We start from the raw sequence: 53595 nt of genomic DNA on the forward strand, positions 1-53595 counted from the left end.
GTAAAAGTCCATGCGGCACATGAACCTGTCTGTGCTTTGCCTCAATTGCTCAAAGTGTTCCCCAGCCAGCACTACTGACTTTCTTCAGGGCTCTTGCCATTTTGCTTCAGTTTGGGAGAGTATCTCATGCTGTGATCAGAGTTGCTTTAAAATTAATCCGAGAGATGAAAAATAGCGTTTGGCGCAGTCGACGCGGCACGCTGCGCATCTGCTGCCGTGCAGAGCTGGGAGCGACAATGAGAAGAATCGTTGCACAGGTGGAGTTTCTCCAAGCGCCCACTGCATCCGCCGCCTCTTCATGGATGTGCTGGGCTCTCCTGGGAGCTGCGCTTACAGCCTGACGCTCTCTGAGTTTGTGTTTGTGTCACGATTAGATAGGAGGTGGAAAGAAGCATTTCAATTTAGTGATTTAAATATTTTTCTCATGTGAGAATGTGTGGTTTAAGATCAAACGCAAACTTTGACTCAGCCGCAGTGCGTTTATATCAAATGGCATCTCCCTTCCCACTCCCCTGGCCGGGTGGCAGGGGGTGGCTGCCTTACCCTGCGCTTCTAGAGCTGTTTTTACTAGCAAGGGGATGTGGCGTTTGGAGTGAAGAACCAGGGGCTTTGACTCGTCAGCACACGTGGGTGATGCGCAGCTCCGTGGTGCCCGTGAGACCGATGCTGGTGTAAAGCTGGGCTTAGGCTTCGTTGGGAGACACTGGAGCGCTTGCTGCTCCTGAAGAGCCTGTGCCTTGAGGTGTGATACAGCCCAGCAACCCTGGGCTTGAATCCCCTTTTTATATGATGCCTTCTCACTTGTAATGTTACTGCTTTTCTTAGTCACTGCCCCCTCCCCTCCGCCACCGTCCCTGCGTGAGCTGAGGGGCCGCGGCCTGGATCGGAGGAGCGCTGCTGTGCGGGTGGCGGGTGGCCTCTGTTTGCAGAGGGGCACGGGGCGCCCAGGCCCCCCGAGAGGGTCTGCGTACTTGTATCTGCTGCAAGAAACAGGCTGGAGCTTTGCCTGACGAGGCGGGAACTGCAGCGTTTAATAGATGAGCTGTCTGTGGTGGGTGACTGCAGAGGATGGGGCACAAGATGTGGGTTTCTGTTCTGGGGGCTCCCGCTGTTTTTCTGGGTGACTTAAGCTCTCCATATCTCACTTGGCTGGGTCTGTAGAACAAGGCCTCCTTTTTAAGTTGCTTTGGGATCTCCTGGTGCTAAATGATGTGCGACGGCAAAGTGATACGGTATTATAATTTTTGCATGAAGGTGGTTCCAAAGATCTTTACGTTATCGAGGCTCAGGCTTTCAAAAACGGTGCAAATTAAGAAGAAATCCAAGTTCACAAAGCTGATCTGAGCAGTGAACGTACAGCTGGCGTGCGTCTTTCTCTTTTCCAGGCAGTACAAGTCCATGGTTATGCTCTGACATCAAGGAAGGCACACTGGTAAATAAGAGGTGTAGAGATCAAACACAGCCCTGCAGACCCAGGGTACAGCTGCCAGCCACTGGACTGCATGTGCTCTTTGGTCTGCTGAAGGGGACTGGAGCTGAAGGAAAGTTACAGAAACATCTCGTTAACTTGAGCAGCCTGAGTTGCTTCCAAAACTCTACCTGACTCTGCCATCCTTGCTGAAAGAGCCAAACAAAGCCTGATTTATTTTTTTTTTTCCCCCACCCTCATCAGTCTCTTAGATTCTCTCTTGTAAAGACAGAGAGGAGTGGAGAAGAAAGACTGCTTCGTTATATGAGACCATCTTCCAAACTGCGATGATTCAGGTTTTTCAAGGGAGGCTTCTGAGTCAAGCCTTCTACCAGTTTGCTCTCGCGGACAGCAAAAATAGCAGAGGCATCAGTCAGTGGGATGTTTCTTTTCTTCTTTCTCTGTGTGTGTGTGTTTTTGGCAGAATGGTAAGGAAAAGCCGGGTCTGATCCTGCAGCCCTTACTCATGGGGATGTGTACATCCAAGCAAATGGAGTTGCCTGCGTGATTCAAGCATGGAAGATTTGGGTTGCTTTTAAGTCTTGTTTTAACTTGACGGGAGTGAGGTATTCAGAATGGCGGAGCAAGGCTTGCCAAGTACCTTTTGACTGGCTCTGAGACTTAGTCCAGATGCAAAGCTCAGGCTGTTTGTACAGGACCGATAGTTGCCCAGTCCTTTTCAGGCGCTGCACGGGGTTGAGAGCATCCATGTCACGACAGTACACCTACAGAAAGCTCCTGGGTGATCTTGGGTGGCATGAGGGCAGACGGGGAGCAAAGGTCCCAGCGTGTCCGCCTTCCACCCCTGCGCTGGCCGGAGGAGCCCCAGGCCTGGAACGAGCCACGCGGGCTGTGTCCTGGCCACGCTGCCTCAAAGGGCTTTTCCTCACAGATCTCCTTACTGCCAAAATATCGGTGAGGAGCCTTGGTGTGCCGGATCCTGGTACTCTAGCTGGGAATTAAGTGAAAACTCCCTGATTTCATTTGGATGTTTTGGTTTGCGCAAACTAAGAAACCCAAACCGAACTTTAGAGGTCATGCAATGAAAGCACGAAAGCAGTTGTTTTCTTCACCTCTTCGGTGAAGCGTAATCCTAGCTTCAGCGAGAGTAATCGTAGCCCAGATGTAATGCTGTAGTTGTTGGACCCCTGGATATGGGAATTTACCCTCATAAACTAGGGAGTGGCATCAGGCCAGAGCGTGGTATGTGACCTCTTTGGCAGGGAGCTTGTTTGGCCTTGCAGGAAATGACTTGTTCATTTATTTAGTGCTCGTTCAAGGTCCTGCACCAACAGCCCACAGAGTGAAGTCTCCTGAGCAGCTCACGAGTGTTGGCAGGGATGAGGCGTGTGGCGGCGCTCGGAAGGAGCGCGGGGAAACGTGCTGGAAGGCGTGCTCAACGTCCAGCATCTGCTGGCGGCAGTGACGGAGCCGGGCGGCGCACCCAGCTGTGGGTTGTGCTTCAGGGCCTCCCCGAGGAGCTGCCTTAAAACGTGCAAACCTGTCACTGTTTGGAGTCCACTTAATTACGGAAGGGCTGGGATGTATGCCAGACTGGCCAGCTTGCCAAAGTTGGGTGCCTGAGGTAAACTCCAGCACGCCACCTAAAATTACAGAGTCCTGTTCCTCAGTCTGGATGCGGGATGCTTGGGAGTTTGGCAGGTCACGAAGGCAGAAGGTGGCTGGTCTCCCCAGCGGTTCGTAAACGGAGCGAACGCAAGGCTGCGAGGCGGTGGACGGCAGAAAACTCAAGGGTCGGTATTTCCCCGGTGCCCGGTAAGGGAAGGCAGGCTCGCGGTGCCACGTCTGCCCGCGCTGCCTGGCTGTGGATGCTCCGTCCTGCCCTGTCTGCTGCTTGCGGCTGCTCCTTCCCTCCTTGCCTCCTTTTGGTGGGCTCTGGCGTTTCGGTCGCCCTTAGATGAGTCTTTTCAGCAAGCTAACCTGGCAGAAGACTAGTCCAGGAGAAATGAAGTCATCTGCCGAATTAATGTGCTAAACCGAGTCGTTAGGGACTCTTCACAAGCCGGTGCCGAACGGAGAGCCCTTGGGTGGTGGCCATGGTCAGAATGGCAGAGCTTGCGGCAAGGCGGGCATGGTTTTTGCTTTTCTCTGAGCCCTTTTTTAGTAGTTCCCTCTTGTTGCTGATGCTAATTGGTCCTTAGTGTTGAGAAGGCTGGCTGATGACCTGTCCATTCTCAGTCCAACAGTCTCACAAGGAAAGGGTTGGTGGGACCTGCCATATGTTCATAGGGCAGGTACTCATGTCTGTAGCTTCCTGGGAGCGAGACAATGAAAAGAAGTCTGCCCTGGGATGGGAGAGGGTCCTTCAGGAGGTCCGTGCATCTGGGAAATCCCCCTCACCCTGGAGCTGACCCTGCGTCCAACTGCTGCTCTGCGCCAGGGCATGTTTCTCTGGTTTGTCTCTGTCCTCCTCTCTTTTACGTTGATGACAACTCTATGGTGGCTAGAAAAGTGACCATTTTTTTTTCTTTTCTTCTTCGAATTTCTGTGCCTTTGGATTCACTTAAGTTACCCTTTCTAGCTTTCATGTCCACAATGAAGCATGGAAAATTTAGTTTTCCTAGAGCCTTCCCTAACAGGAGACTTGAAGAAGAGAGCCAGGTCTCATGGAAACCTGTCACTGGAAACTTTGGACTTTTGTTTTTCCAAACGAAAACCACGCAGGCTTCATGGAGCACAGAGCCTGAGGGATGCATCTTGTTACTGCCATTACTTAGAAGCCAGCACAGCTTCTTCAGGCAAGCTCTGCAAAACCGCAGGTTTGTTCCGCAGGCACGGTGATCATCTGCTGCCCCGCAGCGGGAGCTGCTCCTCGCCGTCGCGGGCTGTGCCGTGCCACCTCTTCTGAGGCACGCTGCTTTTTACAGCCGGCCAGCAGGCAGCCGAGCTGCAGTGGTGCATTTTTGTACCAAAAAAACCCCACCCAACCAAAAACTGTTTGCTTTTTCCAGCCTTGTCTTCTGTGCCCTTCTCTAGACTAGTCTTTGAGCATGGGATTTTAAAAAGCGCTGGGGATTTTAAAAAGCTTTGTTCTGCTCTAGATTTTGCCTTTGGTATCACCACGAGTCAGGTCAGACCAATACCAGAAGCCGTTGTTAACCTCATCCTATTTGTTTTCCGCTGCTGTGGCTTTATGGGAAGCAGCAGTGGGCATGGCCAGGTGTGGGCAGGATCTTTATAGTCCTGCCACTGTAACCACCATGTCCTGTAGACATGCTCTAGGAAGAGTAAGTTACACAGTGCGTAAGTCTTTGTGGCTGGTCTGGAGCAAAGCTGCCTTACTTGCAGCATCAAAGGGAAATCCTGTGAAAACGAGAGTGGTAAATGTGTGTAATTTGCAGCTTCTGAATGTATTCTTGGCTGACCCTGAAGGGATGAAGGTGTTTTACCTCCACCTCCCTGTGGAATCATTGCCGGACTGTCAGACCCTCCTCCGGCTCTGAACAGCCTGTCCTTGCGCTATTTACTGCCAAGGGCATCCTCACTCGGGATTTTGCAATTAGCTACTTGAAACCCCTGAGGGATGGTTCCACCTCCCTTTATCTTGTTCTCCCAGCAAAGTTTTACGTTATCTTTTCTTGCGTCGTCTTCCACAGAAGGTTAAGTCTCCATAGCAGTTGGAAAAGTGTCTGTTCAGGCGAGACTTAGATCTGATTTTATGAGCTTGGAAATCCACAGCAGTGAAACTGCCTGGATATGGAAATGGCCAAGGGATGAGACCCTGCATGCGGGGATTTGGGAGGGTGTTGAGGCCTCCATCGCTTTGGCAATGGAGCCAGCTGCATCAGAGGAGCATCTATACCTCCGTAAGACATTAAATATGTGCAGTCAATGTGCTTGTACTGTAGCATGGCTAGATTTCAGCTTAACACTCAGATTTAAAAATAAAATGGTACAATCTCTAGATGCTATGCTTTTCTTTAGGAGCAGGCTGAGAAAACTCTGGAAGTGAGGGGGTTTCTCTGTGTGTTTGATTTTTTTAGTATGAAGGAAGGAAAGGGAGCAGGATGGGATGTTGCATCCATCAACAAGGGCTGAAGAACAGAAACCCACAGTAACTGAAGACAACCCCAGTCTGGATTGAAAGCTGATGCTTGATGTGGACTAAAGATGTTTAAGCTGATTTTTTTTTTTCAATATCGCTGTCACTAGAAGCACTGCACGAGGGCTCCAGAGAGAGGTCCTGGGTCTTGTTCTTCTGAAAAAGGGAGGCGTTGAAGAGGAGTCCAGATGTGGTGTCCAGGGAGCAGGCTGTGTGGGACAGTGCTTGCTGGGACTTAGTTTGCCTTTTATGGACTTTTTTGGCTAACAGGGGCTGCTGAAGAGGTGGGGTTGGATGTCATCTGCCCATAAGCCTTGCCCGTGGGAAGCAGATTGTCCACAAGTCCTGTCTGGGGCTGGAAACTGCCTGCAAGCGCAGAGGAGCGGGAGCATGTCTCCTGTCACAGCTCCTGCTCCGTGCTGCCCGCGCACAGCTCCGCAGGCCACCTTTGGTGTGGATGTGAGCATAGGGACGGGGATACACCTCTGATAAAAGAAGAACCCTCTTGTGCACAAGGGAGTGTCAGAACTGGTTTGGAGGCACACATTTTGTTGTTTTGAAACATTCCTTTGCTGAGTTGTGAGCCGAGCAGCTGTGCAAAGTGGCAGAGATGCGCAGTCTGGTCTGACCTCTCTATACCTCCAGTAGTGTGTGCGGTACTTTGGCTCACAGCCGTGTTTGTATGTCCATAGGCAGTTGGGCTATGATCCAGGGGGTGAGGGCTTGGCTTGCAGCATCTGAAGTAATGTGGTTGACTTCAAGTGGGCTTGTGTGTGCACAAGGTCAACCAGATCCTTCCTCGGTCCATGGCCAAGGAGATGAGGAGTAAATGAGGCAAGTGAGCAAGTCCTCAAATTATAAAGTAGGGAAACTGGGGAGTGAGAAGGATTTGCAGGGCTCTCCTGGCACAGGAATGGCAGAGCCCCAGGTGGAGTGCAGATCTGCAGATGCGTTTGCGCATCGGTGCACTGCGTGTTGCCATGTCCCTGCAGATCAACCGAGGAGTCTCCTGTGGCCCCGCGGTGGCTGAGGGATAGAGAGCACGCAGCCAGGGCGTTCCTTCTCTGTAAGCACAGCGTATCTCATCTGTGACAGTGGTGGAGGGCAAGAAAGATGGGTTTGGATGGTGCTGAGCGTGCTCTTCTGAAGAAACTTCAGTATGCCAAGACTCATCCTCAGTGCTCGCTCCTGCGGGAGGCATCACCTGTCAGACGAGAACTGCAAATGAATTGTAGTAGCTGATTAGGAAAGAGCCTGCTAAAGTCCAGGAGAAGAATCTTTTTGATACGCAAGCCAAAAACATGCTAACTGAACTACAAACAACTGAACGGTCTGCTATTAAAATAATTAATTTCCATTCAAAGATAGACTTGGCTGTTTCTTTTCCCTAAGATGGCCAGAACATCCTGTAACATAAAGCAGGAGGAGAAACAAGCCTTACATGGACATTCCTTTCCCTTCTGAGAAGATGTGCCCTCCAGTGCTCAGTGTACCTCTTGGTGATAGTCTATTGGTATTTTGTTGCCAGCTCACAGTGAGAACAGGACAGGAAGAAACTTTTTAAAATGAACATTGCAGGCACTGAGACAGTGCAACGGTTCATTTTGGGCGAAACAAGAACATAAGCCATTTCAATTGACATTACACACAATGACGTGTACTAAGAGGCTCACAGCATTTGATTTCTGCTGTTAAAAAAGAGCAGGTGCGTATGGTGTGTGACTCCACAGCGTGGTTGTGAGCAGAAGAGAGCTGTTAATGCCTTGCTTTGGTGCTGGGTGAGAGCCGCGCGGTGCAGGAGCTGGTGGGATTCTGGCCGCGCGTTCCGCCGCGCGTGTTCTCGCTGCTGTGCGGAGGGTGCCCGGTGCACCGCGAGGGGGTCAGCGAGGGGCTGGGTGGAGCCCTCCCGGGGATGCTGGGCGCACCGGCCCCTTGGTGTAACACACAGTGCCATGGTAAAGATCTTTTGAGTGAGCACAGGTCGTGTCTCACGTCTGGGTGCGCGGAGACCATCCTGCCACGATATGGAGTGTACTGTCTGGCGCTAGGGCCATCACAATCCCATTGTGAAAACTGAGCTGAAAAGACCCTTGTCCCAAAGAGCTTCCAGCCCAGGGAACCATCTTACATAGCTTGCTGCTGATACGTTTGTTCAACAGGTTGCATCTGTTGTCCTCATGGCAAGGTATCGCTTGCTGTGGACTCCTCAGAAAGCAGTGTTGTTGGAGGGGAGGGTGAAGGAGAGGTGATATTTAAAAAACCCCTTAAGTTAATTTTACTGCTGGCTAAAAGTAAAATAAATTACGAATTTCATGTTCTTTGGATTTATTCCTGTGCTAAATCAGGAGGCAACCAGTCAAGCTTGTTCAGTACCGGAGGAGTTTTCCGATAACATAACTAACGAGAAAGCTTTTTGAGTCGGGAAGCAATCCCAGGAGAGGCCGCAGGAGCGCTGTGTTGGCTCTGCTGGGAGGCGGTTGGTGTGTTTTGGGGGAAGGACCCTGGACCCAGGGTTGCTCAGGAGCCAGGACGGGCCTTGGCAGGACAGGCCTTGGCAAGACAGGCCTGGCCGGTGCGGTCCCTGCCCCTGCCCGAGCGGGGCCCTGGCCCGGCGGGAGGCCGGGGCGCAGTCCCTGCCCAGGCCCGGCGGGAGGCCGGCTGGAGGCCGGGGCGCAGTCCCTGCCGTGGCCCCGGCGGGAGGCCGGCTGGAGGCCGGGGCGCAGTCCCTGCCCTGGCCCGGCGGGAGGCCGGGGCGCAGTCCCTGCCGTGGCCCCGGCGGGAGGCCGGCTGGAGGCCGGGGCGCAGTCCCTGCCCTGGCCCGGCGGGAGGCCGGGGCGCAGTCCCTGCCGTGGCCCCGGCGGGAGGCCGGCTGGAGGCCGGGGCGCAGTCCCTGCCGTGGCCCCGGCGGGAGGCCGGCTGGAGGCCGGGGCGCAGTCCCTGCCCAGGCCCGGCGGGAGGCCGGTGGGAGGCCGGGGCGCAGTCCCTGCCCTGGCCCGGCGGGAGGCCGGCTGGAGGCCGGGGCGCAGTCCCTGCCCTGGCCCGGCGGGAGGCCGGGGCGCAGTCCCTGCCCTGGCCCGGCGGGAGGCCGGCTGGAGGCCGGGCCGGGCCGCAGGCATGGGTCCGGGCCTGGTGCGGTGAGGGCGAGCGGGGCAGGGACGGCCCTGCGGTGACAGCGCGGTCTGAGGGTCATGCTGGGGCCTGGCTCATGGAGGTGAATCAGCCTTCGCGTGGGAAACTCTGCCCTGGTTCTGCTGCAGAAGAAAGTCTTTCACGGCCAAGGTAGTTTCTTGCTAGGATGGATCTTGATGGAAGAATTGGTCTTTTTTGGTCTTTATTTAGGTCGTGTCTAGAGTTTCTCAGCCTTATGAGCTTCCCGTGATGAAAAGCAGGAGATCCGGCGACTCCTGACATCCATCCTTCCCGCAGGAGGGTGTCAGGTGCTGGGCTCCTCGGTGCCATGGTGGAAGCAAGCTGAGAGAGTAATCTGAGAAGACTTCGGAAAGATGATGAAACTTAAAAGGACAAGAGTGAAAAAAACTATCAGTCACCACTGATTACTGTGTGCTAAAGTTAAAATCCCTAGGGATTTTGCAGCAGCTAATGCATAACAGATTGTAAAATGAAACGACAGCATTGGTGGTTTTGTTTTTAAAGCCTTGATCGTAAGGCTATTGTTTTAAAAATAACAAAGGATTTTTGTTTCATTTTAGTGAAAAAAAAAAAGTGTTTTCCAGGAGATACATGAGTTCTGTTGGTCCCAATACCTGTACTTAGGTGCACATTTCCAAAGCATCTCAGGAGCGGGGCTGCATGCCGGCTGGGCGGCTATTTGGATAGGGAGCTGAGGACCTGAGGACTGCAGTCTCAAATTGTTTAAATTGACTTTGGTGGCACAGTGCCAGCTGACACCAGCTGAGAATCTGGACAGAACAACTTGTCCAAGGTCACCTCATGGGCTAATCGCAGAGCAGTGAATTAAACCTGGGTCTGCAGAGTCTCACTTCAGGGTAAATAAAAAGGCATACTGCTTCTTGGAGGGTCCTGCTGTTCTTAAAGCCTTATAAAGAAAGAGCGTGTCAAACACTTGATTCTGGTATGATGCGGAGTACTACCCTTTTGTGCCAGGATCTCTGGTTAAAAATAGAAACTTTTTCTTTTCCTATAGTATTATATATTTTCTTAAAATACTTTGGAAAGTTACAGTTTGGGATTTTACTAGAAAGATGCCGTTGCTGTGTGTGAGTGGGGGACTCGGCTGGGCTGGGCCAGGCTCGTTTCTCAGAAAAGGCTGAGATGGTGCTGTGCTGGCGGCCGCTCCGGCACCGCAGCCCCGCGGAACCGGGACCGTGCCCCGTGGAGCCGTGCGCCTCGGTTCCGGAGCCGGCCCTGCGCGCAGCGTCCCAGAACTTGTGCTCGCTGTGTTTGACCAGAGGACAAACTCCTCCGAGGGGTGAAACTTCCCAGTGTGGGTGCTAAACATACGAGTTAGTTCTGGAAGGGCAGTGAAGTTGCACAAAAGATGAGTATTAATGATGATTGTACTTTCCTCCTGTATGTTACCAGGGCTCTTCAGGAAAGAGATGGAACTAGTGTTTCCAAAACTACGGAATGTGTTTCCTACATGAGCTGAAATGTGGGAACTTACAAAGAGTTTCCTCATTGTGTCTAGAGATTCTTTTCTTTTTCTTTTCCTTCCCTCCCCCCCCCAACCCTTGAAAAGTTATTTCAATAACTGTCATGTTGGTGTGGATGTGGGAGAGAGAACACGAGGGCTGCAGTGAAATGCAGGGTCTGCCAGCAGAGATGCACAAGCTGAGCAGTTTGGTTCTTGCTGGGGGGAGTCCCATGGCTGGTTTCCCTGCGTGGGGCTGTGAGAAGTGACCCAAACGGTACAAGGCAGAATCAAGCAGGGCACTAGCTGTGTTCTGCAGCCATGTGGTGAGATGAGCTTGGGCTTTACAGCCGAATTTGTCTGCAGGAATGAAGGACTGACTCAGCTGGAGGAGGAAAGGACAAGGGACAACCTGAGGTGGCTCAGTGGTGACACCTGTTGACTGGGAGAATGGCTGTGGTGCTGATCTGAGGTTAGGAGGACCGTGGGAGGCAGGAAAAACCCAGGTGTTTTGGTGTGATAAGTGTTGCCTTATCGTTGGCGTGAAAGGGAATAGAGGAGGCAGTCTAGTGGTGCAGTGTGGAAGAACCTGTCGTGGGAGGGAAGCTGCAGCAGGACACATCTTACTTCTTCCAGACAGATGGAGCTGGCAATTTTACTGTGGCTGATTAAAATGCACCTTCTTCCAGTTCTGCGTTTCCCATGGCTATTGGACTTTGTCCTTCTCTTTCCTGATTACCAGATTTATTTCTAGAGATGTTTACTTACTACTAATAAATATCAGAAAGAGATGTCCTGGGGCTTCTGTATATATTTGTCTGTAATTAAGGTTGGATTAATTGCTTGAAATTGTTTTTAAGGGCCTGTTACGAGATCAGCAGATAGAAGCATGGGATAAAATGCACAATGAACACATTATGTTATAAATAATGGACACAGCCAGTGCACAGGCATCCCTGAAAGGTAATAGCTCTTTCAATATTTAATTAAGTGGGTACCATAGGGAAAACACTCTGTGTCACCAAGGTGATTTTCAACCTGGCTTAGTGACACATAGATCAGTGTGAATGAGGGCAGAAACCTGCATGCAGCCTGGGCGCATGGCAGGCACAGTCCCTGGTAATCGCGGGGAAATGTTTGTTGGCTGGAGAACTGGCAAGAAGAGGGGTTGGTAGGGAGGAGGTGCTGGTGGTACCTGGCAGGTTTGTTGGAACTAGTGCTTTGCTCATTTTCTTAGGGCAGAGTTGCTGATGGGGCAGCGTAGGAAGCCTCGTGCTTCTGTCCGCTCTGTAGAAGAACCAGGCTGTCCAAGAGGAGCGCTGATGGATGTTCCCTCGGGCTCTGGGGCCCGCTGGCCTGTGCCCAGCGTGCCGTGGCAGCTCCAGAGCAGATCCCTCGCTGGGTGCAGGGCCACGAGCACCTGGAACACCTGACGCGCCGTGTGTGGGGCACGAGCCTTCACAGCCTTTCTCCAGCTCCTCCTTGTGCTTCTTTCCCTGGCTCTTGCTGCCAGGGTGCATTTTAGCCCCACGCACAGGGAACAAAAGAGATGCATTAGTGCAGGGAATTCGGTTTCATGGGCAAGAGGGCACAGCATCGGTTGCAAGGCCAGCGGCTGCCCTGAGCGCGTTCTGATCTGTGATGACATTCAGGTCTCGTGGGTTTTCTGAACAGACGCAAGAAAAAGGGGAAGCGTTGCCGATCTGCAATGCCTAAATTCACACCTGTGTCCCTAACTGCACCTTTCACATTCCCGTCTCCTCCACGCTCTCATTTCATTGTGTTTTAACTGATTTTACCCGTCCCGGTGTAGCGGGCAGTGAAATGAGGCGCCTCAGGGCAAGGCCTGGGAGATGTGCAACGATGCCGAGTCCAGCCTGCCCCCCTGCCAGCTCTTGGGGGGTTTCCTCTTTGTATTTCCTTGTCTGGCTATCCGTGAGCGCTCCTGGATTTCACAGCCTGTAGAGTGCTTTTGGGGAGCAAACCCAGATCCAGTATTGTACAGTGCAGTTAAACATCACAGCCAATGTGTTCTCTGGGGCCGGGTGCTTGTCTCCGTGTGGCAGTGTCCAGCATGTTCCCAGCGCTATGGAAGCAGTAAATAATAACAATTAAACAAATAACAGTTACAGATTTATGTACTGTTGGTGCAGGGAAACACAAAGGGAAAAGAGTTGTAAAGTAAAGAGAAGGGTGAAATAGTCTTTTAACTTGAAAAACATGTTTGTATTGAAATCAGACACAAAAGCTCCGTTTTTCCTCTTGCCTGTTTATTTTTTGAGAGATCCATTTCTTTCATGCTTTTCTCCACAAAAGATAAAAAACCCCCTCTTTTGTGATGGCTTCCCTATCATCAGGGTGTTCTGGTGTTTAGATACCAGACTGGGAGCCAGGGCTTATGGCAGTCTTTATTTTTTTTCTTCTTTTTTTGTTTCTTTCCTGAAAGGAGTGGCTTATTTTTAGTGCTTGCAACACGCAGCTCGCTGGAGGGACGCAGCAGGCCTGTTCCATCCGTTCGCCGAGGGAGCGGGATGCGCTCCCGCGCTGTGCGTGCCTCCCGCCTGTTGAGTTTCTGGTGTTTGTTGGCTCTCTGCAGCCCCAGCGCCGTGTCCGCCAGCATTGCTGGGGTGTCCCGTCCACCGCAGGGTCCCGCTGGGCGAAGCGGTGCAGGCAGCGGGCTTTGGGCTGCGGGGGAGTGCAGTGCTGGGTGTGAGGCAAAGCTGCAAGGGTGACACTTGCATGGTATTGTAGAATTTAACTGGGAAAAAGTCATGGTTTCTTTCTTTTTTTGGGGGGAGGAAGAGCTGCCTTGTTTCTTTTCCCAGCATGTCTTTATGATATTTCTCAGATTAAATTCAATTCTGCAGAATCATATTTAGCTAAAAGTGTAAAAGAGGACAAACCAAAATCAAATATTCCAGGTTGACCAAAACATTTAATCTGATCTCAAGGCGTCTTTCCTTCCATCATGTCAACTCAGAATTAGAAGAGAAATACATTACCGTGGGGGAAGGAGCAGCAAATGTTCAGCTGCTAAACAAAGAAACCCCACAATCAAACCACAAGTGTTTGCCCCTGTCACATGCATTTGGAATACAACTCATTTTTCATTGCTTTTTAACAGGTAAATATCTTCTCCAGAGAATTATGCTCTTATTTAGTCACCATCCCTGGAGGTGTTTAAAAGGCGTTTAGATGAGGTTCTTGGAGACATGGTTTAGTGCTAGAGTTGGTTAGGTTATGGTTGGACTTGGTGATCCTGAGGGTCTCTTCCAACTGAAATGATTCTGTGATTCTGCTGCAACACGTGACCCAAGCCTTCCAAGAAACAAGGATCTGTTTGATAACAGTGAGGATGTTAATTACTGCTTTTTCAGCCATCTAAGGTCTTGATTTCCAGGTTCAAACAGCCACAGGATCTTGGAGCTGTATAAAAAGTAGGACTGTTAGTGATGGAAAATGGGTTTTAGGTTATTTTTAATTCATCATTGCTATTTTTTCCCTTGCTGTCTGCCATGAAGAAAGAAAAATCATGATGCTTGAGTTTGATCTGGTAGCCTGGGATGACCTGGGTGACTTGTGGTGCAACCACCTAGAACACACTGTTGTCGCTGTGAGTCTTGCCCTTTGTTTCTTTGCTTCTGCTCTGAAGTCGGAGGGACTTTTTCTGCTGGTTTCACTGCTTCATCCGCAGCCCACGTTTTGGACAGTGGCCTGGGGAGGTTCTGAACAGCACTTTGGGATGGCCAGGAGCAGCGAGGCTGGGTAGGGTGGTTGGGGAGGTTGCTGATACAAGAAGGGAGCTCGGAGAGGGTTCTGGTGAAATGCAGAAAGGGAAGGACAGGATTGCCGTGCGGGGAAAGGGCAGGAGCGTGGCTGAGCGGGATGCAAAGGGAAGGACAGGATTGCCATGCGGGGAGAGGGCAGGAGCGTGGCTGAGTGGGATGCAAAGGGAAGGACAGGATTGCCGTGCGGGGAGAGGGCAGGAGCGTGGCTGAGTGGGATGCAAAGGGAAGGACAGGATTGCCGTGCGGGGAGAGGGCAGGAGCGTGGCTGAGCGGGATGCAAAGGGAAGGACAGGATTGCCGTGCGGGGAAAGGGCAGGAGCGTGGCTGAGCGGGATGCAAAGGGAAGGACAGGATTGCCGTGCGGGGAAAGGGCAGGAGCGTGGCTGAGCGGGATGCAAAGGGAAGGACAGGATTGCCGTGCGGGGAGAGGGCAGGAGCGTGGCTGAGTGGGATGCAAAGGGAAGGACAGGATTGCCGTGCGGGGAAAGGGCAGGAGCGTGGCTGAGCGGGATGCAAAGGGAAGGACAGGATTGCCGTGCGGGGAAAGGGCAGGAGCGTGGCTGAGCGGGGATGCTGGGCAAGGAGCTTGGATCAGGGAGCGGAGCCGTCCTGAGGACAGCTTAGTGATGGAGGATTCATTGCCTGTATTCTGTTCATGCCTCTGAAAACTTCCTATTAGTGGGGAAAAAAAAAAGTGCTGGCGTCTACAGCAGGGTAATGCCAAGGTGCTGCTTTATCTACCCCTGAAGTTCATCTTTGCAACAGCCGCAGATGCAGCGGGAGGCAAAAGCGGAGTTTGCTGGCCAGTGTTAGGAGATTGTACTGTTTTTGGAATGTCACAGGGCAGAAGAAACGGGCAGCAGGTCCGTCAGGACAGACGTGCGGGACGCAGTGAAATCACACCTGGCGGTCAGCAGAGATAACAGCAGCAGCGTCCAGACCTGGCACTGCGAACAGGTGAAATGCTAATGAAATGAGAGTGCCAGCAGGAGAGTTGAGATACCCCTGAGAAACAAAAGAGAATCAGGCTAAAAATACTGAGTGCTGCTGTGTAGACCAGTGGGGAACTGTCACCTTGAGTATCATGTGTGGTTTAAGCCAGGGCATAGAGGAACATCCAGGGAAGAACCATGGAAATGATTAGAGGTGTGAAAAGATTATAGTAAGAAGGAAAACACTGTTAAGTTTGGAGAGGAGATGAGTCACAAGAGTCACAATAGGGAGATTTTAAAAGTGGTATTTTTACCAGGTGCTAAACTGTTCCTTTTGCACTTATGTGTAAAAAGCAAGAAGAAGGGAATGGTCAATTTAATGGTCAAGCTGATATGTATAATAAAAAATATATAAATTTCTGCACAAACTGGTAATGAATGATCAAGGAAACCTGGAATAACCACACGTCCAATGACAATCTTTGGCAGGAGACAGTGAACAGGAAACTTTATCTTCAGTTAACTAAGCATAAAACTGACGCTGTTCAGCATGGTGAAGCGCAGGCAGAAATCCATGGGTTCTTGTGGAGTCTGTGCACTGCCTAAAAGATGAGTTTATAGCTTATGGTTGGTCTGAGGTAGAGGCGTTTTAGTGACCCAGAGAGCTAGTAGACCTAACAAGAGCTCGCTTTTTAATGGTTAGGGTTTTTAATCCCCCCCTCCCCGTTTATTTGTAAATAAAAACTCGTATTAAAATGCCTGGTTTATAAGAATATAAAATGTCAAAACAACAGATGAAAGGGACAGACAAGAGAGGAGCGAGGGCAAGCACATTTCAGAAAAGCCGTGCTGTTTTTGGCTTGGGCCGGCAGGATCTAGCAGTCCGTTGTCAGTAAGCGCCAAGGATGCCTGCCAGCTTCGCAGAGCGCTCTGTGGCTGTGCAAGGCGGTGGTGACAGCTCGGTCCCCTGGCCGGGACAGCACGGCGGCTCTTCCTGCTCCGCTCACTGCTCACCAGCACCTTTAGTCTTCGGTGCCTTTCTGCACTTCAGCAATGTTGGGTGCAACTCCTTCGCTGCTGTAACTCTGGTTTTGCACCAAAGTTCCAGGGATTATCCCAGTTTCCCCCAGCTGAACATCATGCCTGGGCATTTTTTAATCCTCTCCTATTAATTTAAAGTTGTCTTGTCCACTGAGTCAGCCCCAGTTTGGATCAGAAGGGCTGATGCCCTCGTCTTGAGTTACTGCTGCACACCAGCCTGATCCAGGAGAGCTTTCCATCACCTTTCCTTGGCAAACCTCAAGACCCCAATTTATCCAGTCATCTTTCTCTTAACTTTTTTTTTCTTGTTAGTTTTTGTAGTTTTCCAATAAATAGGGGTGGTTTTGGAGGCTTGGATGAAATGACCTGCTCACTTCATGGCCAAATTCATGACATGACCTGATCTCAATGATGGGGACATGTTTGGTTTTCCATCAGCAGCCTGGAGAGAAAGATGCTAACAAGTCTCTCTATAAACTGGATTCCTGCTCTGAGCTCCTGCCACATTTCTGGCTCGTTGGGGTTCCTGTGCCTTGATGCTGAGAATAGATACACTTCTCTGAGATCAGTGTGCAATTGGGGAGCATTGGGATGTTGTATGGCATTACAAAGTAGTGCTCTTCATGCTGAAGAACAACCTGGGTTCTGAGTCTGTAGTGTGAAACTGGTGCTGGGTAGTTGGAGGTGTGGAAGATGCCTTGTGGTGGTGTTCAGTGCTTAAAAAAATAACTCGCCCCTTTTGAAATATGCTATGGTACAGAACTTTGGAAAAACTCTTTATCGTAGCACAGTCTTTAAAGATGTCACAGTATTATTTTATTGTAAAGCCAGTAGCTAAAACATAAGAAAAATGTCTAATCTATATACTGACGTGAACAACATGACAATGTAGTTAATGCAGGATGTTCAGTAGTCTTTATCTCTGCTGAGAAAATGAAAAAAAATGGCTCTGACATGTTTCCCATTAAAAATCATCTAATTCTGAATAACCAAATTGTCAGAAAGAAAACTGTTAGCTTTCTAAGAAGAGTTTTGCTTGTTCCTTGCTATTCTTATAGCCTCTCTGCATAATATCAGATTTTTGTTCTACATTTTGCTGGCTGTGATTTAGTGTATATTGAAATCAAAGGACGGGACCCTTGTTCAGCGACATAAGCGCTCAGGCCCCACAGCCTTTGGCAGCTGGTGTGAAGCTTCAAGTCAGTGTAAGTTTTGCCTCGTAACAGGCACTTAAGGGATTGCAAGATACGGTCTGAAGTGAGAAGCCAAGTGGACGTGTTGCAGCAGATTTGCTGTGATGGTTGCGTCTGCCTTGTGGCAGCCCCAGGTGGGACCTCACCAGTGCAGGCCAAGGGGCGATGGAGGCCAGAGCAGGTCCGGACACCTGGCCGTTCCTCGTTCACTGGCCCTGCCACAACACGAGTCCAGGATTCTGCGTTGTGTTCTGGAAGGGCTGGTGGGATTGCAGCCTGAGCCCGTAGGGCAGTGCCGAGCTGCCCCGACTATGTGCCAGGGCCGTGCCAGCACGTGGGGGAATGTAGACCCGACTTAATTGTCATAAAATGTCTTTGTTAGCAAGGTTAAAATCTTGATACGTCACAGGGAAATCCTTGGAAGGCCAAACCTTTGAAGAAAGCACCTCCTTGCATCTCACCTTGTGTTCTGTATTGCTCTGAGACAAGCGTGTTTGAGAGTGGAGGTAGCCTGGACGGGGATTTGGGGTCAGGGGGCTGCGAGTGCTGCCGTGGGGCAGCTGCGCCCCTCAACGCCGCGGTACGGGAGCAGAGCTCTCCCCGGTGTCAGCCCCAGCCGGCCCGTTCTGCTCCTGGTTACGCTCATTCGTGTGAATGCTGAATGTGCCCTTTATAAACACGGTTATTGCCAAATTAAGCTTTTCTCCTTCCAGTCACCTCGGATGACTTTCTTCTCCTCTGCTGCTCGCTTGGGAGGGTTTGTGGTCTGACAGGCGTTGGGGGGTGTGCAGGTGAGGGGGTGTGCAGGAGGGGGGTGTGCAGGGGGGGGGGGGTGTGCAGGTGAGGAGTTGTGCAGGAGCGGGGTGTGTGCAGGACGCGGGGGTGTGCAGGAGCGGGGTGTGTGCAGGAGCGGGGTGTGTGCAGGAGCGGGGTGTGTGCAGGAGGGGGGTGTGCAGGAGGGGGGTGTGTGCAGGAGGGGGGTGTGCAGGAGGGGGGTGTGTGCAGGAGGGGGGTGTGCAGGAGCGGGGTGTGTGCAGGACGCGGGGGCGTGCAGGACGCGGGGGTGTGCAGGAGGGGGGTGTGCAGGTGAGGAGTTGTGCAGGGGGGGTGTGTGCAGGACGCGGGGGTGTGCAGGAGGGGGGTGTGCAGGAGGGGGGTGTGCAGGAGGGGGGTGTGCAGGGTGGAGCAGGAGGAGGTTCTGCAGGGGGGACAGGAGGGGTTGTGCAGCACGGCGGGGCCGTGTCAGCCCTTGAGGCTCTCCTGTCCTCCGTGCAGTGACACGCTGCCAAGCACGGGCTGCTGGGACGTGAGCCCCTCCGCTCCGAAAACTGCTTGTGTGTGGAACTGAAACTGCTGAGCTCGGGTTGCCAGGGTGTGCTTGTTGTTACAGGAGAGGCCTGATGTTGCACTATTGCATGTGCTCCTTCTGAGAAACCCCTTGTATGTGTTTAACTCGCAGTTTCAGCTCTTACCCATGCTCACAGACTAAACAAACAGCAAACAGAAGTCTCTGAAGTTTTTAAAGCAAAGCAGGTTACAAAGTGCTTGAAGTTTCAAATGATGATTCTTAGTTTACCAAGGTAAACACTTTGTTGTATAAGCATGTGCAAAATTCAGCAGAGGTTTGCTGGTACTTTGCAGCAGTGAAAGGCCTACAGAAGTAATAAGTTGATTTGTTGTTGTTGTGTGTGGTGGTTTGTTTGGTTGAGTTGTTTTGGTGCTGCTGTTTGTTCTTTTTTTAAGCAAAGCAGTGGGTGGTACTGCAGTTCTAAACTGATGGAAGCTTACAAGTTCTCATGAAACCATAGATGCTCTTGTCTGAACCTTTGAAGCCGTGGAGGAATGGCCCTGGCTCCTGACGTTTTTGGGACTAGCCGGCCTGTGGAGCTAATGGCACGGTGCCTTTCCAGTGGGATTAGAAACACCGCTGTTTCTAACCCAGGGGACGCAGGGTTTGAAATGCAAGTGTTTTGGCTGCTTCAAGCATTGAGGAACAGAATCAGGAGTTGCCTTTCCTGTGCAGTCTCATATATCTAGTGCTGTTTTCCTTTAGGTTATGATGCCCTGAGCTATTCCGTGGAAAGTGATGACAAATGGAGTGGAAGACAGCTGCTGCAAGCGAGTCAGGAGAACACGACTGACGTCCCAGGGAGCGGAGGACAGCCGTACGTCAGGAATTGCACTGAACCAGGTAGGAATGACAGTCGCTTTCAGATCCTCGGTCTTACAGCTGGCTTTCCCACCTCCAGATGTCTGTATTGGTATCGCCTTCGCTGCTGACAACTTGTACTTAGTAATTTTTAAGTCAATAAGCATGCTTCTTGTCTTCCTGGTAGGTGTGCACCATATAGGTATTACAGACTCCCACAGCAGCTGGGGTTAAGAGGAGGACGTGCTGCCAGCGAGAGTACAAGACAATGTTTAATATACGCTAGTAACCAAGTGCTGGGATCATAAGAAGCTTGTCTTCTGCGGTTCTTGCTTAAACACTGCGTGTGGTTCTAGTGATGGGATGTACATAGTGAAGATGTGTGCTAATAGGGTTGCTCTCTGGGAAATTAGCAGGTAGTCATATGTTCGGCAGAAGTCCTTCCACCAGCAGTGGACCCAAAGAAACCTGGTCTTCTGTAGCGTGAGGTTGGGCTGATCTGCTGACGAGAAATAGGCCTCAGTTCATAAAGGAGCTTTTTCCTCGGGAAGGGACCTCGGCAGGTTCCTCCGCATCTCTTCGACTCCTGTTTTTGCGAAACTCTTAGGAGCTTAATGTCGTTGAAACTCTGCTGCTCTGTTGTGTTTCGTTGAGGTTGGTTGACGTGTTCAGAAGCTTTGGGGCGGCGGGCACATGCACAGCTGTTTTGGATGTGCTCCCTCGGGGGTCTCCTGCAGCCAGGGTCAGGGCAGGGGGGGTGGGAGGTATTTAACTGCAGGAGATGAGCCCATGTGCTCTTTGAATCTGCCTTCCCTGAGCCCTTCGGGGCTTTTTGTCAGTCTCTTGTTCTGAAAGAACCCACCGTTGTTTAGAGGGGCAGTTTCTCTGTCTTGTACTTAAAAGGACAAATCACTTGGGGCCCTGGACAAAAAAACCTTTCATGGATGACAGAAGAAAGAGCAAGATGGTGAGTCTTCAATTTGCATCCAATTCATTGCACCATTTTTATTTTTACCTAAGTAGAAGTCATCATAATACATCACTATCAAAAGAGAAGGCTTTATAAGCTGTTCAGTCCCGTATTTTTTTTATTTTCACAGCAGAGCATGGATGTCATTTTCACAAAGTTCAGGGAGGGGGGGAAAGGTGTTTCTCCGTTCCTCAGGACTTACGTAGGTTATGTGCCCCAAGAGAAATTCTAACAAATACAGTTCTTGTTGCACTTCTCTGTCTCTAATCTTTCATCCACGGTAATCCTTAATAATGTTTCTGGACAGATGGATGATTGTACTCTTTTTTAGACAGCAAAAACTAGTACAAAAATTCTTCTTAATTGATTTTTTTACTGGTTTGCGTATCTCCTATATAGTGCAGATCTAGTCTTCCAGCCTCACATCAGCATCTGTAGTAACCTTTCCCCATCAGCACCTGCTGTCTCACCATCCTCAGCTGTTTCTGCTGCCTTCACCAAATAAAGTGGCCTATTGGAGACCTGGGGGATTTTCATTTGTGGTGTGTGTGTTTTCTCCCCCTTTTCCAGAAGATGAAACAGTAATTACTGAGTAGATTGTGTAATGCTGAGGAGAGAGAAAGTAGAAATAACTTAGGTGAATTACTGTTTTTTTTCTCTAAATTATCATGACATTACAACAGAATGCATTCTGTAATAGCAAACTGATTAAAGGTACTGTAGAAAAGAAAGTAAAAGTAACAAAGTCGAGGTCCTTTGTGTTGTTTCGTGGATTTCATTTGGACCATTATCATAGTGTAAATGTAAATCATTAATGCCAGGCTGGATGGCAGTCAGAAATATTTGAATTGCCTTGGTGTGAACGGGAGCAGGAGTCTCTGTGAAAGTTTTCTGTCAACTTCAGCGGACGGTAGGCCACGTGCAGAATACTTCGGTTCTGCTTTTCAGCAAACAAAGTGAGTAAAAGATGAGCTGGTGCAAGCGATGCTGTAAATAGCATTGATATGTCATCTCGTTCTGGGTGATTTTTGTGCTGTATGTGATAACACGAGAAGGCAAAGTGCTGGTTGTGCTTTGGGAAGAATTTCAGAATTTTCCGTTTCCACTGCCGTCACGCAGCAAGGCCTCGGTCAGGGCGGCCGCGCGCTGCGGCTGGAGCAGGCTGCGGCGACTGGGCTGAACCCGTGACGCTGCGGAGCGCGGTTCCCGCGTGGTGCATGCCCTGCCCCTCGGGTGTCCCTTGTCCCTTGGGGACCAGCAGAGCTTAAAGCTCCTTCGCATCGCCACAGGACACGACTTTGTGTGTTTGGCCTTCGGGTGCTTCTCCTTCCCTTTGGCGAGCGTTGGTGGGAAAGTGCTGCCTCAAAAGACGATGTGGTTTTTTCCTCCTGCTTACTTCCAAAATTAAGTTGTACGAACACCTACAGCCAGGCAAAAGTGAGTGTTTAAAAAAGCAGTTTCACCTCATTGGTTGGAGAGAGAAATAAAATGCCTCATTTTGAGGTGTTTTGTGGTTTTTTGTACAGCTTGGCTTTTGTAGTCCGTTGGCAGTAAGCACATTTTTATGTGCTAAGGGAAAGATCTCTTTGACTGCACGTGTGTTTTCGGGCTCATTTGAAAGCTTGGCATGACATTTGTGAACTGCTATTTTTGTGTTCTAATGGTTTATCCAGTGAGCTATGGAATAGCATTTTATCATCAGAACTGCTCCAAATAGTGGGGCTTTTGCTCACTTCTCCTTGGAAACATACACAGTAGAAATGTTAAAGGCGTGAAATAGACAGAATCCAGCCTAAAGACCTTTTTTTGGATTTTTTTTTTGGTACTTTTGTAGTTTTTGACTCTGCAGCCGTTGCCAGTGGAGTGACGGTGTGGTCGTTCTGAGCAGTTCCCTGTGAAACGCCCTGCTGGTCGTGGCTGTGTACCCGGGGCGTCCCCCGCAGTGTGGCGTTCTGAAATAGAAGCCGCAGGTTCGTCGCGGTGCCTGTGCCTCGGTCTGCGCTGGAGAAGTTCAGAGAAACTTGCCGATAATTCAGACTTGGTTTATCGTTGGTCACGAAGAGACAAGCTCATGGCCTGCGTCAGGTGGGCCGTGCCGTGTGCGTGAGCTGCTCTTGGAGGCCGCCGGGCGCGCCGGGTCCCCCTTGCCGCGCCGGGTCCCCCTTGCCGCGCCGGGTCCCCCTGCCGCGCCGGGTCCCCCTGCCGCGCCGGGCCTTAGTGCTCGCTCCGCCGACGCGTTTGCGCTGACGAGCTGTCACCGTGTTCCTCCTCGGTGCTACCGCTTCCCACGGGCTCCTGCCTCGGAAAGGCCGCAAATAAAATAACAGCCCTGCTTAAGTGTGCCGTTCTAAAGTAATTATCAGTAATAGCAGGAAATATGTGATTACTGCAGAAACGAAAAGATCTTGGTATATTCATTTAGACCCTCAGGCACAGAAGTGTTTAATTTAAACAACCAAAGATGGTTTCATGCAATTATTTCTTACATTTCCTCCTCTTATTTCAAAAGCAACTTTCCCTTTTATCCATATTTCTCCAGTGAGTCATAGATTATGATATTGTAATTTGTAGTGCTTGGCTGCAAAGCAGGTAACTCTTCGCTTATGCTCGTTACCGTTTTGCCTCTTCTGTGCTGAACCACAAACCTTAACCCACAAAACCCAAACACCTCCGGTGAATTTGCGCTTTTGGATCTCTTTCCCGTTAGACGTTTTCTCCCCTCTGTTCTGCATTCCCAGGCAGCGGATTGCCACCACCACCGTGGGTTTCTCGGGGAGCAGCCGGGTGACCGTCTGCTATGGGTGGGTTTTGGTGTGCAGTATCACAGCGATCCAAGGAATTCCAGTTTTGAGGGCTCCAGCGTGTTGTCATTCACTTTTATTTTTCCCACTTGGTGGGTTGCAAACGAGGGTTGTCATTTGTCCCACCCCGACACAGGAGCCCTGTTCCTGGGGCTCGGGCTCTGCGGTGCTAAAGCAAAGGTCTCCCCAGGGCACGTTCCCTCCGGTGGTTACAGCGCGGAGCATCGGGTCTGGCACCTGGGGAGCAGCGCGGAAAGACTTCGGCAATGCCAAACCTAAAACATTAGCAAAATGTGATGTTGGGGTTCAAACCTCAGAGGTAAAAGCAAAACCCATGCTTGTTTCTTCCAGGTCTGTGTGCTGGCATGGAGTTATCGTTTCCTACAGTCGGGAAGGAGAGTTGTTCTCTTGATGGGAACGAGAGCAAGCACTGGCTTTGTGTTTGGAAGAGTTCTTCCTTGCTGAGCCTGCCTGCTTGGTTTGTTAGAAATTCTGTGAATTATTTTCTTTTTCACCCATGTTTGCCCTGGGCCACACACAAATTCATTAAGTGCAGGCTGTTACAGTGTTGATTTGAAAATGGGTACACCCAGCTTGCTCACCTGTAGTTATTTTTTTTTTTTCGGGCAATGGGTTTTTTGTTTTGCTTTGTTTTTTGGCAGCTGGAATTTGTTTCTGGAGCCAAGTTCAGATTCGCATTAAGTTGGGTTAGCAGAGACAGGTGCACAGCATGTCTCTGCTACTCACAGGCCTCCCATCCTGTGTTTCAGGTAGGACAGGCCTTGTTGGAGGAGAGATCACAGATGTTCTTGTTAGCCTGTGGCGGAGAAGTCAACCTATGAAAGTTGTAAAAAGCTGCAAGGGATACTTAAAGAAAACTTGCAGATGGTGGAAAGTACTCTGTGCTGGCCCTGCATGCACGTGCGTATGGTGCTCGTTTGCTGCAGTGTCAGAGCAATTATCCTTGGGCTGGGACTTGGCACCGCGAAGCTCCTCGCTCTGGAGCTGCTTTGTGACTTGTTTTTGTGGCTTTATTTATAAACACGTTCAGCTGCTCCGGAGCTGGAGCCGAGCGCAGCGTGTGTTCAGCTGGTGGTGGCTGTGCTGTGCACCCGCTGCAGGGTTTGCTTTCTGGGCTGCGTTGTGCAGGGATTGCAGGATGTCTCTGGAATAAGAGGTGGCCACAAGTACTTTCTGTAGGACTTTTCAGTCACCTAAGGGGGCAACAGCCCAAGTGTCACCGAGTTACACTGGCATATAGGTGAGCAGGTTCCTTGGCACCAGGCGCTCAGAGTCAGGACCCGGTGTGTGCTTGCAAACGGCTGTACCTGGACCACACGCCAAAGAACAATTGCTTTTTGCTGCATACTTAAAACCTCTGAACTCATCTCCAAAATCATGCAGTTACTTGGAAAATAGGGCCCTCTGTGCACACACAGGAGGCCAATAGCATTCTTTTTGCTGAAATTTTACCAGTGTTCCCATGTGATTATGTGTGCGACTCCAGGAGATGAAGCTTTAGGGAGAGAAGGAATACAAGCTCTGTGATTAAAATGAAGAGGTGGCAGTGCTATTTCCCAGCTTATCCTCAGTGTGTTCTCTTGCGTTGATGAAACAAGAGAGTTGGCAAAGGGAGAGGAGCTAAGTGGCAAAACAACAAAGTAAAACCCAGTCCTGAAATCAGCACCATCTCTATGGTTTGTGGGCAGAAGAAAGGTAGTGAACTCCTGTGAGCCCGCAGTGCCCTCGTCAGAAAACTGCTGTTTATTTTTGCAGAATATGTTGTTATGTATGTATCAAACAGTTGTAAGTAAACCACTACTTGTTCTAATAAAAACCAATCTCGTTAGACCCATTGGCTCCTGGCTTGAGAGTGTTCAGCTGCACTGAAATGACCCACCAGCAACCTACCGGCCACCATTTAATTAAACTGGCTGGTGCTGAGTGTTGTCTAGATGTGAAATGCTGACCCCGATGCTACTGGTGCTGGTGAGGAAGCTTTGCCTCAGATGCGCTTTCACTGAAGACTCTTTCAGGCCCGTGACTGCCTTTTTGGAGATGGTGATCGGTCTGGTAGAACACAACTTGCCAGCTATGAGCCTGCGGGACTCCGGTCTTATTTGATGGAGTGGGCCACAGGAAAAATAAATGTGTTTTTAAGAAGAAAGGAAATCCGAGGGGCAGCACAGCTGTTTTGCAATGGAACTTGAATGTTCCTTGGCTGGTCTGATGGATTGTGTTTGCACATATAACTTCATGGGGGGCAAGCACATTTTTTCAGTTACATCATCTCTAAAGGAGCTGCCTTCTCTTTCTCTGGAAAAAAAAAAAAGCAGGTAGCAATATGAACATTCTTCAGCAAAAACAGGGGAAAAATATTTTCCGAAGTACCTCATCAACCAGTTACTACAGTTACTTAGTGAGAACCCGTGTTTAGAGTAACAGCAATGGGGGTGTGGGAGGGACCCGTGTGTTCCTTTTAATGATGATTTTTCCCCTCTGAAATGACTTTAAAATGCCCAGAAATTTTCTCAGTTTTGTTTTGGGGGATTATATTTTTTTTTTTCCTCGCTAGTTAGAGAAGTAAGACTTGCTTCCTTGAACTTTTAGCAAGGTTGGATTACTCCTTTGCTTATTGTGTGTCATGGAAAAAGCAGCAGAGAGGTTTGAAATACTGAAGAGGGACCTTTGCTTCCAAATCTCTGCATTTAAAAAGTGTTCAGAAGCAAGTCAGGACTTTCAGACACTAATAAATGTCACATTGTACCTTTCTGAACTGGTTTTTACTTCTCCGACACCCAAGGATGCCAGGCTGCTGTAGTGCATCGCCCTAGTAATCTGAGAAGTTTTCCATGAAGCCTGAGACCTGAATTTCTAAAAAGGAGGTTAAAAGAAAAAAAAATGTCGAGTCAGACTTACTCCTTTCTATTGGAAAAAGACGTACTTGTGTTTTTCCGTGCTGAGCGTGGAGAGCAGGACTGTAGCGGGTTTTGGGGTTGGCGCTGTGAGGGAGCATTGTGGTGACGTGCGGTGATGCTGGTGGCGCCCAGGGGCTGTGCCATGAAAAGCGTGCTGTCAGGGGTTATTACCAGCTCAAAACCTGTAAATTGCAAGTGATCGTGTTCATGATACTTGTCGGACCATCTTTCTGATCGAACGAGAGGCGCTCACTCAGCAGACGGCAAGCTGCTCAACGCAGCACGGCCTCGGGCTTTACCGAGGTACAAATCACGGCTCTCAGCTGTAATAAAATAAATGTGCACCAGATGTAGATGTTCTAGATTGGCCACATACCAGAATAGTTTGGGGTTTTGTACATACCTGAATTATTCTTCTGTCATGGTAAATGCAAATTGTCCACTTAAGCACTTAAAAACGTATTTCTGCATTTTTGTAAAATCTCATAATTCTCCCCAGCATCCTATTTCCACCGAGCTCCTATTTTGTGTACATCCCGCAACATTTCCCTGTGCTGCTGGCTTCTCCCAAAGCCAGCGACAGCTGGCTTTCTAGACCATTTTGGAGCTTGGAACAGATGCAGGCTCTCGCAGGGCTGCAGGAGTCCGCAAGCCATGGCTGCGCTGGAGCACAAACAAGATTTGGGGAGGAGGACTTCTGGATAATTGTGTTTCCTGTCTCCGGACAGCAGAGAGATTAACTTGTCCACCTGTGGGCAAACCCTGGGCGGATCCTTAGGTGGGGTAAGTCCAACAGGCTCTGCTGGCTTACATCGAGTGGTGGTTTGGCCCTCGATGACACAAGATTTTCAGCGTTCATTTGTGCAGGTAGGACAGATCCAGGTCCCTTGTGCAACACTGGAGCAAGGAGGGTTTTCTGTAGGACCATGACAGGTATTCTGGGCTGCCGCATTGTTTTCCCCGTCCTAAAGTAAGGCCTTCCACAATGGAAACATATAAACGTTGTCCTATTTTAAAGTCTCTTTTTGCTGCCAGAAGGGTCGAGGGAGTATGCTTGTTAATGAAGAAAATTAGGGCAAACGGTTATAAGCTCATGCTTTAAATTTCGATGTGGCTGTGGCATTTTGCAGATTGAACATGAATGTGTAAACGAGGGCCTCAAGCCTTTAAATTTCTGTGCCTTCGGGGGTGAAAGCTGATGTAACTCCAAAATCTGTCCAAGGACAAGTCTTTATTAGAGTTTCTGGTTTAAATTTGTTATTTTCGAGCTATTACTCTAAAAGAAGAGAAATAACATCTGGCTCCATGTTACAAACTGAATTTTTGTTGCTTGTTTTTTCAGTTCTTGGCAGTAGTAAGTATTTAAAAATCAGAGGTCCAGATTTTCCACTGATGTAAATTATTACTAGCTCCATTGACTTCATTGAGCTTATGCTAGTTTTAAATGACGGAGAATCTAATACAACATCCTAAGTCAAGAATTAATACAGTCAGGATGGAGTCTTTATCATCTGTCATTTGCATTTTAAGCAGTGTTTAATTGTATAGTTTTTATACACAGACACGTGCATAAACTCACTTATGCACGCACAGAATAATGGCTTTATATATCAGTGCTGAAGCAGTTTAATTTAGTGCACAGCAGTGGGTAAAATAAAAGTATTTAATTAAAATGGATTTTTTCGTGGACTACGTGAAGAATTTTCCAGATTAGATATTGGTTACCCAAAAGTGCAAGTTTTCTGTTATTCTTCTGTGCAGTCCCTGTTGAGAGGGTGAGACGAGGTGTTTTTTGCAGCTCGGGCGGCTGTGTTGCTGGGGCTGGTGAGTGAGCAGCTGCTCGGGCAGAGCTCCCGCTTTGGTGTGGGCTCTCCAGAAACATTGGCTTTGATGGGATCAAGGTGTTTTGTGCCAGGTCTGATAAAACTCCACAGAAAACCTTCAATGCTGCTCTGCCAGCCCGAGTGGTGAGGTTTGAGGTAGGGTGTAGCAGAGGTAAAGCGGCTGATGCCCCAGGCTGGGTGACCAGCCAGGGAGCGCAGCCGTGTTCTGTTTGCTAAATCTGCACGGTTCTGCCCCAAAGCCTCGGCTGCAGCAGAGGTGACAGCAGCGACCCTTGCCAGGCAGCCACCCTCCTCTGCCACCAAAATCTCGCGTGCTGAGCACCTCTTGTTTGCTTGACAAGTTGATGTTACAAATACAGAACTGTCTGCAAAAGCAGGGCATACTCTGGGCAAAACCAAATAATAACAAGAAAGAACGCCAGCCGCTTGGGCGCTTCGAACCAGGCAGACGTCTGTGCGTCCCGTCGTCGCCTGCGTGGTTGTGGCGTTGGTTGCAGTTTGCAGCATGGAAAGCTTCTCTGTCCTTCAGGCTTGCTCACCCAAAGTTAATGAGAGGTTTTCAGATTTGTTTTCATTTCCATCCCGAATTTTTGGATTTTAGGATATTGTCAAAGATCCTAAATTTTCAGGGCAGTGCCAAATATCTTTTAAAGGCCAAAAGATACTGGTGCTCCTGTGAGAAAAGCAGTGGTTGTGGGGGAGCCGTGACCCCAGAGTGCTTCACGAGCCGTCTGCTGCTTCTCCATCAGGTCAGGCCTTGTCCTGACCCACGCGCGTCCTCCAGACTGGTCCTGTCCTGCGCTGGTGACCGCAGCTTTCTGTCCCTACCCATTTACTGATTTCTATGTGTATATGCGTAGATAAAAAAAGAGCAGTCGTGATTGGTGTGTTTGTAACCAGAGACTCTCCGGACCCGCAGCCCAGTGATTACAGCAGCAGCGTTGACCCAGGCTTCTGGTGTTGGACAGGCAGGTGCTGACGGGTGAATGACCACTTCTCATTAGCACTCATTAATACTCTCAGAAGAAACTGACTGGAGAGTTAGCCTCTGTGCTGATGACGGCGAGTTCAGGTGACCCGAGCACTGTGGTGCTCGGTCCTTGTGCAGCTCGGCAAGCTCTCCGTGCCCGGCCCAGTGACATTACCTGCTGGAGCGTCCTGGTTCATTACCCACCACACCAGCCTCAGCTCCTGAAGGGCTGTGATTAGTCACCAGCCAGAGATGTCTTCCCGTCTCTTAATTGATGGGAGAGGAAAAGGAAAGGAGGAGGTGATAATTGCTTTGTGTTAAAACAGGGATAATTATCGCTATAGAATTCCACTAGAAAACAAAGCAGCGATTAATTATTAATCGTCAGAACTCGGATGCGGATGGGCAGAGTTGGGTTCGCGCTCCCTTTGTGCTGGGTTACACGTGGTGACTGAGGAGCAATCGAGTCTCTGGAGCCCTGTGCTTTGCAGCCGGTTGTGTGGATGGCTCCCTCAGAAGATGCTGCTTTGGGGCTGTGGGGGCACCTGCCAGCCCAAGCTAAACCTGTCGCTCCACAGAACCTGGCCGCGAGCTCCGTGCCCGAGGGGACCCCTGCCCGTGCTCGTGTAAGACGTAGCCCTGTCCGTGTGACACAACGGGGTCAGCACGTCTGAAGAAGGGCCCTGTCATGGGAAGAGGGGGGCTGGTCAGGCTGAAAGTCCGTCTGAAACTGTCTTCCGGCTCCATCTGTGTCCAGTGCCACGATCACGGGGAAAAACGCAAGAGAAGTGCAAGATGTTTTTACCACTGGATTTGGACCGAAGGACTGAGTGGCGCTTTCCTGGTGCGCTCTCGCGTCTCCCAGTAATTTGCAGCGTAAGGAGTCTGTGTCCGGGTCCTTGGTATAAAATAGCTCTTCTTGCTTTATTTTCTCTGGGAATCTGAGTGCTCTCTGAGCCCTCTGCGAGGCTTTGGCACCTGCAGCCCGGTATGGCCAGGGCTTCGCTGCAGAGCTGTGCCTGTTCGAGGACGTCTGTGTGGCAGGGGAAGAGGGAAGGACGAAACAAGTTTGGTATGTGGGGACATCAGCTAGCAGAGATGATCTCAGCAAGCAGGGCTCTCTGGAAGCTGTCTTGGCAGCTGGTTGCTGCGGGGGCCCTCGGTCAGGCTGGATGCAGGGATGCAGCAGCCCTCCTGTAGCCATGGCAACGTGGGGGATGCAGTGGTAACTACTGGCATCCCCAGAACAAGAGGCATGGAAGAGAGGTGGAAATGAGTGTGGTTTCAGGGCCAGGCAATGGACTAACCCAGAGTAATCCAGGTGAACCAGGCAGACACAAGTAAGGCAGCATTGCTGGTGGTGGGAGTGCCCCAGTTGTTCACTTCTGGCGTGCCTTGGCATGCCTCCACCCCGGGCACTCAGGCCAGATTGACGGACACCTGGTACCAGACTCACCTGGCTGGGAGGTGTTCTCTCTTGTTGCTTCTTTTGCAGATTTATTGAACTCCTCCTTGAAACTGCCCATGGGCAGTTTCAAAATCCCTGTTGTGCAGCCAAAGCTTTTGGCACTCCTCTCCCCGGGTGGGGCGAAGGGGCTGGGTTTGTCTCCGCTGCTCTCAGGGGTAGCAGGCTGAAGCCAGGTCTGGAAGGCTGTGCTACAGCAGCACCGGGTTTGCAAACACTCTGGGAGCCCCCCCAAAGCTGAGGGGTGGGCAGGGAATCAGCAAGCAAAGCTCAGAAGAGCAGTTGACAAGGGAGTGCAAATAAATGCTGCCACATAAACTACGTCTTAAAGCGTGGTTGTCGAACACCTACAGAGCCTGAGGCTCCTGTGGGTAATACTAAGCCTCCTCTTTTCCCCCATTCCAGTCTTGGTAACCAGGATTATGGGTTTAATGAGGATGCTGGAGCTGACAAATAACTTGGACTGGGCGATGGAAAGTTCCACTGAGCCACCACCGCTCATGTACTGGGGTGAAGCCGGCAATGGGGAAATCGAGCTGTTCTGCAGCCTCCATGCTTGAGTAGATTTTATGTTCCACTTGCACTTGGGTTCCTCCTTTTGACATGTCTTTCCCCACTCCCATTTTCTTAAAAAAAAAAAAAAAAAAAAAGGAGTGAAGCTGTTGTTAAAAGCCAGCACATCTCCTGCAGTACCTCTGCTGCGTCCATGCTGTATGCATTTGGATTGCATCCCTGTCTCCTGGGGAAGACTTGCAGGGATATTTAACTTATCTTCAGCATACAATTAATAAATGGGTTAGCACGCAAGAAGGTGAGAGAGGACCCAGCAATCCATATCTGAGTTATGTGTATAAGTCTTTACTAATAATCTGCTGTGCCAAGTTTCCTTGGAGCTGTTTGGCGGTGGGGTTGCTGCTGGAGCCCTGGGCGCACAGGCACGCACCCGTGTTCCCAGGCACAGCGCAGCAGCAGCGCCCGACGTGTTTCCTCTGAAGAGCAAACTGAACTGCCGTGCCCAGTAAGTGACAGCACCAGTAAAGATGAGATTGACATTCCCTGGCAAATTTTTCCTTGTAGGAAATTCCCCACTGTTTAGAGTCTATAAATCAGAATCAGATGGCCATTTAAGGGAGTGTGCTGTCATCCAGTGTTTCCCATCCTATTTTGATTTTGCAGATCCTTGACATATTCCCAGTGGAGGTGCAGACTTGCCTGCAGCAACTTGAACTAGAAAAAGAAAAAGCCTGTCTGTGCTTTGGCTCCTTTTCCCAGCCCCAGTAAAGCGGGCTGGGGTCCCACAGAGCCCTCCCCAGCTGGCGGATCACAAACTCTAATTGCTGATGCGTGGGTGCAGCCGCTGGCCTGGGGGAGCCTGGGGGTCTGTGCGGGATGGGGCACCACGGCCGTCCCCTGCGGGCACCACGGCCGTTCCCTGGGGGCACCACGGCCGTCCCCTCTGCGCACACAGGGCGCTGCGGAGCCCCGCAGCAGCTCGGCGGAGCAGAGGGGTGGCAGGGTTACAGCAGAGTCTGTTGACTAATTTCAGAGAGATATTTGCCAGCAGATCACACTTAATTTACTGCCTTAATTTTCTGCTCCCACATGACTAGTGGAAGAAACACGTCCTTTTTAGTTTATCTGTAAAACTTTGAGAAATATGTGAACTGTTAAAGTGATGTTGCTGAGAGTGGTGAGATGTATGGAAAATTGAAATAAATCAGAGGTCTGTGCCTGGTGCTTTGAAGGTAATAGGCTGTGTTCCTCGCTGACTGTGTTACTCTGTTGATTGCTCTGTAAACTGCAGAAGAGGGAGGTTGCACAGCACACAGCACTGGGGCACGGATGGAAGGACGGGCCGAGGAGGCTCGGGAGCGGTTTGGGTTGATGTTGCCTGTCTGATGAGCTTTACTGCGCAGCAGCAAAGTCTGGGGTGCTCAAGTCTGTAAAAACAGGGTCGGCTGAGATTCGGGGTGAACAAAAACTGATGGAAGGTGCAGAGCTTGCTTCCCACAGAACCTCAGGTGTGACTGTCAGTGCAAATCCATCTCTAGTGCTTGATCTGCTCAATGGCCCGCACAATGTGACGGCCACGCTGACACAGGCAAACAGAAACATAGCGGGATGCTGTAAATGTCTGTGAGCTGTTTCTGCAGGGGCAAAGATAGTTACAGAAAACTCAAAATATTTCCCTCCGTTGCCTTTATATTTTTCCTTTTTTTTTTTCTCTCCCCCCCCCCAAAACAGCTTTTCATTGCTCTCACGTGTGCACGTGTGGGTGCAGAGATGCGTGTGCGAGGACGTGTGTGCGCCCCGGGCGCCCCCAGCCCCCGGGTGCGGGGGGCGTCCCCTCGCGTCCCCTCGGACGCAGGGCCACGAGCGCTCCCTTCGCAGCGTGTCGGCCCTGCAAACGCGTTCTGCGGGGGGATGGCTGCGGAGACAGCCGTGCCGGTCAGCTGTTCAGGGGCTGCTGGAGCACCGGGGCAGGCAGCGGGCTTCTGAAGGGGCAGATGAGACGGCTCCATCGCGGTTTTTGAACAGAAATACTTTGCTTCCAGCGTTGGCTGCAGCTAACAACTTTGGAGCAGCATTAAATCCTGAAGCAATTAAATGTATCAGCAAAGTGGGATTTTTATTTTTCTTTTGTGAGATACTTTGCCAGCTGTTGTTTATGGAAAAAATAAAAATCTAAATCCTTTTTATGAGAACTGTTTTTAGGTTTCTTTGTGTTTGGGGCTGATTCATACATTATGCATTAGTATGGGAAGGCAAAATATTTATTTATCAGCATGAATATTTAGAGAAAGAAGAAGGAGGCATCAGTGAAAAGTGTATATGGATAGGTTAGCTAGAGATCCAGAAGAACATTACCAGTATTAGAAAAAATTATTGGGACTAACAGCAGTTCGGTAATTCCTCTGTTGCTGGAGGAACTGGTTTCATGGAGCCCAAAGGAGGAAGAGAAATGTTGAATGTTTTGTAACTGGGTTGACTGTGTGTGGAAGAAACCAAACAGGAGCGAGATTTCTTTGCCGATGTTTGCAGAATGATATTTTTTGAGATACGTCTTTTGTAAAACACTGTTCTGAGAAATACACGGTTCTTAATTGCATTCCCTTTTCTTTTTGCTTGCAATGAAAGAATTTTGATTAGAGCTTTTGGTAAGCAGCATGTCATTGTTTTGTACAAGGCATGCCACAGGAATAATGCTGCTATAGAAGGAGGCCCCAGACTTGGAGAAGTTAATTATATTGCTTGCTGATTGCAAAAAAATGCCACCAAATGATAGTTTATGAGAGCTGGGCTATCTTAGGAACAAATGGTGTAAGTGGGTTGGAGCGTTGCAGAAAATAAACAATGCAGGGGAAAATAAGTCCTTGCAGTTCAGAACATCAGCTTTGAGACAATGGTTGTTGAGTGGTGACTGGTCCCGGAGCGCACCGGTGCCGGGGAGCGGGGCGCGACCCCCCGGTGGAGCTGCTCCCCGGAGGAGGCGACGCAGGGCTGGCGCGGGAGCTCGCCTGGCGCTGTCCTCTGAGCGGCCCCAGCTGAGCCAGCAGCCTCGCTCCGGGGGCCCAGAAAAAAGACCAAACAAAACCAGAAGACTTGGCTGGAAATTATAACGTGATGTACGATGAAATACAACCACTAGCAAGCAAACCAAGCCCCGAAACCTGTGAGCAATGTTTCAAGATGACATGCATTAAACAGATAAGTTGCAAACCTTCCTGAGCAGATTTGCTGTGGAAATGAGGGCTGACCTTTAGAAGCTGCAGAACAACACAATGTCCCGTTCCCTGGAAATGCTGCAAGAACGTGCACAGTAAACAGTGATAAATAAAGGATGGCAAAGACTGAGACTTTTTTCAAGGTTTTGTGGCTCTGCCGGAGCACTGGCACCAAAAAGGCGTGGGTGCTCTGGGGCCAGGTTGGTGTGTTTGTGGAGGGGAGGAGGTGGAAGCAGAGGAGCCGTGTGTGCCCCCGGGCAGTGAATAATGATGAAAGTAACTGCAGAGCTGTGCTTGATCTGGTGGGGAGCATGGCGGACAACACAAAGCAAAACCACCCTGGGCTTTTTGCCCCAGTGGAAGATAGTGTTTTTCAATTCTTTGGGGAGGGCTTAAGCAAATTGTGTCATGGTCAAAAGCGACAAGCCCAGAATCCAGAAGGGCTCCTGATTGTGCCTCCAGAAAGTGTTACTTGACCCACAGCATGTCCTGAAATAGTAATGTTTTGATAGTGTTTTTGGGGTAACTAAGCTGGAACATGTGTGTAATTCTTAAAATCATGAATGCCAAAAAAGGGAATCCATTCTAAGCTCAAAAATATGGACTCATCATTTAATTTGAATGTTACCATTGTAATTTGGTTTTGTTGCATTGTGCTATAGGCTTTTTGGCAGGGGTTTCATGGGAGATGTGAAAACAGCAGTCCATTTAGCAAGATGATTCCCTCAAGCCTTTTTGAGACTGTTCTCTTAATTTTACCAAAGTGTATGTGATGGCATACTTCAAAAAACCCGTTTTGGGCTCCTCAGCCTCCCAGTGGAAACTGCTCTGGAGGGTCGAGGCGAAGTGGGACCAACCAGATGGGCACATTTCCCTGCGAGGGGGGGTGACCGCGTGTCAGGACGGTGTCAGGCTCTGTCCCCAGCGCTGTCATGTTGTGTCGTGCTGTTGCTCTCACGCTGAGCCCGGGCTGTGCTGGGACAGGACAACAGCCCCGCCAGGCGGGTCTCGCCAGGGTGTCCCCGTTGGTGCGGGCTCGTTGTCCCCGGTCAGCCCAGACCAGTCCTTTTGTTTGGGTCCCTTGACGTTGATGGAGAAGAGAAGCCCGTGGGATGTGGGGCTGATGTGGGTGTCAGCGTGGCCGTTGGGACCACGCGCGCTGGGTGGAAGCGTCCCCAAGCTGGGACACAGCGAGCTGGCCCTGCGCATGTGGCATCGTCCCCATGTCTTGTCCATCGCCACCCCGTTCTCTGTCTGAATTTTCCTGTGCTGGTCTTGGGGGAGCGTTCGCAGTTAGTGGTCAAACAAGGGTGTGCAGTTAATTGCAAAGTGATTAGTGCATTGGGGCGACAGTGCGCGTCGCTTCTCTGGAGCGCCGCGAGCAGCGAGGCTCAGGCCCCCGGTCCCCTCTGCTCGCGGGCTGCCCTGGGGACTCGTCCCGGGTGCTGGGGATTGGCCTCTGAAAACCAGGGTGAAGAGCTGCAGTTCAATCCTGCAAGAAAGGATTCGCCCTATCTGCTTGGCTAGTCTGTGCAGTTCAAGGAGAAAAAAGTAGAAGTTCTGGCCATTTGTGCTTCCGTGGATGTAACTTGTATGATCTACAGTAAAGCCATTGTTAGGTGGGGTGGTCCTCGAAATGAGGGTTGAGCTGAACACTTCCCGTGTTTTACTTTTGCACATGAATACCAAACCCAGACAAAATCATTTCACATCTCAGAGCACAGAAAATCGGTTTATAGCCATTATATAAGAGTGTGTCATAAATGCCCTGGACAGAGAGGATGATTAAAAATGCAGAACCCTTTAATAGGGGAAATTTCTCAATTTCTTTGAGGGAAATAAAACCACAAGGGCATTCCCTTTGCTTGGTTTTTAAATTAACTCAAAGTTTAGGTTGTTGCGTTCATTTTAGTTCGTCAGTTAGGCGAGGGTGAACTCGGGTGGAGAAAATTAAGCTTTACCCCTTAGAAAAAAGTGCAGAGCCTTACAGCTGCCAATACGCAGGAATTATAAGGTTGGTTAAGAAGAGGGGGTGGAAAGGAGATTTTTTAAGCTAGTAGGTTTATTCTTTTTATTTGCTTTCAGGTTTGGGAAACAAATCAAGGTCTCTTCTGCAACCACGAGGACTCAGGAGTGCTTTTTGCTTGTTTGGTTGTTTTTGTGGTTTTGTTTTTTTTAACTACCTGGCGATGATAACGGGTGCGATCTCCCGGTCCCACGCAGTGGCCCGAGCGGAGGCTGCGGGTCCCCCGGGGAGGGCAGTACGTGGCGCTGCGGCCGGGACCGGCAGGACCGCGTGTCCCCCGGTGGGGTTTGGCACCCCCTTGGTTTCGGGGCCGGCTGTCCGGGGTTTCTGTTCGGTGGGGCAGTCCTGGCAGTTTGTTATCAGCTCAGCTGTGCCGCCGCAGGGCGGCGTGAGGAGCGCAGGGAGCTGAAGGGCACCCAGGTGTCCTCAGTCTTTTTCTCCCAGTTCTCCCAAATTTCAGCCTTGAGGGTCCTGTGCGTTCGGCAAAGGATGCCGGGCTCCGGTGCTGAGCGCCACAGGCATATGGCAGTGATGGAACGGTTTCCATGGAAACCTTCCAGCAGCGTGACATCACCAGCGCTGTCACATTTAAGCTTTTCAAGGCTTTTTGGATTTCAAGGATTACATAACTTGGGGGGAGGTTAGGCTGGGGCTTGGATCTAATCAGTATTCAGAGTCTTAGTTGAATTAAATGTGGGGAAAAAAAAAAAAGCCAATCCAATGTGTCTGGGTTCGGTGGTGGTGGCAGCTCCTGGGCGGGCCGGGCCCGAGGGGTGGGGACTCGTGCCCTGCGGGGCAGCTGGGGTGGCCCAAGGGATGGGGACTCGTGCCCTGCGGGGCAGCTGGGGTGGCCCGAGGGTGGGGACTCGTGCCCTGCGGGGCAGCTGGGGTGGCCCGAGGGTGGGGACTCGTGCCCTGCGGGGCAGCTGGGGTGGCCCGAGGGATGGGGACTCGTGCCCTGCGGGGCAGCTGGGGTGGCCCGAGGGATGTGGACTCGTGCCCTGCGGGGCAGCTGGGGTGGCCCGAGGGATGGGGACTCGTGCCCTGCGGGGCAGCTGGGGTGGCCCGAGGGATGGGGACTCGTGCCCTGCGGGGCAGCTGGGGTGGCCCAAGCCAGGTACCCCTGCTCTGGACCTGTGTCCCCCAGCCCCTCGCACCCACTGCAGCAACAGGGACACTTCAAATAGCTCTCTTGAAAACAGTTCTGTGAATTCATCCGGCTGCCCCTACCTGCTCTGCAGAGTTTTGTGCACTGCTTTTGGTTTAAGCCTTCCTTCTGATGGAAGGAAACGTTTCAATAGGAATTAAAACCAAGAAGTTTGATGTAGTCCCTTTTTCCTCCGGTCAGCATCTGTGCCAGCATCCCTAAAACAGGTACCCAGGTGGCTGGTACCCAGCTGTGTCCCCTAACAGTTTTATAACAGAGTGTTGCTGTGCAGTGGACTCTCATCTTCACATTTATCCTGCTGGAAAGTGCTGTGCAAGGCAGACAGCAGCACTCAGTATTTCCCAGCTGTCAGTTTACTTCTAAATCTTTTTTGGGAGTCAGTTAAGTGGAAGACGGGAGTTAAAAAGGTATTAGCGATGGTATTTGTGTTTCTCATCTTGTTAAGACGTTATTCTTGCCTAGTTTGGGTTTCTGATCAAAGTGATGAGTCTACAGAAAACACCCACCTGTAGAGAGAATTGTGTAGCTGGAGTAAGGATCTGGCTGTCAGAAGCCGTTCTGTGGGTGGTGGCCTGGCCGATGGGTGCAGTGGGATGGGGAAAAGCAGGAACAACAGGCATGTTCTCCTTCTTGCGTCTCACCGAAGACCTGGCCTAGGAGAACACTTAACACTTAGGCTTTTAGAGGGCTTCAGCACATGCTTAGGTAATTTTCAAGGCTGGAGATGCTTTGAAGTGCTGTTCAAATCACGGTGAGAATGTAATGCTTCTGAGGGGAAAAGCTGGTGCATTTGCCTGCTTGCTTTTCAGCCCTGGTGTTGCCTTCTGTTAATGATCTGAACACTTCAAGAACCGTTTCCAGTACGGCTGTCAGGGAGAAGGAGCTGATCGTCCTCGCCTCTGCCTCTGGGGTAGACGACGTGCCCTACTCAGTGTGTGCGATCATTGCCCGAGCCCTACTGCTCCCCAGCCCCCTGTCTCTAGTACACACTTGATATTTGCTTTTTCACCCACTTCGTGCATGAGCAGCTCCATGGTTCGTGTCATCTCGGGGTGTTCTCCAGCACTGATGTGCATTTGTGAAAACAAAGCCTTTAAACTTCAGCATCCAGAGTGCCAGACAGGCCTGAAAAATAAACACGGCAATTTTCAGAGACGCTGGGTGCTCGGTCAGCTCCTGGGTGCTCAGCACTGAGGGGGCTGCGGTCCCTAACCAGGGCGTTGGAAACCTAATGGTATTTAGTATTTCTTCACCATTCATGCTGAGCTATGGGCAGTCAGCACTTGTACCTCCAGATACTCAGCACCACGGGTGAGGAGGAGATCTCCTTTCCCCACCTCTGCAGAGCAGTGGGGGCTGTCCTGGCGTGCCGTGGTGGTGGATTTGCTCTCCCGAGAGGTACCAGGCGCAGGCAGGGCTGTGATTTTCACATGCGGTTGGCGGGGTCTGGGCGCTGGAGTGCTCACTTCTTTCAGAATAAGGGGGTTTGTCCTTTCTGTGTTCTGCCAAATAATTTTTCTTATATGTGTACTTAAGGAAAATGCACTGTGGTTTACTGTTAAATGCAACTTATTTTTTTCTGAGACTTTCGATACTAAAAATATCTTGCAGGAGACTTTCAAATAATGTAATAAAATCTAGCAAGCTGATAAACGCTATAGACAGTGGAGAGAAAGTCTTGGAAAGATGTGGGATTTGTTTTTGAACACAGTTTAAGTGCTCCAAACTTGGGGTTCATGATGCAGCATTCTTGATGTTAATGATGTACAGCAATGACTGGTGAGTTTCTCTGGAACAGAAGGTTGCCTTGGTCTGAAACCAGTGACTTATTTTGAAATCTGACTGAGCGGAGGTGCAGCATGGAAATGAGTGGCTTTTAAGGTGGAAGGTGGCTTTTAAGCTTGCCTTTTCTTTTTTTTCTTCCCTGCAAAGCACATTTATTTGTGTACGTCAAAAGGCTTATCTGCTGGAAGAAGAGTGGTGTACCTAGAATAATTCATAAACCAGATGGCATTTTACTGCCTATGGTGAGTTAATCTCCTAATCTATTTGTCATTTACCTGTAATTGAGTAGGAAAGACAACCATTATTTCAAGGGAAGATGATTTTTTTAAAAAATGCGTTTTTATTTAACTAGTATTGTTAGAGTTCACATACGAAGTTTTGATTTTCTAAACAAGTTCCTGTAACTGCCTCCGACACCCCTGTTTAGAAAGTTGTCCATGCAGGTAACAAACAGGCTGCAACCTTTCTTTTCTCCAGTAAAAGGTTGTGGTTACAGAAGATCAGGCTGAAAACCTTCTGCTTTTGAAGGAGTGAAAAATGTTGCGATTGAATAATTGCATCCACCTCGGTTTGAGCGTAAGGACAGGTCTGTTCACCGGCACAGTAACAGGTCTGTTCGCCGGCACAGCGTCAGTTGTCACCTTTCAAGGCCACCCCTTTAGCAGCCAGCGTGACCCTGTTGTCCCTGCCAGCATCCCCCTGAGGGACGGAGAGCTGCCGGTGCCGGGAGCGGGTCTGGCAGGGCTGGAGGTCACTGTGTCCCCTTGTGTCCCCTTGTGTCCCGCCTGCTGCGTGTCCTCTGCTTGGTGGCACTACAGGCCCTGGTAGAACCAGAGCGCTTTGCTTGGTCTATTTTCGTCCTGTCCAGATGCACCCAGGGTCTCTTTTTGTTGTTTGGTTGCAGGGCTGTCAGGAGTAGAGGAGTTAGCTGAAAACAGCTTCCTCTCTTGCGAGAAGCTGGAGCAGAAGATGAAGCCGGAGATGTCTCTGCAATCTCTGCAAAGACTGGCTCATCCTGCCAGGACAGGGCGGGCTGGTCCTGCCGTGTTGGACGGTGCTTCTGTCTCAGACTGCCCTGAGCTTCGAGGGTGAGCGATGCCAGGAATCTGTGCTTCGGTGTGGTTCACTTGCAGATTTATCTGATCTTCTGTTCGTGCAGTCTGTCTGCCTGCCTTTACTGACATCAGCAACAGTTTTTCACTCCTGACAAGAACATAAGAAGGAGTAACTTGGGAAACAGCCAGCTGGGTTTTATTACAGCCTGGACATCCTCAACAATATTGTCTGGTCTCTGGTGATTTCCCAACCCTCACAATTTTGTTAGTGATGGAGCAGAGAGAAGACAGCTCCACTTTGAAACATGGTCTGAGCTAGTTCTTCTGGCATGCAGACATCAGTCTTGGTTTTATGTGTAAGCTGAACATGCTGGGTAGCCAAAAGATAAAAATGCCCAATCCACAGTGTTGGCTTTTGGGTCAGCATCCATGTCACCAAGCTTGGGGTGTTTCTGGAGAGTGACGGAGGGCTTGTAGAAGCCACAAGGCAGCAAAGATGAGTGCAGCTTCAAGCAACCCCATTGCTGTGTAGGCTGGTCACTTCATATACTGCTTGTGCTCAGTTTCCAAGAAAAAACATTCCTTTTGCTCGCGGTTCAGGGCCCCATGTGCTCACCCACGTGGTAACAGCTTGCACATCATTATCTGATTGGCATCTAGCCATTAAACTTCCAGTGACCTGCCTGCTGGTATTATTTTGTGTGCTGCGTCCTCCTGACACATCTCTGTTGAGCACCTTGCATTGTTTTCAGAATAAATATGAGGGTAAACAATAAAAACCAAAACCAACCCCCAAGGATGGAGGTGAAGCAGAAACTCTGTGCCTGATGTTGGAAATAGGATTGTTGGTCTGGCTGTCCTGTCTGGAAAGGGGCAGATGTGTTTGAGCCGTGAGCGGTGCCAAACACAGCACACCTGACCTCTGCCATCCCTTATGCCAGCCTAAAAGGCATCCTGTGCGGAATCCAGCGATTTTTGGTTCCTGCCGCACGGCAAGTGCTGCAGGTGAGCGTGGCAGGCTGTAAAACAGCGTGGTCTGCTCCCGGACCATCCCGTGGCCTCAGCAAAACACATCTGCCTTTTCCTGCAGGATGAAGCCATGAGTCACAGCACCAGGGTTCACTACGAAGCCTGTGCCAAACTCATAACAGTATATTTAGGAGGTAAAGAGAGCTTCTGCGTGGGCCAGACCGAAGATTTATTGTACCTGCTGTCCCAGCTCCAGCACAACCAGTAGCTCTTCAGCAGTCTTATCCAGATTGTGCTCTTTAATAGGCACTGACAGGACCTGTCTTCCATGAATTAGCCTAATATGATTTTTGAATTAATTTAAACTTTTTGGTCTCCACAGTCCACTGAAGTTAAACAAGAATATAATGAGTGTTAACAGTCTATAACGTGCTGAATAGCGGGGAGCTTGGGTGGCTTTGCGTGTCATGTAGGGCACGTTGCCTGCAGGACTAGCAGCTGAAGTCAATGAGCAGAGCATGGGTTTTGCAGCTCATCATCCCAGCTCTGCCACCGGCCAGCTGGGTGAAACCGGGAGAACCCTTTTGAACAACTATGTTGTTCACGAAGAAAATCCAAGTTGATTTTAAGTGTCTGTGTGGGACCCAGCGCAGTGCGGTCCAGACCCTGGGTGGAGCCCCTTGGTTCTTTCCTGAGGAACGAGTGCATTGATCGTGCAGCATCTCTGTCCTTGTGGGGCATCACGGCCCTGACATGGGAAGGTCTGTCCTGTAGAATGCAAAGCCTTAAGCAGATGTGGCTGCAAGGGGTCGAGAGCTGTTAGCAAACAGCCGCGGTGTCTGGGAGCTGCTGGTACCGCCGCGCACGGCGTTAGGGTGTAAACTAAATGGCACTGTAGGCGGGAAACGGTCGGAAGCAGAGGTGTGATGCGTGAGTGCCTGAGAGCTGTTGCTTTTTGCTTCGGCTGGGGGGACCTTAGCAAAGAGTTTTGGGATTCCCTCCGTGGCCTGGTGTCAGGGAGCTCATTGACTGTCAGCTCGTGTGTTGCCTCATTATGCAGATTGACAAACACTGAAATACTGCTTAAACGCAGATTTTGATGTTAGGGACTTTGGTTGTTTTTTTCTCCCATTTTAAACAGATCGGTTGTTAGCAAAGTTTCACCCAGATATGCTCACTGAAGTCCCTGAAACAGAAATGGCTAAAACTTCATGGATCCCGTGAAAGTGTTTTCAGTCCCAGTTTAAATGAACTCATTATGTTCCAGCTTGGCAGCAGTAAGACCAGCGATGAGGGAGACGGGAAAAAAATCTCAAAGAGATTTCAAAAACACCTTAGGAAATGTTCCCAGCAACCACAAACCTTCCCTCGGGATCCTGCCCACGTACCGGAGAGCTCCAGCCGGTCTGTGGCGCAGCTCGGGGAGGCTTGGCCGGCGCTGCGCGGGCGCCAGGAGCAGGCTGGGCGCCCGAGAACCGCGCGGTGCCGGCCCGGCCGCCGGGCCTGCCGGGAGCTAGCGGGAAAACGGATACGCGGGGATAGCCGTACTTTCCCCACGCCGCTTGCGAAGACGTTCCGCTTTACAGATTAATGCGTTCCCTATGGCTGTTGCAAGAATATTCTGCTTTTCTGATCAATCCAGCCTTGCTCTGGAGAGGTGGTGTTTTCGTGGCCTGTGACGTCAGGTTTCGAGAATATTTATTGGGGTTTGGAAGGAGTGGGGTGGTTTCAGGTATGTCGCTGAGCCCGCTGGAAACACGGGAAGGTATTTCAGTCTGAGAGCCCGGAACACGAGGCGGGTCGGGGGTCTGGCCGGGGTGATGCGGCAGGACAGCAGAGCTGGCCAGAGCCCCTCCAGCCGCGGCTCTCCTCTCCTCTTGGCTGCTGAGAACTGAAAGTGCAGGTAGGTAAAGCAGACACTGTGTCTGGCCATATTTATCTTGTTCTGCAAAACAGCTGGGAGGATTTTCCTGGGTGAAGAGCTGTGGCTTTTGGTTGCATTAATATTCAGCTGCTCTTTGGTGATATTTTGCTTTGTTGAGACCTGACTTAGAAATATTGCGGATTCTTCTAGCAAAGTCTGTAGCAGAAATACTGTAAATCTCTAGTATTAGGTGACTGACAATATCCATGCAATAGTTTAGTCTTCAGCCAGGCCATAAAAAACACTTTGACTGATTATTTGGTGTTGACTGTGCACACACCTGCTGGGGGTTGTGTCGCCCTGCAGAGCAGAGTTCACGTCCGTGAGGAATCTCTCCTTTTGCCGCGTTCTCGGTTCCAGCCGGCAGACAAACCCACGGGGCTGCCGGCGATGGCAGATGAGGCCGCGTCCCGTTCACGTTTCACACTGTGTTTGTGTTGTTGTTAGGCTGTGTTTGCGTTAACAGCCTTGTTACATTTTTGTTGTTGTTGACACTTGCACCCTGGTAAGGGTGTTACTTCTCTGAAGATGGCATTCCTGGTTTTGCAGTGTTTGCTTTTGTTTCTCCAGAAGCTGTTACTGAAGGAATCTAGAGAGAAGATGCGAGAGCCTCCGTGTTCATTGAGAGATGTAGTCTTGCGTCACTAGAGAAAAGCCTTCCTGCAGATTTTGTCCCCAATTGATGTCAATAATTATTTCTTTAACAGTCCTCTCTGTAAGTAGTTCTGTATTCATTTTGGTTTATAGCAGCATGGATCCAATTCACAGTCTCCTTGCAGAGGTTTCCATAGCGTGTTTGCCATAAAGCCTTGAACGAGCATGCTTGCTGGCAGCAGGGGACTCAGAGATGCCAATTTTAATCAAAGCCTTTCATTGCAAATGCAATTTTTAGTTTGTTTGGGATGACGAGAGTTTCTCACCATGAGAACTTTCCCAAGGTGGCCCTGAGCGAAGGGGACAGGGTCGGGGAGCCGCGGTGGCCCCGGCTGCCCCAACGCTGTGTGCGCCCCGCGGGCGCCCGGGCTGGCACCGGCTGTTTGGGGGTGTCAGCGAGGAGGGTCAGTGCTGGGGACAATGTCCTGCTGTGCGAAGGGACATTGCTCCAGCCGTTGCCCCACCTGGACTGAGCAGGGGCCGGTTTCTGCACTGCACACCTGCTGCCGCCTGCCTCTGCGGGTTGCCTGATTGTGGGCTTGTTTTCCCCCCTCAGTCTGCCGTGGTGTGGGCAGCAGTGGCTGCGCAGCCGGTGCGGGGCAGCTGGGGGGATGCTCACCTTCCCCGGGCCCTCAGCAGAGGGAATCGGGTCCTGGAGCTGGGAGAAAGAGCAAATAAAGTGGCAGGAGGCAGGAAGGAAAAAGATTAGTTTTTAGTAACTTTATTTCCTGGGTGGGTTGCAGGAAGGGCAGGGCTTGCGGTGCAGCGGGGCTGTGGTGTACCAGAGACCCTGCTGGGGCCGCACCGGCTGGAGCAGATCCCCTGTCCCGGATGCAACGAGCTGTCTGCAGAAGCGCGGGAGCAAACTGTGCTGCCGCTTCACGCAGAGCAGTGGGATTAGTTTGCTACACCCGTGCTCAGCAACTCTGTTTTCAACCCTATTACTCTGTAATAATTTTTTCCTTCTGGCTGATGTGAAGTGATAACCAGGGGAAGGAAATTGGTTGCGTTTTGGATGTCTTGTACGTCCAGGCTTTGTGCCTTCAGCTGTAAAGGAAAGGGATGTCTTAACTTTTGACCTAGGAGGGATCTGACAGAATTAGAAATGGCTCAGAGCTTTCAGAAGGAGGCATTAAGGATGCTAATGCGTACGCTGATTTCAGCCAGCCTGATCTGTGCACTGGCACCTCAGTCTGCTCGCAGAAGGGAAGAGCTGCCTCACGATTCACTGCCTCTTCCTCCTGTTTGCGTCCACGCTGCTCCCTGCGAGCCGAACGGCTGATTGGACATGTAATGTTCATTAGATCGCTGGCTCTTTGAGCCTCTAAAAAAATCTAGCTGTGTTTCTGAGACACGGCAGGATGCTCAGGCAAGCAGCGTGTTGTCTTCTCACTTCCCCCCAAGCGTCCCTGTGTCTTGCCTGTGCGACAGTGAGCTCTGGCCACGCCATTGTGTTCTAGGAGATGCGGTTCAGCCTCAGCGGTGCCAGTAGCAGCACTGTGTCTAAAGTCTTGTAGATTGTTTTTCGACAGGAGGGCCTGCGTCAGGATGTTTGCAGGTTAATCACCGCGGAAAAGTGTAACAGTTATACAAAGGTTATGCCACCAAGGGGTACGTGGTATTTAGCTGTGTGATTGCCACTGAAATCTGTTGTCCTTCTAGCTAAACCTCCCTGGAGCGCTTTGGAAGTGCCTAGCGTTTGCTCCCCGAGCGTGACACAGGGAAACCAGTCTGCGCGGTCACCTCTTCAGTGCCTGTGTCACTCCGGAGCTGAGGAAAGCCTCTGTCTCACACGCTGGATCACCAGAAACAGCTCAAAGCCTGGCTTGTTTGCCACACCTGTTTACGGTGCGTTACTTTTACATACCCACTCGCATCCCAGGGCCTGTTTGTGTCCTCTGTCACTGGACATCTCAGCCATTTCTCCTCGACGATCCTTGTGGTCCCTTCCAACTCAGGACATTCCATGATTCCTCCCTGTGCCTTTGCAAGCCAGCGTGTTGCAAGGTCTCTGGCCCAGCATCCTTAGTGATACAGAGCTTTGTCTCCAGCCTGATAAAACGGAGGGAGATGCTTAGGGAGATGCTTGGCATCCTTCTTGGCTTGCTTTAAATGCATTTTATTTCCTTATAGCCATTAAGACTAAAAGCCAAATGTTATGCAAGTGGATTTTTCCTGTATTAATGCTTTCAGGAGCCCTAGTCCATTTCTTATTACGGCATGTGTGTACATGATAAAGAAATGGAGTTGCACTGGTGGGATTCTGTGAATTTGCAATATGAAATGTTTGAAGTTTGAACACTTGCATTTTTACCATGGATCAGAAAGGTCCCAAACACAGTTTAGAAAGAGTGCAGTTGCAAATTTCCAGAGTGGATCATAGGAGTCATCCCTGTCCTCCACAGGTGCCTGTACAGCTGGCAACGAGGTGACACCCCAGCATTAATGAAGTGCCCTCTTCATTGTGTTTGCAGATGCTTAAGATGGAATGGGTGGATTCCATGTAAATCCGACGCAGGCAACAGCCGTGGAGTTTCCAGTTTGCACATGGCAAATCCTCGGGTGCTGCAGCCCCTGCACGGAGCCCCCCGAGCCCGGGGGATGCAGGGGAGCGGTGGGTCTGTCATCCCAGGCAGCACCCACAGCCCCAGTGCCGGCGTCAGCTAATGGCCCATGGCACTAGTCTGCACTGGGCGCCTCTTACGGAGTCTCTGGCACTTACTTAATGAAAAGCAGCACATAATAGGAGATTCTTGTCGATTCACGCATCCCTTCTCCAGCTCCAGCCCTGCCAAACAGCAGGCAGGGACTTTACAAAATGTATATTTCGTGTCCTGTTTCTTTGGGGATACAGCCTGTCAAACGAAGCAACTTTCCTCGAGGATGGGAATGCTACTTTTTTATTTTTCCATTTTGGAAGGCGAGGCAGCAGAAAGGGGATACGGTAATGAGGTGTGTGATGTTTGGCGTAAAAGCAGAAGGTATTAAATAAGGCTTTGATAGGAAAACATCTCTGTGATGCTGTTCTATCTGCAGCTGTAGCTGTAACTCGTAAGTACTGCAAGCGCCACCCTTACAAGTGGACCTGTTGATGACCCGGGGTTTTGCTGTACAGAACAGAGCTGGGGGCTGCAAGAGCAGACATAGTTCAAAACCCCGTACGAATTGCTGTGCGGTGCCCAGGTCCCTCCTGCCCGCTGGCCTGTCCTTCCTCAGCTCCCGGCTGGCTGGTGGCGCCTCTGAGACCACGGCCACCCTTGTCCTCTGGTGCCACCTCCGAGCAGCTCCATCCGCCTGTCCCACCTCTGCCTCTCCGTGAAGGCGCTGGGGTGAGTGCCGAGGGGCCGGTGTCACCGGGTCGCTGAGCCTGGCGGCGGACGCAGCTCTGGGGAGCACCAGGGTGGCTTTCTGGGCAGGGGAGGAGGAACCGGAGCACAAGGCTTTGTTTGAACTCCTCTGCCATCACGTGAACTCTTCTCATTTGTTACTCCATAAATGGAGCCTCTTCCAGAGTAATGAAGTCGTAAGCATATCCTCTGAAATTGATTGAAAGCCTTGTTGGCTGTTGTAAGGTGTAATCCCACTTTAAAGACTTTCTCATTTGAAAACATAATCTTATTTTAAGACTCTTGATATTACCACGGCAATGCTTCCATTTAGGGAGGAGAGGGAGGAAAAGAATATAATTGGGATTAAAAAAAAAAAAAAAGCTCCTAGTATCTTCATAAAACAGATGGTCCTTTCTCTAGCCACATGTAAAATAGAGTCCTGCCCATGTGGGGATTTACATGTAATTACAGCTGCCCTTGTAGGTCTCTCTTTTTTCCTTTCCTTCTTTATTTTCAAACCGTGTGCCCCCCGCGGGGGTGGGCTCAGCAGTGCCCGCAGGAGCGTGCAGCGCTGAGGAAACTGCTTCGGTCGGGCTGCGCGTCCCGAAACCTTGGCTAGAAACACCTTCCATTATACCCTTAGTCCTCAAGCCTGCCAGCAGTCCCAGGTGTTCGCGTCCTGGAAGGTGATTGCACATGTGCCCCAGCACGTTGCTGAGCGGGGTTTCAATGTGTGCTCTTGTGCATTTAGCTTGTTAACGAGCTCAGATAACTACGTGTGTTTTGGTTCAGAGAACTTTCCAGCTAAACCGACCCATTCAGTGGTGCTCTTTCAGCTTCTCCCGTTTTCCTCCTGAACTTCCTAGTGTTTGAACACAAAACAGCAGCAGTGGAAAAGCCCAGCCTGTGCTGTGTGCTGCACCAGCCGTCTGCATGCAAACACTCGGAACGAGGGGCTTTGTGAGCTGAATTGCTCCTGCGGTGTCAGCTTGGCACTCGAGCGGGGTTTTCTTTCCGTCCTCTTGCGGCCCGTCCCTCACGGTTTGCGTTGTCCCCGCTGCGGATCGCAGCCTTCGGCAGCTGTGGGGCTGCGGGGCCGCAGAGCTGGTCCTTCCACATCCCCAGCTCTGCTCTCACAGTCTCGCTTGGGGTTTCATTGCTGGAGTCATACGTTTTAGTCAAAGATTAATTACATGGCGGGGCACATATCTATTGGGACAGGACTCTTCTACTCAGCCTCCTTAAGTCTGTGCCAGGGGACTTATGTATATCAGCTGAGATTCTGCCCTGTAGCTATATCTTGTTTGGAAAGAAGTAGGTGCCTAGAGAGAGTAATACCAAAAATAAAATATTTCTATGAATAAGAGTATGCTATTGCTGTCACCAGTCCTGGAAAGCTTTTTCTTGGGTGCTTCAAAAATACGTAGAAGGGGAAAAGGATAAAACATTTTAAAGAATGTCTCTCAAATGACAGCCATAGCTGCCAGAACATAAGCCTTCTTAGTAATGTTGTTACAATGTTGTTTTGGAATGATATTGAAGGTGTGAGCTGCAAAAGATGTAAAAATTAAAGGAAAGGGAAAACAGTGTTGAGGGAATGGTTGATTTATTTATGAACAAGAGAGGAGTTTTTCTCTGTTTCTTTTTCAAACTCAGAAACAAGCAGGAAGTCACGTTTGGCTTTCCCCAGTTTGCTAGGATGGACTTTAGAAGGCCAAAGACTGTTCTTCCGATGTAACATCAGTCTTTGGCAAAACACATCTGTTGGAATTTCTCAGGGGGGTTGTGGAGTCTCCATCCTCGGAGAGGTGCAGACCCAGCGCTGGGCACGGTGCTCTGTGTCCCTGCCCGTCTCCCGAGGGCCCCGCAGCCGCCGCCAGCACCCTGATCTCACCGAGCCGTGTGCAGGTGCCAAATGCGGTTCCTGAGCTACAGCCGCACGTCCCGTGTGTTTCTGCCATTTCCGCGGGGAGATCAATAGCAACGCTATAGTGCAGTTGTTGCTCAAGTCCTTCCAGTCTTGACGTAGCAGTGTCTTCTAGGACAGTGGCTTTAGGGTAGCTGAGGCCAAACCATTCTTCCCCTTACGATTTCTTCTTTCGCTACAACAGAGCGATGAGTTTTCCTGAATTCCACAGATTTCCACAACTTTAAAGCCAGGCTGGCCCCGGGGGATGTAATCCTGCATCGTTTTAGTCGGAGGTTCCTGACGTTTTTCCAGAAGGCTTAGTGACAGGTATAGGCATATGTACAGACAGGGTGACAGCTGTTGGGCAAGTTACCCCAGGAACCCTTTGGGAAGGACAAATTCTCAGAGAACCACTGAAATCAAACACCCAGGTTTTGTGTCCAGTTTTCTCTTGCTGTGTGAGGAGGTGAAGGGTGACTCCTTCCTTTCTGCCATCCCAGAAAACAGCAGCGAATGCTTCTTCCATGTCAGCACAGGTGATGTATAAAAGTTCGCGTGTATAAGAGATACAAAAAGTCGAAACCATTACAGAAAGGAACAGTTCTTTCACCTCTTCTGTGAGAAAGTCAGACTGTGTTCTGGTTAAACCTTTAAGGTCAAGTTGTTGCAGCAGAAGGCTGCAAGTGGGGGGTAAAAGGAGCTGCCTTGGATAATGAAGGCAGCATCCCAGTCATCATCGTCGTGTGCCGCGGGCCTGCAGCGGCACTTGTGATGCAGTCACGGCCTGCGAGTTGTCACCGCGCAGTTAGCAGGGGGTGCCGCAGGGTCACAGCGGCCTCTGCGAAGCTGGGGCTCGGCCGTTCCGCAGCACGGCTTTGCCGTGGGGCGAGCGCTCGGAGAGCTGCGGGAACGCTGGCGGTGTGGTCTGCGCCGCGGTCCGTCGAGGGGACCCCAGCAGCACCGCGGCCCCGGGACGCACGCCGGGCAGCCTGGCGCCGGCGCGCTCTGTGGAGCCGGCAGCGGCAGCCTCGTTTGTGAGCTAACAAGCGTGAGGCATCCAGATGGCAGAAATAGTGTGTGTATTGTAGCAGAGCCTAACGCTAGCTCCTGGTGATAATGCGATGTTCCGTGGGTATCGGTAGCAATGTTCTATTCTAAAATGGTAATAAAGTGCGCATTTGCTTATTAGTGGTGAATGTCAAGCCGTTCACTATCATGGAAATATCCTATTTCCATGACTTTGATAAATAGCTGCTGAACCTCATGAATTTTTAATCGTAGTCCTATATTTAGGGGCTTTCAGTTTCTGAGAGAGATAAAAGGCTCTTCGGAGATGGAGTTCTGGAAGCGCCTTGTCTTCTGCAGCCGCTGCTACCTATTTAAAGCCAGTGTGGTCTTTCTGATATATGAATATTATGTTGACATTGATTGATATGATTTTTATGCGGCAGATGAGGCTCTAAGCCTGCCTGTCACCATAAAGCAAAACGTGTAACTGCAAAGGAACCTGCTGTGTCCTTTGCTTCATCGGCATGTGATGCTTGTTCACTTCTCCACAGTAATCATAGTATAAAACCAAACGCACCGATTCCCCTTTATCACGCGGTTCCCCACTTCAGACAAGTAAATATATGTAGTATCACATGGGTATGCGTGGGGGGATGTATGTATGTATGCACATAGATAAGTACATCTGTACATACATACCTGTGCGTACCCTCTGTAAGACCTTTTTATAGGCACATAAACGAAACTTGTGTCAGTTTGTGTTTCATCTCTGCTCCCCTGGCAGCTCGCGGCATCGCAGGGTTCGTGGTGCTCTTCCAGCCCAGGTAGCTCATCGGGGAATAAATACAGTTAACCAGGGGTAAAACCACAGAAGTCTTTATCTTTTTTTGTTGCGTAAAAACCAGCTAGAACAAAGATGGAAAAGCAGAACTGAAATCCGTGAGTGAAACTGCAGAGGAGGGGGCAGCCCAGAGCCCAGTGTGGGCCAGCCTCCATCAAGGTGCTCTTCTGGACACAATGAGAGAAAGACAGAAGAATGGCACTATATACATAATTGAAAAAGAGACAAAAATGTCTTGAGCTTCTTCCTGTGGAATTCAGGAATTGAGATGTGGTTAACACCAGTGTGCACTCTGGGCTGTGCTGGGGAGAGAAATCTCAGTTTCATTGCTTGCAGGTCTCAGCATTCAGTGTCAGAGATGCTGGCACAGACTTTCTGCTGGAGTCAGTTTGTAGCAGGCCACTGAAGGCAATTAGAGATCCTCAGTTAGTGCTAATTGCTGGAGCACCCTCGGTTTAGACAGGGCCGTGGTGGTTTCCACCAGTGGAGGACCTAGCTGGCTGCATCCAGTTCTTTCTATGGTCATCTCCAGTTTTCAGCTGGCTCAGAGGATGGTTTGCAGTTGCTGGAGACCATCTGAATGTTTTCAAGCTGTAACCAGTGACAATGAGCAAGCTATGAATAGCGTTCGTGTGGTGAGCCCTGGGCTGGGTGGCCTGGCCCTTGCTGGGATCGGAGGAGCTGGGACGGCTCTGGGTGCGATGGCCACAGTGCTGGGCAGAGCCCAAAACCGCAGCGTCGGTGCGTGGCCCTGCAGCGGGCTGCTGTCACCTGCTCACCAGAGCAAAGAGCCGATCTAAGGGCTCAGCTGGGAGGCTCTGGGCATTTGCTTCGTCTCCATAGATGGGAGCCCTGGCTGTTTTTACCGAGTGAGCGGTTTGTTAAGCTTCTTGGGACAGCGTGTGTATCGGTCTTCACTGAAACGGTCATTGGCAAGCACATGATTAATGCATATAATGTTAAGAAAAATGATGAAATCTCAGCCTGAAGCTGGGAAGAGCTAGTGACAGGGTAATTAGCAAGTGAGAAGTCTCCCAGTTGAGCCTGGACGTGATGAAGTTCATGGTGCAGTATCTGAAGAATTTGATCAAATAATCCCCAAACGATTAAACCTGTAAAAAACTGCCCCCAGGTGTAAAAGCACAGCAAGAACATGGGGGAGCTGCACCGCTTTGTCACCTGAAAACCCATCCCAATGTGCTTTTTCATTTGAGTTCAAAGGCAACAAACTTCTATGCAACATGTGGAAACGAGGATTTGCTCTTGAAGGCACACATGAAATGGCTGGCGGGATAACAAGAGAATGCTTGTTCATATGTTAGTGAACGTGTTTGCGGGAATCTGGTTCTCTTCAGATAGGTGGTTGTTGGCTAATTTCAGTGGCGGTTTATTGCAGCAGTATTGCCAATACTGGGCACGGGTTGCAAAATTTGTTGTAGCACTCGTCTTTTTCATTTGAGTCAATGCTACTTGTTTACATCCCCAAGAATTCCCTTTTAATGTACATTCATGTATCAGAGTAAAGGATTACTCTAATTTCCCTCTTATAGATACGCTGGTTATGCATATAATTTTAACTTTGGAATCTTGGAAGGGAAATTTTTGGCGTTGGTTTTATATGCAGAGAGATGAATGTTTGGAGTATGTAACTCGCTCTGATTTGCTAAGTATATTTATTTAAATTATAAGTGCCTAAGCACTGCGAGCACCTGGCGGATGACGGTGTCGGAGGAAGAGCGGAAGGACGGCTTTGCGTCTGGTGGTGCTCCCCGGGACAGCGGTGCCTGCCTCCTCTTTCCAGCAAAGACAGGCCCTGTGGCCTCGTTGTCCAGAATTAATCTCCAGATAACGTAAATCACCGATTACATCAAAGTAAGAAAATAGTTAATGGGATGCCTAATGTAAAATAACAAAGAGATTGTAATAGCTTTAAGCATTTAGAAATTTGAGGGAGCTTAAGGAGTATTAGAGTCATTGCGCAGATGAGCCTGAGCAGTTTAAACGCTGAAATTCATTTGTGGGTAACAAATCCCCGTGATGACGGCTGTGAGCGGCACAGCCGCGGCCGCCGCGCGGCTCGGCCCCCGGCGGGTCCCGTGAAACGGGTTGTTCGCAGGTGAAGGGGAAGGGGCGGCCGGGGCTGCGCGAATGTCCGTCGGTCACGGCTGTGTGCGGGAAATGTGGAGCAGGGAAATGGTAATCAGGGGCTCCTGAAGGCGGGATCAACAGCAAAATGAGGAGAGTTGCTTTTGATGCAAGCGAACATCCCTTTGGCCTTCTCCGTGATTCCTGTCTGTGGAAAGAACAGGCTGTTTGAGGCTAGTTCTAATAAAAAGTTTTGTTGCTGTTTCACAAGACACACCAGAGCGGGCATCAGAGCTGCTGCCCTCGTGGGCAGCCGGGGCCGTGGGCAGCCGGGGCCGTGGGCAGGCAGGGCCGTGGGCAGACAGGGCCGTGGGCAGGCAGGGCCGTGGGCAGGCAGGGGGCCGTGGGCAGGCAGGGGGCCGTGGGCAGGCAGGGGGCCGTGGGCAGACGGGGCCGTGGGCAGACAGGGCCGTGGGCAGACAGGGCCGTGGGCAGGCAGGGGGCCGTGGGCAGCTGGGGCCGTGGGCAGCTGGGGCCGTGGGCAGGCAGGGGGCCGTGGGCAGCTGGGGCCGTGGGCAGCTGGGGCCGTGGGCAGGCAGGGGGCCGTGGGCAGCTGGGGCCGTGGGCAGGCAGGGCCGTGGGCAGACAGGGGGCCGTGGGCAGGCAGGGGGCCGTGGGCAGACAGGGCCGTGGGCAGACAGGGGGCCGTGGGCAGACAGGGCCGTGGGCAGACAGGGCCGTGGGCAGCCGGGGCCGTGGGCAGCCGGGGCCGTGGGCAGACAGGGCCGTGGGCAGGCAGGGGGCCGTGGGCAGCCGGGGCCGTGGGCAGGCAGGGCCGTGGGCAGGCAGGGCCTTGGGCAGACAGGGCCGTGGGCAGGCAGGGGGCCGTGGGCAGGCAGGGGG

The 53595-nt window shown here is 50.7% G+C and overlaps 1 protein-coding gene across 1 annotated transcript; it reads right to left on the minus strand.

Moving 5' to 3' along the window:
- Positions 1–8048: 8048 nt before the first annotated feature.
- LOC135986961 (proline-rich protein 2-like) lies at positions 8049–11663 on the minus strand. The gene is made up of 2 exons (XM_065631520.1): positions 11600–11663; positions 8049–8692 (listed from the first exon to the last, which is right to left on the minus strand). The coding sequence occupies exons 1-2, from the start codon at positions 11661–11663 to the stop codon at positions 8049–8051; spliced, it is 708 nt and encodes a 235-aa protein (XP_065487592.1).
- Positions 11664–53595: the final 41932 nt, after the last annotated feature.

This window comes from Caloenas nicobarica, chromosome 3 (assembly GCF_036013445.1).
Source record: "Caloenas nicobarica isolate bCalNic1 chromosome 3, bCalNic1.hap1, whole genome shotgun sequence".
Taxonomy (NCBI): domain Eukaryota; kingdom Metazoa; phylum Chordata; class Aves; order Columbiformes; family Columbidae; genus Caloenas; species Caloenas nicobarica.

Coding starts and splice junctions, on each gene's coding strand:
- LOC135986961 (XM_065631520.1), bottom strand. CDS start 11,663: ATGCACCCTGGCAGCAAGAGCCAGGGAAAGAAGCACAAGGAGGAGCTG. Junction 8,693..11,599: donor GCTGGAGAAAGGCTGTGAAG/GCTCGTGCCCCA, acceptor CTGTCACCGCAG/GGCCGTCCCTGCCCCGCTCG.